The sequence below is a fragment of the Asterias amurensis genome, chromosome 20 (assembly GCF_032118995.1).
Source record: "Asterias amurensis chromosome 20, ASM3211899v1".
NCBI classification, from domain to species: domain Eukaryota; kingdom Metazoa; phylum Echinodermata; class Asteroidea; order Forcipulatida; family Asteriidae; genus Asterias; species Asterias amurensis.
The window spans coordinates 11378129-11431987 of record NC_092667.1 but is presented as its reverse complement, the minus strand read 5'-3'; the positions used below and the strand labels follow the sequence as shown (position 1 = coordinate 11431987).

General features: G+C 39.0%; 5 protein-coding genes across 5 annotated transcripts; 2 read left to right on the top strand and 3 right to left on the bottom strand.

The window, feature by feature from the left end:
* The first annotated feature begins 676 nt into the window (after positions 1 to 676).
* On the top strand, positions 677 to 7541 carry LOC139952453 (interleukin-17D-like). Its single transcript, XM_071951587.1, has 2 exons — positions 677 to 782; positions 5741 to 7541. The coding sequence occupies exons 1-2, from the start codon at positions 768 to 770 to the stop codon at positions 6248 to 6250; spliced, it is 525 nt and encodes a 174-aa protein (XP_071807688.1). The 5' UTR covers positions 677 to 767; the 3' UTR covers positions 6251 to 7541.
* A 9968-nt stretch (positions 7542 to 17509) lies between these two features.
* Positions 17510 to 19044, bottom strand: LOC139952713 (interleukin-17D-like). The gene is made up of 2 exons (XM_071951916.1): positions 19036 to 19044; positions 17510 to 18019 (listed from the first exon to the last, which is right to left on the bottom strand). The coding sequence occupies exons 1-2, from the start codon at positions 19042 to 19044 to the stop codon at positions 17510 to 17512; spliced, it is 519 nt and encodes a 172-aa protein (XP_071808017.1).
* An 11555-nt stretch (positions 19045 to 30599) lies between these two features.
* On the top strand, positions 30600 to 35015 carry LOC139952712 (uncharacterized). The gene is made up of 3 exons (XM_071951915.1): positions 30600 to 30969; positions 34258 to 34382; positions 34980 to 35015. Exons 1-3 carry the CDS (start codon positions 30600 to 30602, stop codon positions 35013 to 35015), a joined length of 531 nt encoding a protein of 176 aa, XP_071808016.1.
* A 5467-nt stretch (positions 35016 to 40482) lies between these two features.
* Positions 40483 to 47135, bottom strand: LOC139952543 (interleukin 17-like protein). Its single transcript, XM_071951711.1, has 2 exons — positions 46954 to 47135; positions 40483 to 42744 (listed from the first exon to the last, which is right to left on the bottom strand). The coding sequence occupies exons 1-2, from the start codon at positions 46954 to 46956 to the stop codon at positions 42235 to 42237; spliced, it is 513 nt and encodes a 170-aa protein (XP_071807812.1). The 5' UTR covers positions 46957 to 47135; the 3' UTR covers positions 40483 to 42234.
* A 5100-nt stretch (positions 47136 to 52235) lies between these two features.
* LOC139952711 (uncharacterized) lies at positions 52236 to 53001 on the bottom strand. Its single transcript, XM_071951914.1, has one exon. It carries the CDS (start codon positions 52887 to 52889, stop codon positions 52236 to 52238), a length of 654 nt encoding a protein of 217 aa, XP_071808015.1. The 5' UTR covers positions 52890 to 53001.
* Between the last annotated feature and the right edge of the window lie 858 nt (positions 53002 to 53859).

The window sequence follows — 53859 nt, the reverse complement described above, 5'->3', positions numbered from 1 at the left end:
ATGTGTTAAAAAAAAACTTCTTCAGTAAAGTATCATTTAGTAAAATAAATCCGGATTGGTGTATCCAATTGTTGCATAAAATAGCGGTGTCGTCATTTGTGTTAACCCCCCCCCCCCAACCCCACCCCCAAGAAAAAAAAACCCAATATAATAAATAGTTAACGAAAATGTACAAAATCACGGGGTCCGTTTCTCCCATTGCTGAGTACACGAAACTCAACCCACCAGTTGTGATTCTGGACCTAAAAACACTTCATTTAAAAAATATTTGATGTTGGGCCTGAGTCATGCAATATTTGGGAATTACCCAAATGACATCATGGAAGCTTCCGAATGAAAAACAAAAACAAACAAAAAACAACACCCTTTTCCCGAGACAAAAGCCTGTTTGAAAACCGCAAACGTATACGATGCGTTATTCGGGACTCCACGTCCTCCCCGCCAACGCCCCCAATCGACGGACATCATTGTACAACTATTAGGAAATGAAACCGGAAAAGTAAGCTCATCTAACTGGTACCCCTGTTTTAGTTGGTAGACATGGTATAGAAGAACTAGCTACACCCAGCTGAAACGGATACCGGATCAATGCAAATGCATACGATTACGCCGCTCGGCTATTTCTGTATGTGTGTGCCCCTCAAAAAGCTTAAAAGCCCCGCAAGCTTTTAATTTTATTATTCAAATTAAGTTGGGAAAGTTGTCCTCGTCTATTATCACTAACTGCTGCACGTATCTCAACGCAAACCACACGCAACATTTTAAACATGGCATCAATCAAGGTAAGTTTGTTAATTTGTGCCTAACAGCTATTTTCCCCTTCTCTTTATCACAACTCTGTCATTCGGTCTGCCTTAACCCAGTGCAGGCTTGATTGTACCTCAATCTGTTTGTAAAAAAACCCCGAAACTTTTCTTAATTTTTTATTTCAGTGTGTGTTTTTAATGCAATATCAAATTGCTTAAATCTTATGTTACACTAATAACAACCCTCTTAAAGCCATTGGACCCTTTCGGTAAACAGTGTTGTCCAAGGCCCACACTTTGTGCACCACAACTTCTATATCAAGTAACAAACCTGTGAAAGTTTAGGCTCAATCGGTCATCGGAGTCGGGAGAAAACAACGGAAACACCCACCCATGTTTCCGCGCGTTTCGCCGTGTCATGACATGTGTTTAAAATAAATCCGTAATTCTCGTTAACGAGAATTTATATTGTTTTACCGTTTTCTCAAAAAGTAAAGCATTTCATGGACTAATATTTCAAGAGAAGTCTTTCACCATTACCTTATGTAAACCCTGTAAATTATTTGTAAATCTGTGAACTTTTTATTTTTTTTTCTGTACCGAAAGGGTCCAATGGCTTTAAGCTTTCAGGAAAAAAAAAAATAGTAACAGTTTTGTAGAATTTATTTTTGAAAATGAGCGTGCGCAATGTACTGAGTAGATACATTGCATTCAGTAAAACAAACATATTGAAACACATTTGTATGTATTTTATTACTATTATTTTTATTACTTATAACAAAATTAATGGACTATTTCAAACATTCAAGAAGAAGACGAAAATAAAAACGACAACCAAATACAAGAGAAAGCATGTTGGGTGTATACAACCGAACCAAATTGTTATCTAAAAGAGCTGACGTGTTAGTTTTGGGTTGGAATCATCAATTTTTGAGTTCCAAGGAACTGTATATATACCAATAGTTCCTCACGATAAATAACATTGTATGATTGAGAAACAACCATACAAACAGATTAAAACTCGAATATCTGTTACAATCACTGATCACACCTAGTAACTTTGGAAAACTGTTTTTTGAAAAGATGCTTTTCTCAGTTTTCTACCTAAAGCTTCAGTCGGAAAACTTCGCTACGAAACTGACAGGCAAAACTCAAATCTATAACAGTTCATTATTCAGTAAACTACATGCACACAGCATAGTAATGGTATATCAAGGGTGGACTCGAGCCCAGTAACACACCGATGTAGTCCAATGCACATTATTCTGATGCAAAGGCGTACAAGCTATTATCATGCAAAAACACCTCAGGCAATTTTTCAATTGAACACTACTTTTAACTACCTTGAAATGGTTATTGGTAAGGGTTCAATACAACGGTGGGCTCTTTATAGTACAATGTATTACCATTGTCCAGTCAAAGATGTTCACATGTCTTTTCGAAACCAACGTCTCGGTATTGTGCCCTCACAGGCTTTAAGTGCGCTGTCCCTCTTTTTAAAGCCTAGCTTCCTACGGGTTTAGAACGTCTGACAGAGCCTAAAGCCGAATCATATCAGCCGAAACCGTGGCTTCGAAAAGGGCCATTATAAACAAATCCAGAATGATATAAAAAATACTGATCCAGACAAACTTTGGAGAAATATACCCATACGACGTTCGCGCATTTTCTTTTTTGCCGAATGGAAAATCACAAACATAACCTATGCATGACTCGAAATTTTCCAAATATTTTTTTGCAGATCTTGCCCTCTTTCAGAATACATTAATTTTCCATTATGGGGGACAAAATCTCCGGGGAACAGATTTTCCACGTGTTTAAATAATTGCGTAATTCAGTCACAAAGTGGAAACTTTATGGGAAAAACACATAAAAGGTTTTCATTTTGGAAGTTAACCTTTTAAGTTATTTAAAGATAGTATTGCGAAATGTCCTGCTTTGCTTCCGTGTGATCATTTATTGCTCTAGTATCGAGGTTCCGAAAACTTCCACACCCAGTTCAGACACTCCCTGTACCAATCACTTAAACCATTCAGTAAGCTTCAAGGACTTTATGCCCCTCAAAACGACTATTATGCTTCAGGAACTAGTGTCCATTTTAAACAAGAGTATCCACGCGTAGCCTGAACTTCTGACGTCACACTTCGAGGCTCGTGAATAACGCCAAAGAGTGGCCTCTAGTGTAGGTCAATTCCCGTACAGAGATTCAAGCACACGACCGCGTGTGCATCTGCCGAACGTCACATCGGACCAATTATAACACAGATTATAGAAAGCTAACGTCACTGTACGTTTATGGTTTATCCAATAAAAATATATCGTATCCAATTAAGTTTAAATCCACGCGGTACATTGTGTGCAAACAACGTTGAGGGCCCTTTCCCCCCAAACCATAAACTTTTCGCTAATCGCATTACTTTTATTTTACAATCGCTGTTCCGCTTTCGAATGGAGCTGCCCGTGTTGTTTGGGTAATCCCCACCACAATGCAGTCACCCAATCACAATGGACAATATTGACGGCGTTCGAACAATTGCTCATCCGTACATTTGAAAAGTGGGACAGGCGCAAAGTAATAACTCAACTCGGTGATAGACTTAAACAACTTTATTCTATGTTTTTATTATGCACTTCGAAAAAAAAACCTGTTCACTATTTATTACTTCATGCATTTTTAGCCATACACAGACGAGATCATGTGTGTGTGCGAATCGACAACATGCTGCCACCATACTGGTAATAATATTCCATGTATATCCGACTACACAATGATTGCTTTTATAAATCGAAAATTGGTACCAGACCATTTCCCGCCTTCAGCCTCGGTTTGGTTGTAATCACTTGGATGGGAGAACATTAAAGATGGCCGCCAAAGCATATATATCTAGGTCTATAAAACATTGAGGGTTACAACGCACACTTATTCATCATACGTTGACGCATTCACTGACGTAGAAAAAAACAGTTTTGAGAAACTGCGTTACGAAAACGGAACATTCCAAAACAGCATGACGCCATTTTAAAACTGATCTCCTTTTGAATAATTTACAGAATAATTTGAATGATAAAGCATTGTAGAAACGCTCCATCAGAGCTAAAAAAAATAAATCGCTTCAGAGAGATAAATTTATTGCGATGAGTAAATCATATTCACAATAAAATATATCCTACAAAATTACCCTTTCCTAAGAAAGATACCACTTTACAAATAATTTGCTGGTTCTTCCAGTTAGCTAATACGTGTATCCGGGCCCGAACTATTATGAAGAAACTCCAGTGACCTATGAAACTTCCATTTTAAATTTGGCTGACGTTTCATGCTTTGGGATAAAAAAACAAACACTGGGATATAACGCACAATCAAAACACACAAATTACCCTTTCCTAAGAAAGATACCACTTTACCAATAATTTGCTGGTTCTTCCAGTTAGCTTACGTGTATCCGGGCCCGAACTATTATGAAGAAACTCCAGTGATCTATGAAACCTCAAATTTGAATTTGGCTGACGTTTTATTTTTCTTGGGATAACCACAACCATTAGGATACAAGGACCAACCATTACATCAATAAACGCCTTTTTTTTCGCGCCAGTCAAAACAACCTACATTTGAGCGCATATTATTTATATCTACAGCATTGCGTTTTGTGTGCTCTTCCCTCTTTTTGTTTGCCCTTTTTTGCCAACTATAAATAGTCTCCAGTGAAAGACCCTCAGTTAAAAGTGCCATTTGGTGACTCATTGTGTAAACTTGACGGGGCAAACAAATCCCACAACAAGTTTACTTGGAACTTAATGTTCTATTTTTGTATGTGTATACCAACCATATCGGATTTGAGACATTGCATGGTGAGGTATCAATATATTAGTTTGGTTTGCGGTAACACCATGTGCGTATCTACTTGCCAGGTAGAGTTTGCTCTTAGAGAACTGTCTTTCATTTATTCTACTGCCGCGGAGTAGATAATCGGGGGTTCGGAGACTTCTCAGTTCTGAAAAGAACTATCCTGTTTTTAACTATTACCAGGGCGGATAGTATAGAAAATAGACTTGGACTACTACTTTAGCTTATAGGATCGTAATTAACTGTGGGTGCGTTCGTTTAGCTTCCCTGGGTCGGCCCCGGTGTGTGGCGTTTTTTTTTTTCCAGGACAAACGTGGGTAATTATCTGCACAAGTTCGTCCTGGAAAAAAAAACACGCCACACACCGGGGCCAACCCGGGGAAGCTAAGCGAACGCACCCTGTACTGCCGCGGAGTCAGTTCTGAATTGGTGTCAACGTTTCGACTAGCTTGCCAAACCATGCAGTAAACATACACGTCGTACCCGAATATTCAGTCATGCATTTATTATAGCGTGAGTGAATGCACATTCCGCGCACCTTTCCGGTGACAAAGATCGCACAATGATAACAGCTCTGTTCGCTACGAATTCTATGCATGTTCCTGGGGACTAGAAATACATGATAAAGGCAGACAAAGGTATACCCTTGAAAAGGGGGAATTTCCCTCGTCTGTCCCGAAACCAATACAGTAGCATGTACGATAGCTATATGGCCTATAGGTTCACGGAGAGGTTTATCCTTTGTACTGAAGAACAGGCTTTGCGTTCTTGAAATGGCATCGCAGCAGCGCATGATTTACAAATAGAACAAATAACACTTTACCTAAAGTAAGAAAAAATCAAATATTATACTAAAACACATTGTCATCATAATAAAAAACATTGATATGATTAACACAAATCTCCATTTTTAATTTATGCACCGTACTGAAAGCTACAATAAACCAAGACCAGAAATGGGGTAACTCGATGACGACACCACCACAAACAAAATCAGGCATGAAGTTAAAAACACTGCATTTTTAATTGTCGCACTGAAAATCCCATGAAACGACACGTGTCCGACAGACTACACTATTCACCTTTTACTGGTTGTCTGAGACTAAATATCAGTATATTGACATCTACCTTCTTTTATTTCTCACTTTAGATAATCATCAGTAACGTTCTTCTGCTGACTGCACTCCTGAGTTCGATGGCAATCGTACAAGTCAACTCCAAAAGCCTTTCCTGTGCAAACAACCCCTTGATCCCGATGGACACTCTCTACCCATCAACGTCAACTCTTGCCATCCATCCAATGGATGCTTACCCACTGACTGGAGGGGCAGGCCAGGTCGCCACCCCCGTCTGCCCAACCGGTCCCCTCAGAGCCAACGGTGACTCCGCCCTCAGCAAGCGTCAACTCTGTCCCGTCGACTTCGTCACAAACTACGACCAGGACAGGATACCGGCAATTTACCAGGAGGCTCGTTGTCTTTGCTCGGGCTGTCTGGACCCGATGACCGGCCAGGAGTCCTCGCTCTACCGGTGCGAAGAGGTGAAGTACCCGGTGGCCGTACTACGAAAGCGGAGTTCTTGCTCGCAGGGTCTCCAAATGTACGAGTTGACCCATGAGGATGTCACCGTAGGATGTGCGTGCTCCCAGTTCTTTCTGTAAACTAAATTGAAACTCTCCCTAAACTCGAATAAAATTATGAAGGATGCATCATACTTGTTATTTATTTTTTTGCTGGGTTTATAGAATTTCCTTCTGACATTTTTTATTATTTATACGACATCAACAACACGATGACGATTTGACCTGGACCGGCTGATACAATAAACGTCGGTTGTGTTTTGGAAAATCTTTGACCAAATATTTAAGGCAGTGGACACTATTGGTAATTATTCAAAATAATTATTATCATAAAACCTTTCTTGATTACTAGTATCGGGGAGAGGTTGGTAGTGTAAAACATTGTGAGAAACAGCTCCCTCTGAAGTGACGTAGTTTTCGAGAAAGAAGTAATTCTCCACGAATTTGATTTCGAGACCTCAGATTTAGAATTTGAGGTCTCGAAATCTTTTATTAATATTTCGCAAATTCGACGACCGACAAATACCAATAGTGTCCAGTATTTTAACAAAAGCAACAAGAGCGAATTAAGTATTTTATTTAAAACAAATAATTTGAATTATTTCACTTTCTTTTCAAATAGGATTCAACGAGGCAGAGTTTCAGGTTTTAAAATAGTTATATTTATATTGAACTCAGAATATATATATTTATAATTTGAAGTTACACAAACTATATAATATTATTGTAAAATGGCTGATTTATATTTATGTAACTTGCTATTTATTGTTCAGACCCTTACTCGGGTTTATTTATTTGGATCGAAGTATTCGGCAAGATTTATTTTTAAAGTTAAAATATTCTATTTAATATTTATTAAGAACATTACAAGCACGTTGTTCAAATGTTTTGAAACTCTCAGTATGTGCTGAACGAAAATAGTAGTTCCGTTTTAAGGAACACAGTTTAATGTGCGAGATATTCTTTCTTAGTAATAATAATTAATATTAAAGATGCTGCCTTTTATTTAGGCATGCCACGTATGAATCTTTTAGTTTGGATTGATGAAGAAATTGTCGGAAGGGAAAAAAAATCAGCGTTTTATTCTGGGAAAACTTGAGAAAGATTCATGTCACATAATTGTATTGTTTAGAAGTTTGATCCACAATAGGCGTTTGTAGGCAGTTGGCGCAGCACTGTATTTTTACACAAGCTTATGCTTATTTTAAAAAAGCTGTTTTCATAAAACAAAAATAATCGCGAAGTTCAACTTCCGATATTGCTTTTCCTTGTCATATTGTTATGGTATTATATTTATTGGTTTTACCAGCTAAAACGAATGGTGTGTTTCAAAAACAGTAAAATTCAAGTATTATTTATGATTTATTTTAATTATTTGCATGATCAAAGTTTTTGTAGTTTGTGGGGGGGGGGGGTGTCAAACTGAAAATGTTACAATTTTTTTTAACCGTAGGAATCAAGAAATATTTATTTTATTTATTTGCATGATCAAAGGTTTGTAGTTTAAAAAAGTATGTATCGGTGGACCGCAAACTAAAACCGGATCTAGTATTTCACATGAGTGTTTTATCACTGATTTTAGACCTAACTTAAAAAGTGTACATTTTACGCAATAGTAATAGCCAGTCTTATTAAAGAAAACAAAATGTTAAGAAAAAAACTGCCACCGATAAAACGCCAGCTAACTTTAAGTAAATTGACAAGTAGAAACAAACTACCGAAAAGGCTCGATTTCTTTTTTAGATACTCTATAATGTCAATAATAAAACGCATAGGCCTAATTGTGATTTTATTTTTTTTATTTTCATTGTTTTAAAAATATTTAAAAAAAACCGCCATTTTCGAATGTGAAATGTAGTTATATCTTTTGCTATATTAATATTAACTCAGACTTTTGCAGCAATATGTATACACAGATTTACCAAAGCCGTCTGTTATGAATTATTCATCAGATTTGTATACTAATTTGTGTGAATTAATGAAATCATAGCTTTTATAAACCTTTTATAGTTGGGTATAAACATGAAAATGTGTATTGATCAAAGTGATTTATTTATATGCATAGTTGTTTTAATCGTTTAAAAATAGTTATGTATGTAGAGTTGCGTGAACTTTTCATCACACTAAAATAATGTCTTGTAGTGTAATGGTTACAGTTTAAGTGTTATACCTAAACACTTTCTGGAAAGAAAGGGGTTTTTCCTGCTAGTATTTCATTCCTCATTCTATCAGATAATAATATTTAACCAGATTTTATCCACTTGTTTTGTAATAAATCAATGAAAACGAAGACATTTCCATCGTGTTTGTGTTCAGCTCCATTTTTACTTTCATTTTCTAAGCCGTAAAATAATGAGTTTGCAAACTGTTCAGATTGCATCTTAATTAGGACCGGTTCGAGGTCACCAGACCTATGTCGATCTGCTCATTTTGAGGGCGAGGCCATTTTAAATTTTGCAAAGGGCACTTCCATTGTTAAGAATTAACATACTGGTGTCAAAAAGGGACACTGGATTTGTGACAGCTGGGGAAGTTTTCCTGAGGGACAGGGAGATCTGGAGAAAACTCAGTCGATCGGCAGCAAATTACGCCACAGCACCTTGTAAAACATTTCATGCATGGTGCGCTATCAGAATAAGGTCTTATAATTCAAAACGTAGTCCCACATCTTGCAGGAAATACTGTATGTTACAGCGCCAGGAGCGTCACTGAGTGATGGACATGTGCGTTATATAAGAAGTCACAGTTATTATTATTTTTATAGACCGAGGACGCCACTCGAAATGGAAGAAGAATGGGGGAAGGGAATCCTCTCACACCTTTGGGCTTAGGGGAAGGTATAGATACCATTTTACACAATATGTGCTAACAACATAACAATTGTAGGCTCTTATCTATCAAGATCATAGCGCACATAAAAGAAATTTACATGAAAAAAAGACGAGTCTTTATAACTTAACGAAAGTAGATAAAGTCACAGATTGCCAAGAAACCGTGGAAAGATTAGTTCCAAATCATTGGCCCGGCTACACGAAAAGCATTTTGATCTAGAACTGTGTTTGCTCGGGCAACATTTAGAAAAAAAGAAACCCAATGTTCTCGCCTGATTTCCCCATGGCTCATTGTAAGAAAGAAAGGACCAGTTTCAGAATAGGGACAACTTGGCAGAATTGCACTGGGACTCCTTGCGTGTCATGGATTTGTTTTAAAAATTACTTTCTGGGTCAAGCTTTGATCCCCCCTCCGACAGTGGTCACGTGGTATTGTTTAAACTCAACTCATTATGAAAGTTCAAGATATATATGCCATATCTGTCAGCCATCTTGGATTATGTTTTTTAAGCCTGCGAATTGAGTGGTTGAAAGTATATCAAGTGGTTTATCAACGGAATAGTTTTAAAGTGAGTTTCAAACTTAAAAAAAAAAACAAAAAAAAAAAAAACTATACCATCATCAATCGGTTTTTGTAATTTCAAGCAACACCCAAACTAGAAAGTGGGGGAATTTGGAAAGTCAAATGACGTTACTTGTTATTCCTGGTGACTGGGAGTGGTCAGTTTACAGAAAATACGAGACAAAAGTTCTTTTAACATTTCCTTACCACCAGACTATACACGAAAAGCAGGACATAAAACAAAAGCTTTCTTCTTTGCATTTATATATTTTGTTATGGTGTAGCCTGCAGCAGAATGACAGCAGCTTGTTTTTCTGACGGGGTACAACATTTCCGCGTTGCACCTCTTTTAGGTAAACTGTTCATTATATTTTTATTGGGTGTAGCCACACCTAGCATGACAGAAAATTACTTGTCCCCAGGGCCACTTTTCTTTTTCCGCATTACCTCATTTCGGTATTCCCCTGCTCGTAAAACAGTTGAAAGTGAAGATATCACGCCAATTGATGGTGTCAATGGGAGCTTTCTTCCTCCATTCTTTGTTGTACATTGTTATTGGGGTAGCCGCGCCCAGCATGACAAAGGTTTAGTTTTTCTACTACAGGGTGTTTCAAAAAAAAGGTAATCCTAATTTAAAGGGTTTTTATGGCCAGACTACTATGTTTACCAGCAGAAAGTATGGCATCATCTGAAACCTTGTGCTTTTCAATGATACATTTGGTTACATTCCAGGGTCATGCATCAGTGAGCACCATTGTCTTGAAAATGTGGTACAAAAATGCAGTTGGTTCACTTTTAAACATTCTGGCCTTCAGACAGTCTTGTCACAATGGTTCAGCTAACGGCAGAACAGAGAATCTTTGTGGTCAAAGAAATGGTATGAAACCTGAAAATTGCAGGCTACACAGGATGCATTTGGAGAAGCCTACCCAGATCGAGAACCACCAGCAAAGAAAATAGTCTTGGCCAATGTGAAAAAGTATGAAGCACACGGAAACAGCTTCAACTGCAACAAAGGAAGTTTGGGAAAGCCAAGGACAGCGAGATATCAGGAAAACATCGCTATCCTACGACAGCAACTGATTGACCACCCACAGGAGACAAGTGCAAGACGGAATGGTGTTGGACTGAGCCACACCACTTTTAATCGGATCACTCATCTGGACCTTCACTTTCATCTATTCCACATCTTCACATCCGTCATGAACTTCTGCTTCCTGATCTTGCAAGAAGACATACTTTCTGTGAGTGGCTTCTTGAGCGGTGTGAGAGAGATCCCAGCAAACTTCTGGTTTCATACCTTTTCTTGACCACTCAGTGCTGTTATTAGCTGAACCATTTGTGGCAACCCGAGGTTTACACTCTGTCTGAAGGCCAAAATGACATGGGTTCGAAAGTGAACCAACTGCATTTTTGCACAGCATTTTCAAAACAATGGTGCTCGCTGATGCATGACCCTGGAATGTAACCAAATGTATCATTGGAAAGCAAAAGGTTGCAGCTTTAAGATGATGTCATGCTTTCTGCTGGTAAACATAATAGTCTGGCCATAAAAACCCTTTCAAGTAGGATTACCTTTTTTTTGAGACACCCTGTATAGGGTAGTACATTTCCGCCTTTACCGCAATTGAGTAAACTACTCGTACAATGGCTGAAAGTGAAGATATGACATGCCGTTTGTTGGTATCCAATCAACCCCATAGGTTAAAACATTTACAGGCGGATCTGGGCATAGCCATGGTTAATATTGACGTAATCGTGACGTCAGGCCATCTTCCAGAGATGCACCAGAGCAAACTGTTTACCGTTTGACGAGTATTGTGAAAACTGGAGATGTGCTGTGTCACGCTGTAAAAGCCGAGGTTGGGTCAAGGTTAAAGAAACTGGCTGAGTTAACCCGGGACTCATTGGCTGAGTTACCTCAGGCCTCCTTGGCTGAGCTACCCCGGGACTCCTTTGCTGAGTTACCCCGGGACTCCTTGGCCGAGTTACCCGGAACTCCTTGGCTGAGTTACCCGGGACTCCTTGGCTGAGTTACCCGGGACTCCTTGGCTGAGTTACCCCGGAACTCCTTGGCTGAGTTACCCGGGACTCCTTGGCTGAGTTACCCGGGACTCCTTGGCTGAGTTACCCCGGGACTCCTTGGCTGAGTTACCCCGGGACTCCTTGGCTGAGTTACCCCGGGACTCATTGACTGAGTTACCCCGGACCCCTTGGCTGAGTTACCCCGGGACTCCTTGGCCGAGTTACCCCGGGACTCGTTGGCCGAGTTACCCGGGACTCCTTGGCTGAGTTACCCGGGACTCCTTGGCTGAGCTACGCGGGACTCCTTGGCTGAGTTACCCCGGGACTCCTTGGCTGAGTTACCCGGGACTCCTTGGCTGAGTTACCCCGAGACTCATTTGCCTAGTTACCTTATTGCCCAGGGAGTTAATCAGGACTCACTGGCTGAGCTACCCACGGGACTCCTTGGCTGCCCCAGCACTCCTCTGGCAGAGTTGCCCCGGGACTCCTTGGCTGAGTTACCCCGGTACTTCTTTGCCATGTTGCGCCAGAATTCCCTCGCTGGATCCCCCTGACTCAGTGCAACATCAATGTTCATTAATGTCATTGATGACGACATAAAACGGGAACCGTGAACTTTGGTTCCGAAGAATTTTTTGTTTCTATTATATTAAGCTATGTTGCGCCAGGATTCCCTCAGTGGATCCCCCTGACTCACACTGGAACTGGGATGAATCATCAAGAGATGCGAAAGGGAATTCCTAGTTGATTCATAAACCTAGGGTCTCCCAATGATGACTCATCTGGCCTTGCGTTTAGTCAGAAGTGTGACATTCATGCGGGGTGTGTTTGTGTTAGCGTGGCAGTGAAACATTTTAACATACTTCGCTGAACTCAAAATGTTGTATAGTCGTTCACCCATCCTATGAGTATTAAGGCTCTTTTCGAAACAACGGATTCGGCTGTAGATTCGGCTTCAGGCTCCGTTCTCAGCCAACATGCATCGAAAAAGGCTGCTATTGTACATTTCCCTGGAACAGACAAGAACTTGGACACGACAAGGACAAAATGACAATGACACGGGCCAGACTACAAAATCACATTGACACAGACCAGACTAATCAATCTAAATAACTATCAAAACAATTTGATCATGGAGGTAGTGATACACTAGATCTACAAATAGGTCAATAATGTCCACCCAGTTTATCTTTTATTCAAACAGTTGAAGTGTTTTCTAGGGGTGGGGTATCAGTGGGGCAAGTCAATATTATTTGTTGACAAAAGGTGACTTAATTGGTCATGAATAGTAATTCCAAATGACGCAACCCTTAGCAACGTCTGATTCTGTGGACGGTAACATAAACACAAGTGTATGTTACTCTTCACTAAAAAGCATGCACTTTATTTGACCCATTTTCATAATAATATGAACAACAATATAGAAGTCTTACATAGCGCACGTATCTACCAAACAATGTACTCAAGGCGCTGAGTGTATACAAACTTTCAGAAAGATAGGTTAATGCAGTGATGGATTCTGAGACCCAATTATTTAGCACTTAAAAGGGTTTACAAGGTGCTACGGCGCATGAAGCAGCCACAACCAGGAACACCGGGGCGAACCCCTTCTCTTTTCGATAAGTGCACTGGGTTCTTGTACATGCGTTACACAACACATGGGACCAACGGCTTTACGTCCCATCCGAAGGACGAATCAATGGTCAAGTGTCTTGCTTAAGGACACCAGTGTCACGGCTGGGGATTCGAACCCACACTCTGCTGATCAGAAACGCCAGAATTTGAAATGGAGCTGCTTGGCAACAAAAAACGCTAAGTAAAAAGAGAATTATGCTTACCATAATGAGGTTACAAGTTAAAATACCATTTGGCATGTGTAAAATGTGCTTAGTACAAAGGTGTTAAGAGATATTTTTATATTTAAGTAGCTCTGATGAAACTTGGGCCCTGAATGCACAGGCGGAATTTCAGTTTGTAAACTCCCAAAGGAGCTGAGCAACATTAAAAAAGGGATGCTATTGGATCCATGAGGGCACTTAAATGTAAAGCGCATTGATACGTTTTTTTTTTTTTGAAATGCGCTAAGGAATTGTTGTCATTATTATTATTATTATAAGCTTGCATGGACCATAAAAACAGTTAAATATTTTTAGCAAACTATCTGTCATAATTCGAGTGACCACTCCCAAAGAAATGACACAAGCTAACGTCAGACTTGTACTGATGCAGGATTCAGCGAAACCCAGCGGGCCCAACTCCGGTCTCCGCCCATGGAGTGACGGAAAAGGTCGCCTATTTATGTCCCTTTTCGAGTCCACGGCTTCGGCTTTGGATTCGACCGCAGCCGTCGATTTCACCAAACTCTTCCTAACTGAGGATTAATCTTAAGACTTAGGGGCGAGTAAAGTTCCGTGTCAAAAGACGTTAAGGATGAATTGAACCCATCCTAAGTTAGGAGGAATTACTCGTCCTATACCTGGAGATAGTATTCGAGCGTTTCGTGAAATAGGCTGCAGACTCCTTTATTTCGTCTGAAGACCGATGTACGATATGCAAAGCATGCACAATATTGTCAAAACAACCCCGGGGCCAAGCTAGCCTGAGTCGAATCTGGAGCCGAAAAGGCATATGAGTCATACCATCGGTAATTTTCTTTTTAAATTTTAAATAAAACAAAAATAAAAACAACCTCTTATTATTGACCTTTTATTATATGTACATCTATTGTGTACTGTAAAGAACTCCCTTTTTGCACCTACTGTAAACAACCGTATAAGTAACACCCGATATCCGTAGTGAAACATCAAGTCCATTGACGTCATTGATGACGACATAAAACAGGAACCGGGAAATTTGGTTCCGAAGGTCGGTGGTCATCAAGTGCCATTGGAGGGGGGGGGGGGGGGGTAAGGGACAATAGACAACGACACCGACCTGCGTCATTGTTCTACAGACACGGGTAACAATAACAACATAATTAATTGATTGATTTACCGTGTTGTTCCAAAAAGGAACTGGTCCCCATTTCTATGAGGAAGAGTTACTACTTTAAACAATACAAAGGACGGTAGGATTAGTAAAAAGCTTGCGTTAAATAACAGCTCCCAAATATGCCGTTCCTGTTAGCGTGTAGACGAGGGCCCAATTTTCTATATCAGTTGCGCAAACAGTACTGCTTAACAAAATTCTCTGCTAAGTAAAAAAAAAAAAGGAAAAAAAAAGTGGGGCATCTGTCGCAACAATAGTTCATGGAATGTGATCTTGTGGTCTGTTTTTGCTGAGCATGATTTTCTTGTGGTTAGCAGATAACTTTCTAATGTGGTTAGCAGATAATTGTGCTTACAGGCTTTATCGAAATTGGGCCTGTGTCCATTGTAAAGCACAAATCACCGAAGCCACTGCCAAAATATCAGAGTCCAGTCAAGGGCAGCGAATCGTGTCACCATTAAAAAGAAAAGAAACGGAACTATACTAAAGGCGAAACCAAAACTCGAACGCCAACCAGGGCAGCCGACCAGTCCACGCCAACCTGTACTAGTCCACGTCTTTGACAGCGAATCGTGACGCAGTTAAACGGAAGAGACGATCGTCTAAACCAAAGTTCAAAACCCAGCCAGGACAGAAGGTCAGTCCACACCTATTGAGGAACTGCACGGTGAATTGTCGCGTCAACTAATAATGGAGAAACGATAGCAAAAAAACACACCTTGCTCGTTTTCAAAATAGAGGTTTATTTGTCTCTTTTTAAGTGTATAATCATATTGATTTGCTCAATAATTTTTTTCTTCTTCACACATGACCACGTCGAGAGATAATGTTAATCGAGAGGGGAACTAAATGAGAAAGCATGGAGGAAACCCCTGGAAAATGTTGTAAAGATACACTGTTTTTTCTGTTCTGAATGCTCATTGCGTTTCAAAAGGATATAATGGGAGTACATGCATAATTTAACGGATATGCATGGACCGTACACATGAATATTGATGACTTGAAGTTACTTATAACGTTGAGTTACCAACCACCGGTTCTCTTCAGAAACAGCACTTCTCAAAAGAAATTTGGTGCTACCACAAACCATACCTAGTTATATGCCAAGGTTCAAATCCTACTTGAAGTTACTTTTGGAACACCGATATTGTTATCCCATATTTCTCTCACATGTTTTTGTACCATTGAATGCAACGGGAAATTATTCTGAAATGGTACATTAGAACGAAAAGAATCGATTCCACGTCCAAATAGATTTAGTGTCAGTTTCAAAGAAAGACACAACTTTCACGTCCGAATGTTTGTGGGTCCCTTGCCCAAGTAAACCCCCCCCCCAAAAAAAAAGAGGAAAGAATTGGTTCAAATGTGCTGCTGATTAATAATTAATGTTTTATTAAAATAACTACTTAAATAAATAAGTTATAAGTTTACTATTAAATAGAAAGATAACTAATTAAATTACTACATAAATAAAATTGTCTTTTTGCACGTTATGGTATAATTCTGTCACCGATTTTCACGGAAGGGACGGGCTTGTCAAAAATGCGTATAGAAAGAACGATTCGAGACTGTGAATTTAAAAAGGGTGCTGAATTGGATACTGGAAGCTCTGTATAGTACCAAAATGTTCTTTTGCAGGCGTGAAACCTTATAGTATCAAAATCAAAATAAAATATCAAATAATAAACCAATTCATCTCAATAATAAGTTAAATTTGCCCGTCTCTTCGTGAAAACACAACATACAATTACGTAGGCGAATGCCCACCTATACTAATTAGTGTAAAATAAGAAAAAGGAAGTGTGTTGAATCGGTTTTCAACTAGTGGTTTAAACCCGCCGAGGCCTAGTTCGACTTCGTCTCAGTAAAATTATCAAGAACCAGGCCTCGTTGGGATTAAACCACTAGTTGAAAACCTCTTCACCACACATTGATTCCCTTATTTAATAAAGAAATGTAACCGAATATAATTAGCACTATAAAGTAAAATTAAATCTATTAATTTAGGTTCCCACAGGGAACATTGTCTGCCACATAGTGGAGTACGTTATTTCTGCTTCATTATAAATGAATTGGTTTCTATTCTTGGTTGAAAATACACATTATTCCGACCAACCTCCTTCCAAACTTCAGCCGCCGAATTGAAATTTACTTGAAGAAAATATTTCCATAAAAATAAATAAAACTACATAATAAATTACCGATCAACTTCCTTCCAAATTTTAGCTGCTGGTTTGAAAATTACTTTGACGAAAGTGTTTAAGTTTTATTGAGAAAACTAGATAATGCTTTAAAGGCAGTGGACACTTTTGGTAATTGTCTAAACATATGCATAAAGTAACAAACCTGTGAAAATTTGAGCTCAATCGGACGTCGAAGTTGCAAGATAATAATGAAAGAAAAAACACCCTTGTCACACGAAGTTGTGTACGTTTAGATGGTTGATTTCGAGACCTCAAGTTCTAAATATGAGGTCTTGAAATCAAATTCGTGGAAACTTACATCTTTCTCGAAAACTACGTCACTTCAGAGGGAGCTGTTTCTCACAATGTTTTATACTATCAACCTCTCCCCATTACTCGTAATCAAGAAAGGTTTTATGATGATAATTATTTTGAGTAATTACCAATAGTGTCCACTGCCTTTAAAACATTAGGAAGTTACACTTAATGGTTGTTATATCCGTAATCAGTTTTTAGTTTCCAGGCTTCCCATCATAAAACCAATCAAAAAATTCTACAATCCCTCTTTACACATATATCATTAAAGTACTATTGGCTAGAATCAGATTAACACTACACATTATCAATAATCGATTATTTCAGACATATGACGCTCCGGCCATCTTCTTTTCTTACATTATATTAGATGCAATAAAAACGAGGCCAGAAGGGAGGTTATAGTCTGGTCCATTTTCCTCACTCTGTGCTTGGTCTACCCGATGATATCAGGAGCACGATTGCTTTGGAAGACAGGTCTCATGCACGCACACCCCACAGTGACGCTCTCATACTCTTGGTGGTAGTTGGACACGCCATTGACACATTCGCCACGTCTAAGAACCGGTAACTGGTACTTGATTGCCGTGCAGCTCAGATCCGGCCGGGGTTCGGACGTGGTCTGGTCCAGGCAGGAGTCGCAGGAGCAAGCGGCCTGGGTGATGACCGCCGGAACTCTATCGGCGTCGTACTGACTGACGTAGCTCCACGGGCAGACGGAGGACCGACTCAAAGGCCAGTCGTCCCCCACTGATGTACCGCTCGGGCAGGTCGAGTTGGTCTCCTCGGTGTTTGGGGATGGAGGGTTGTGGAAGAGATACTCGTCATCGAGTTTTGTCTGCAGCTCGGAGAGGGACGGGTTGGCACAAGATGGCGGGTCAGTGATGACTGGATTGGCCAGCGTGGAACTTATCACCACGGCAACGAAGATGAGGAGATTTGTCAACTGTGAAAGTGAAAAAAAATGTTTGAATGATAACCCTGTCCCCAAAACTCTTGTCAAATAGGAAAAGCACATAAAAGCATTAACAAGACAAAACCATATCATCGTGAAATTCAGATTGTACAAAAATGGAGGGAAAAGAAAACGCTTCGATTAGTATTATGAACTTAATATGATGATCACCCTAGCTTTCAGACTAATTTTTTTTGGTCAAAGGTGTATTTCAACATTATGCACAAAAAAACAAATCTGTGAAATGTTGTTGGTCGTCGAAGATGCGAGATAATATTGGAAGAAAAAACACCCTTGTCTCACGAAGTTGTGTGCTTTTAGATGCTTGATTTCGGGACCCAAAAATCTAATTCTTAGGTCTCGAAATCATATTCAAATATTTTAGTGGAAAATAACTTTTCTCTCGAAAATTACATTACTTCAGAGGGAGCTGTTTCTCACAATGTTTTTTTTTTTTACCATCAACAGCTCTCCACTGCTCGTTACCAAGTACGTTTTTATGCTAACAACTATTTTAGGTAATTACCAATAGTGTCCAGCGCCTTTAACCAATTCCGTAACAGTATTTAACACTTTGACCAATACACTGATTCAGCTCCGGCCTAACGCTTCGGCTTAGGTTTAACAATCCCACGAAAGAGATTAACACATGGTACCCACAAGTTTACTATTCAATTACAGTTCTTCCTTTTTTGTTTTCTCTTCACTTTAATGATAAGCTAGGTTTTTTCTGAGAATTATAATTATAAAAATTGGGGGAAAAAAGAGAAAAAAATCATTTCAAATGAAAAGTGAATAAGCGAATTACCCTCAACTTAAAATCACTTCCATCTCAGAAGTAAACATTATTTTGGCATTTGTTTGACTTGAAAAAAAAACTAAGGTCGTGGATCCCAATCCCACCCGAGTAACATGCCTGTAATTTTGTTTTACGGGACTCGGTTAAGTACTGACTATACAGTGCTTGCACATCAAACCGAAATGAAAAAAAAAAAAAAAATACTTACAGAATTCATGATGATTGAAACACTTTTTCAGACTTGGGCTCTCAAAATGATGACTACTAAGAAACTTCTTGGTGGTCGTAGACTAATTCTGGTTGCTCGAAGATTGTCAACTGATGATTATGCCGGTATTTAGCCAAATACCTAAACTTTATACCATTTCAAAATGTAAAATTTTTCAATTTGTTCTTTGGTGAGACAAAGAAACGGACCTTAGGTTACTATTACCGAAATATTAAAAAAACAAAAAACAAAGCCACCCAGAAAAAAAAAAAATAATAATCAATTTGGGACCGCCTCGGGGGATATTCCCGGGGACTCGCTTGAATAAATACAATAATAACCGAGTCATAAATCCTTGTGTAAAAATGAATTTGTATTACATCACTGGTGCAAATGGGATCATGAAACCATCGTCACCCACCGCAGTTGTTTTGTTTTCCTTGATGAAGAAACGTAACAAGTAACCTTGGCTTTAATTAGGAACTCGTCTGTAAACATCAAATGCAATGTCGTCATGTTGTGTAGCTGGTTCCTTGAATTGAAGACCAAACCTGTGACAGGTACCTCTATTGGTAGCGGACGTACAACCTGTCAAGTTGGTTTATAATTTTTCTCTCTTTGTAATTTTTTTTTAATTTCTTTTGTATAGCCACTAATTAGCCGCATGGTTTATCTCAAATCAGGACTTCAAATAATTACGTAATCCAACATGAATTTGTAGCATGTCTGTTTCCGCATTGGACGCATCCTTCTGCATCGATCACCCTCTAAAAAGAAAAGAAACAAAAACGAGTGACTTAACAATTAATGAGAAGAATTTCCTAGTAAGTGTCACAGGATTGCAGGGCGCAATATTGGGAATCACTGCGAGGAATATGATAATTATAGGTAATTTTTTTTTTTTGGGGGGGGGGGGGTGGGGGGGGGGTCAATTATAGAGAGGCATCTATGATATCACAAGGCTAGAATATCAACCCTTGGTTCTCAAATTTAGACTGTGCACGCCAATAAAAAGAAGAAGAAAAAGAAGAAGCGAAAAAGAAGAAGGAAAAAATGGGATGTTGCAGAATTTATTTTTCTGAGAGGGCACCTTTGACCAATTAAAACTATAGTTTTTCGTGAACAATCCCCTTTTAGTGCTTTTTTGAATAAGATAATATGAACTTTGCCAAGTTGTCAGGGCTATAAAAAAAGACGGCTTATCCGAGTTGTCAATACAAATGCTGCGTCCGAATTGACTGCGTTGCCTAGCTGTCAATGCTTATGCTGCGTCCGAATTTAGGGCTTTGGCAAGCTATGCTGAAGCAAGTCCGAATCGACATTGTCCCCAAGCTACCAAAGATCGCGTCCGAATTGGCGACGTCCCCAAGCTGCCGAAGCTAAGATCGCGTCGGAATTGACGGCGTCGCCAAGCTGCCAAAGCTAAGATCGCGTCCGAATTGACGGCGTCTCCAAGCTGCCAACACTACGACTGCGTCCGAATTGACGGTGTCCCCAAGCTGCAAAAGCTAAGATCGCGTCCGAATTGACGGCGTCGCCAAGCTGCCGAAGCTAAGACTGCGTTGGATTTGACGGCGTCACCAAGCTGCCGAAGCTAAGACTGCGTTGGATTTGACGGCGTCACCAAGCTGACAAACCTACGACTGCGTCCGAACTGACGGCGTCACCAAGCTGCCAAAGCTAAGACTGCGTCCGAATTGACGGCGTCACGAAGCTGTTAAAGCTAAGACCGCGTCGGAATTGACGGCGTCGCCAAACTGCCAAAGCTAGGACTGCGTTCGAATTGACGGCTTAAATCAGTCTTAAGACAGCGTCATTATTTCCCGCTTTACCATTCCTTAAATGCTAAGGCAGATCCACAATTATTCGATGTCATTTTGTTTTTTAAATTCATCACTGTAGGGCCTATTCGTTCTTTTTTGTCCGTTTTGTCAATAAAAAATGTATTACCAAAAGGAACTTTCCAATATTTCTGTTTTGTGAGGTCTCGTTCTAAACTCATGGATATTCATCAAGCTGTGACGTCAATCTTAACCAGCTTTGCACGAAGCTGACAGCCCCAATGTAGTAAAAATAGCAACTTTTCCAGGAACAGTGTATTCACAATGCTTCCGGATCGGCCATGGTTAACCATGCCGACGAAAAAAGTCTGAGCTCTTAACAAAAGAAGAAAAAAAATCAATAGAGATCGCTTATAGATTGATAGAAAGCGTGTCTCTTTGTGTAAAACTATTAGTTTGCAAACTAATCAGGTCACAATTTCATGGTTCTGCTTACCGCCAAATTCTGCGCTTACGATCACGATTCTCCGCTTACGTGTAAGCACCGAATTTCTGCGATATAGCCTTGTAAGCGTAGAATGCCTAGTAACGTGGAGTACGCACGCGCAAAAGCCAAAATTCGCCAATAACCCGTGAAATACGCTTGCCGTAAGCACAGATTCCCTGCTTCCGTAAGCGCCGATTCTGTGCTTATACGGTAAGCAGAGCCATGAAATTGGGTCAAGATCGCATCTTAAATAGACTTGTTATCAGTGTTTTATATAAAAGGGAAGGTTGACGTTTGGTTATATCAATGTTAACACTAATGGTAACAAAAATTTCGGTAAGAAACTTAGAGCAGATTTCGATAGTATAAAGCATTTTGAGGGAGGTTTCACCTGGAAGTAATGTGACTACAGTGAACGATTTCCCTCGTATAGCAGAGCAAAATGCTTTGCAAAATGTGTCAGTTGTTACTCACAAATCATCATTTGCTACTCAGTATTACCATCCAGTGTGCACCTAATTTGTTTAGTCAAAATATTTTGCTATGCAAAAGTTCTGGATGAAATCGTTCCCTGTACTAGGTTTAAAAGATATACGATTTTGTTCTCCAAAATTTGAATTTGAGAAGTGTTCCGACAGAAACAATTCGCAGATTTTGTTTTCCTATTAGGGATTATTCTTCCTGCGTGGACATTATTCGCTCCGGATTTCCGGCGATGTCTTAAAAACGCGGCCTTTGAAATTATATTTTCACATGTTAGTTTGTTGTATACAACATTTAAAGGTGTAAGACGCAAGCATAATTAAATTTATTAAAATTAAAGGGTCTGCGTACCTTTTCCTAACACAAAACACAATGTCCACAGATTTGCATTAAACTTACACGGTTTGAAGATTATGATAGTAGAAAGCTTCCTTTGAAATTTTACTTACTGAGGTGCTGTAGTTTTTACGAAATGAGTAAAACAAAAAAATTTTGTCTCAGTTTTAGCATGTAAAAAACTATTAACCAGTTATGCTATGGTTTTGGTATAATATCATAACTGGTTAATGGGATTTCTCATGAGACGAAAATTATTTTGTGACTTGTTTGATTCATTTCTCAAAAACTACACAACCTCAGCTAGTAATATTTGAAGGGAAGCTTTCCACTATCATTATCTTCAAACCCTATAAGTTTAATGTTAATCTGTGGACATTTTAAAAAAGTACCGAGTCCTTTAAACTGAATAAAATTAAATAAAGAAAAGGGGTAATATTTCAAATGTTATTTATTGTCACGTATAGTAACAATTATTGCACAACCAATTAACATAATTCTGCTGTTAAAAAAATCTAAATAATAAAACAAGCTGAAGATAAATAATTTAAATTAGATGGGGAAATCCCCCGAAATCATGAGATTATCTTTACACTCACGAACTCTTTTCTCTTTGGGTCTTTTAAATTTAACAATGTAACGTATAGAGCTATTCAAAACCATTATCATTTTGCATTATAGGCCTATATATATTTTTAATTGTAAACATCATAACGTAAAAACCCAAGCAATTCCTAATAGTTTATCACGATAATTGAACCGGATGTCTTGTTACAGAGTTTTATAAAATGAAACAATAATTTAATAAATAATGACGGTGTTCATTATTTCAATATAATGAGGTTTTAGTTCCTCGTCGGGAATTGGCAGACCACTTAAGTTCGGACTAAAATCTTGTAAAGTAATTGCGTAAGAATTTGAAAGTATGTCAACCCAAAGATATCCCATACAGGATGTTTGTTTCATTACTTAATTTGCTAGATTTGAATAAAAAAAAAAATATAAAGAAATTATTACATGAGAGAGAACATTACTCGTTAGGTTTTGTTAAGACATGTAGGTCACGTGTGTTGGTCATTGGTCATAACTATTGCGCAATGCAACTTTACTGGGAATCAATTCTAATACACGTCTTGAAACTATTTTTGTTTTCTTTATGTTTCAAACGGTTGCATGTGGGGAAAAAATACTTAGAATACTTCTTTAAACAAGTCACCACAAATTATCTTAAGTATGATGTATATAGATAATGTTTAAAGGAACGTTACTGAATTGGTAAGAAAGAAACATGGTGAAGATCACAGATTTACATACAACTTACATGGTCTAATGATGATAATAGTAAAAAAAACCATGCCTTCAAATATTTCCGTATGAAATTTCAAATTTGATGACAAATAAATAATTTAATTTCGTGTTTTGAGTTTATCGCTCTGTGAGCGTTTTATTCATTTTTGTTTTGCCATTGATGCATTGCAAAAATTGTAATCCGTTTTCTCTCTCGTGACCCAGATGGCCGATCGATCTTAAACTTCTACAGGTTTGTTAGTTTTTGTATGTGGTGGGTTACATGAAGTGCTTACACTGGCAGCAACTGTTTTGCTAGCAAAACCAATTCTGTAATGTTCCTTTAAAACAAAAATTTTTGATGAGAGATGGCCTAATATCACAATGCCGGACGGTCACCTTAAGGCGAGGGCCACTACACTTAACTGATTTGGGCTATCGACCCACTTCACATTCCATAAGGATGTAGGCACTGGTATTGTATGTGCCTGGCTGGAAGCGCATAATGCACCATTCCTACATAACTTGTTACAAATTAAAGGAACATTACAGAATTGGTTATATACATAAACTGACAAACCTGTAGAAGTTTGAGATCGATCGGCCATATGGGTCACGAGAGAATAGTGAAAAACTGATTACAAATTTTGCATTGCATCGATGCCAAAATAAAAATGAATAAAACGCTCACTGAGCGATAAACTCCAAATGCAAAGTTAGATTATTTATTTCTCATTAAATATGACATTTCAGAGAGAAATATTTAAAGGGATGTTTTCTACTATCATCATCATTAGACCGTGTAAGTTTTATGTAAATCTGTGATCTTCACGATTTTTGTTTCTTACCAATTCTGTAACGTTCCTTTAAGTATGGTTGAATGCCTTGCTCAAGGGCACACATTTAATGACCGGGTTCGAACAAACACTCTACCGCTGACAACACCAGAGCTCGATTTCACAAGGCATTAAAATTCACATTAAAGATAAATTGTCAGAACAATACCATTTGTGATTTGAACCGGACATCACACTTTACTTAGCTACTAAGATTGATTTTCAGTTAATTAAGACCAATCTTAGCTCTTTGTGAGATCTTGGGTCTGGTGTAGACCGCTCGTCCGAGACAATCCAAACATTAATGTTAATAATAAGTGTTTTATTTCTCCCATCTTCTCAGACAAAATTGAATGCAATAACAAATTCACGAGGAGCGAGCCATATACACCCTCTGAAGTACATTCTAAACTGTATAAAAACTGTAGCAAACAAATATTTCATGAGAGATTGCCCAATATCACAGGCCAGACACCCAGTTCAAGGGTGCGGGCCACACTTAACTGATTTTGGGCTCTCAACCCAAATCAACTGTCACTTTATGGGCACGCTGCCACCTACCCCTGGGGCTGAAACACGGTTACCCCCTTCATAGTCCGTAAGGGTGCAGTTGTGGGTATCATCAACAAGGAGCCTGCATTACCTGATACAAAGTTTCTGCACAAGTATAAGCCCGGCCGGGTATTGAACCCACACTCTGCTGATGCTGACAGCACCAGAGCTTTGGCACAAACTCCTGGGGCTGAAACAGGATTACCCTCCCCCTCCACCACCCTTTCTCAGTATCCTTAGTGATCTGAACTGTACCCACCTCCCCGCTAGATCATCTCACAGGAGTGTAGAAAGTAAAACCGGACATTTTCTACATTCCGAGCTCACTACTTTTTGTTTCAATATTTCGTCGTCAAAGGAAAGCACAAAATTGTAAGCACGTTGAAAGGAACCGCAAACACATAAAGCATTTTGATTGTCGTTTTAATAACCAACTTAAATAGGACATTTAAAAACTATATCCTTAAACATGTGTTTCATTCGTTAGTTCATCCATATCATGCATGGCTGAAGTTTCAAGTCAGATAGCAATCCAAATCCATTCTTTTATCAACACCACCGCTTTCAAAAGAAGCCGCCCACACGGTGTGGATTGCTTTTGCATGAGGAATATCCGTGTGTAAAGGTACGACTCCCGGCCGCCGAAGTGAAAGCGGGGACTCTCGCTGAAATTTGTTGTTCGACCGGTATTTAAAATTCTCCGAAGGAACAGCAGTTGATGTTATTCATTTGCTGATTATTTCCCAATCGTCTTTCAAAAACTTTTTGTAAATAAATTCCATCTAACAAAAGCAAAAATGTTGAAAATTTGTTTGTCTCAACGATTGGCGAAAAATACTAATAATAGCGAGATGTAAGCTTATCAATTTAAGGAATTGTTGGTATTGGTTTTCATTGGTGGTTTTGTTAATGCCATTTTGTTAATGCCGTGTTCCACGGGTAAAACATTTACAATATAAAAACATGAAAAAAGTACATTCACAAAAAGATACATTTCAAACACTAAAACACTTTAAAAGGTAGGTCTACTCGAGAAGTTTAGAAGTTGAGAAGTTGTGAAAGTATGACAACAATTGAAATAAGTAAAACTAAGTTGGAAAACAGGTTTACACCAAAACGTTGTGAAAAACAAATTAATCAAATGTATATCATTCATCTGATATTTTACAAATGCAAACTGATAAAATCAGGTAATTTGCAAGTAGGCCTATAAACCTTTATCACGCTGTCACCATCTTGGTAATGTTCCCTGTTTCCTACATTATGAATGCTAATATTCATTGCGCAAACATGGCACCAGACTATTATTTCGTCCAGCCTCAGTTTGGTTAGCAATGAGTTGGAATGGAGTAAAATCATGGAGGCCACACTGGGTGCGTTCGTTTAGCTTCCCTGGGTCGACCCCGGTGTGTGTCGTTTTATTTTTCCAGGACGAACATGTGCAGATAATTACCCACGTTCGTCCTATGAAAAAAACCCACCACACACCGGGGTTGGCCCAGGGAAGCTAAACGAACGCACCCACTGTGATAAAGGTCTATTGGGACAACAGTGCCAAGACCAATAGAGTCATAATCTTCACCAATGTGAGCTACCACTGTGGATCTTTATGAGGGATAGCTAAGGGTTACATCTGAGGAGAACATTGTAGCCCCTTTCACACGAGAGCAATTTAGCAAGGGTCTCTTGCTAACTTATAGCATGGTTGTAACATTTTACAAAATGTACCTCGTGTGAAAGGATTTTTTTCTTGCAAGGAAGTTACATTGCTGTCGTTTGAATAGCATTTATTTGTACTCAACGTTTGAAAAGGAAAGAAAAAAAGATTACTTCCTCTTCCTATTGGTTGGCTTTATTGGATGTCTAGCTTAGTGGCAGATTAAATATCTGTATAAGTTTCACAATAAAGGGGATAAAATGGGTTAGATAATAGTCTATTATAAAGTGTTGCCGATCGCCCGTATGTGTATATTGCATCAAGGCCTATTTTCATTGAGCATCTAAAAAAAGCAGACCATAGTGCTTAACCAGTCTTCTGGACACGCTTAGAGAAAGCGTCATAACGACTCACCCCGCGGCAGTGAAGTTAACAACGAAAGCCCTCTCGATCCACTGATTGAAGTGGAAGTAAAAGTCCCAGCCGATTTCCTACCTTCAGCACCTTCAAAACGTCATAGCTGATGGGAGCTCCAATTTGTAAAGCCGCTTTGTTGCAGCGTGGAGGTATAACAAAGCAATCTCCCAGACATGACGTCAGCGGCATTGTCCTTTGACGCGCTCTCTCAACGGTAGAAGTGTTTTTAGTTTTTCAAAACCTTTAGGTTGGGGGGCCTAAATTTTAGTCGATAATTACGAGAAATTCAGAAGTGTTCACATATGCAAATTACATTAAAATGGTGAACAAGTGCATTATCCCAAAAAGTTTAATGACAAAATACACTTCTCGAGCTGTTAAATTAACATATTTTCTTTAAAATCAATGTAGGCCCTTGGGAAAAATTTGAATATCTTTGACTGAGTACAGGACTGGCCTTACAGACACTGGACACCATTGGTAATTTGCAAAGACCAGTCTTTTTACTTGGTGTATCTCAACATATGCACAAAATAACACACCTGTGAAAATTTGAACCAAATTGGTCGTCGGAGTTGCAAGATAATAATGGAAGAAAATACCACCCTTGTCACACGAAGGTGTGTGCTTTCAGATGCTTGATTTCGTTCGGGACCTCAAAATCTAATTCTGGGGTCTCGAAATCAAGTTCGTGGAAAATTACTTCTTTCTTAAAAACTATACTTCAGATGGAGCCGTTTCTCACAATATTTTATACTATCAACAGCTCTCCATTGTTTGTTACTTGGTGTAGGCCATAAGAGACTTTTCAGGCCTTATTGGCCAACTTTCCCCCATTTTTCCTAAAGAGAAAAGAAATGGGATTCAGACTTAAAAAGGAGGAGTATTATACCTGTTTTAGATTTCTGTGTCATGTATAGTATATAAATGTTTACTCTTTTTATGAGCAAGTCTGGGAGGGCACATCTTTTTTGACCAGTTTTTATTTATTTATTTTACTTTTGCTTTTCCCTGGACGGCCTCTGCTTGTTTTTATAATTATAATTGTATTGTCCGAAGAATTAAACGTTTTCCTTTAGATTTTTACCCTTTGTCTACGTTTTGAAAATGAATTAAAACAGTGGAAAGATGAATGCGAGTACAACATTGGTAAGAAAACAAAACTTGATCTCATACGGAGTAGAACAAGATGCTAAAACAGTTTTGGTTGGGTTTCGAAAACAATTTGGAGATGTTTTTTTGGGGGGCAAGTCTTCATTCTTTAAAGGCAGTGGACACTATTGGTAATTACTCAAAATAATTATCAGCATACAACCTTACTTGGTAACGAATATAGGGAGAGGTTGATGGTATAAAACATTGTGATAAACGGCTCCCTCTGAAGTGACGTAGTTTTCGAGAAAGAAGTAATTTTCCACGAATTTGATTTCGAGACCTCAAGTTTAGAATTCGAGGTCTCGAAATCAAGCATCTGAATGCACACACTTTCGTGTGACAAGGTTTTGTTTTGTTTCATAGTTATCTCGCAACTTCGACGACCAATTAAGCTCCAATGTGTACAGGTTTGGTATTTTATGCATATGTTGAGATACACCAAGTCGAAGACTGGTCTTTGACAATTTCCAACAGTGTCCAGTGTCTTTAAAGAAGTATTACAAAGAATTTGTAGGGCTGTCAAGGTTGCAGACATAGTTCATGATTTGCGTGATCAACCGTACACATAAACCACAAACCTGGGAAAAGTTTGGCTTATGCTGTGGTGTGAGTCAGGAGAAAGGGGTGAAAAATCAAAATCAGCTATTTTTCAGGTTTTCAGATATAGATTTCTCAAATATTGGGTGCGTTCATTTTAGCTTCCCTGGGTCGACCCCGGTCTGCCCCGGTACGTTCGAATAGCTTTGACGGGGCTCACCCGGGTCAGCCCTCAGTACCCTGCTTGTGGAGTGGGTCACTTGGGGGTGACCTTGTCAGGGGCTCGCCCGAGTGAGCTCGGCGGGGTCGACACAGGAAGCTTATCCAACGCACCCATAATGACATAATTTAAAAGGGTAATATTTCACATACAAAACTGGTTCTGTAGTTATGAACCTCTGAATAACAATTTACAGTGGTACTTTTCCCCTTATTACCAATCCTGCATTATACCTTTAAAATTAGAAATTGCACAATAACATAAGTAAAGTTTCTGATATCTCTTCCACTCCAATAAAAATGGCTTATAGAACTATTTAAAAATTAGATCAGTGATGCTGCAACACAATCACAACAAAAGAAACTGTGCTCTAAAAAGAAAAACCTAGTTCCTCTTTAAAAAATAACAACTTTGATTGTTCTGTTAATTTGCTGACATCATTAACCTATGCTCGTTTTATCAAAGGCCCGTGGAAAATTTCAAGAAGGAAATCCTTTGATCTTAACCTTTGTTCATTCACCCACTGGTACCCACACACCCCATTAGGAAATCCTTTGATCTTAAATCTTAACCTTTGTTCGTTCACCCACTGGTACCCACTCATCCCATTGAATCCTAAAAGAAACCCAGACTGCAGGGGTTTCCCTTTGAACACCCACTCCTTGACCTGGCAAAAAAAAATAACCGCTCTTTAAATTTCAAAAGCTGGGCCAATTTAAAGGGATAAATCTTGCAATATGATCTGCCGGATTGGATTATACTTAGCTTAATACATCATTTTCTTGTGTACGAATCCGGGAAGGCATGGGGAAAAATATGCAGAAACTTCGTTCTAGAATAATTAATATGAATTCTATAGGAGACCCTTGTGGTGATCTTGTGACCTAAACCCCAAGATTTCAACACACCATCCTGAAAATAAAATGTTAACCACAAATCCCTCCCCCTCTCCCTATATCACGTCTACAGCAATCCTTTATACCAAAAAAATGTAGCGTTCTTCCACCCACCCCCCCAAAAAAAAAAAAAAAAAAAATATATATACATATATATATAAATAACACAATGTAAAAAATATAAAAACAAAATAGAATAATGGATACAATTTGTTTTAAATATATAAAAAATTAAGGGGAAAAAATAGATAAAAATATATATTTAATCTATATAATCTGGATAAAATAGATAAATTAGATTAAATAGATAAAATAGATTTATAACTATAACTTAGATAAATTAATTAACTTAAAAAAAATAAAAAATAAGAGAACGCCCACTTAGTCATTTTCATTTTTTTTAAACATAATTCTGTTGTGAACTATAAATAAGAAATTAGCAGTTATTGCTAGGAATTCCATTTCCAAATTGTGTCCCAAAATAATAGGCTAATGCTTTTCCGGCTTTTTGTGTTTGCTTGTTGGCATTATATTTAAGTGACGTCATGCATCAGAGTTCTGATCTCTCATGCGTGAGGTATATGTGTTACTGGATTGGCATTAAATTGCAAGGGGGTAGTCTCCAAAGTAGGTGCTATTAACCAGTCCGGGTTACCTATTGTCCACTACTTTCAGATAGGGGGAAACACCTTAAGTGTATCAATGAAACACAAAAGGTGGAAAAAAAGACACAACTCGTAGAAAAAATTGTCTCTCAGAAAGGTGTCTCCTTATCCGGTGTGACAACTCTTATAAATAGGGTGCCAGTTGGAGCCAACAGACAATACACGTTTACACCAAACGCTCCAGATCCAGACCTAGAACTCCAGTAGCCTCTGTCAAAAAAAAAAAAGACGAAGAAGAGAATAACAACACCAGAGATGGCAAACACAAAGAAGACATCAGAGATGCGGCTTCTCATCATCACCGTGTTGATGATCAATGCCGTCCTCTCTACCCCGGTCGTGAGACGGGACGCAACGTGCCAGGACCCTACCCATCACCACCTTCGCTCTCTGCTCCATCCATCGGGCTCGAACCTGACATCGTTTGAGCCCAACCTCCCCGTCAGTACGTCGATGCCGTCTCTGAGTTGCCCGACCGGTGCCCTTCAAGGGAGCAACTTGATGCTGAATCAGAGAGCAACTTGCCCTTGGGTGTACGTGGAGCAGCGCAATGAGACAAGACATCCCAGGACCATCACCCAAGCTGTCTGCTACGATTGTACCGGGTGTCTGAGAGGTCGCCACGGTAAGTTTTGCTTTCTATTTTTTAGGATGAGGAATCTCCCCTCCCTAACGAAGTAATGTATAGTTTTTGAGAAAGATATCATCTTTTCACCCACAAATTTGAATTGGAGAAATGCTTAAGACACAAAACATCACACAAAATATAAGCACTGTCTGCTACTATTTTGTAAGCTCATATAATTTTATGTAGTAGGCCTACATGACTGTTAACAAGTTGGTAGTTGTTTTTTAAAATGAAAACCTCTACCCATAATGGGTTACGTTTTATTCGCCACGTTCTATCATTTTGTCCAACCTCGTTGAGAGAATAAATGCCACTTTAAAGGAACGTTACAGAATTGGTAAGAAACAAAAAACGTGAAGATCACAGATTTACATAAAACGTACACGGTCTAATGGTGATGATAGTTGAAAACATCCCTTGAAATATTTCTGTAGGAAATGTCATATTTGATGAGAAATAAATAATCTAACTTCGCGTTTGGAGTTTATCGCTCAGTGAGCGTTTTATTCATCTTTATTTTGGCATCGATGCAATGCAAAATTTGTAATCGGTTTTTCACTATTCTCTCGTGACCCACATGGCCGATCGATCTCAACTTCTACAGGTTTGTCAGTTTTTGTATATGGTGGATTACATAAAGTGCTGACACTGCCAGCAACTGTTTTGTTAGCAAAAAACAATTATGTAATGTTCCTTTATAATGGAAAGAATTTGGGCAGATAAAGTACAGCCGTGGTCCCGGAAGGTACTGTCACGGTGTACGGGCAAATGTTTCCTTGTGCAAACCCCAAATCGTAATTTTCGAGGTTAACATTTCCCGCTCCACTGCACAAAGTGGAAAAGTGCGTTTGGGTAGCGTGAATCCTGGGGCGACCACAAGGCCAGTGACTCACAAAGTTTGAGTATTTCCCCAACCGCATACTTTTTGTTTACACCGCAAAGAGAGGTTTTGTACTGTAACCAATTCCTGTATTGAGACGAGACTACGTTTCAAATAACGCCGTTATGCACAATGTTCCCTCATGGAGGATTAAAAAAAAGTGCTGTTACGTAGTCTCCAACTCAAGCCAAAACCTCAAAACTCCTAAATGAGGTTTAAAAAAAAAAATTCTCCCGGCAGTGACACTCATGTGCCGTTTCTTTCCATTCCATTTGGGAAAGAGTAAAACAAACTATAGTGTAAACAGTGGTCAGAGCAATGTGATCCAAACCGTGGCTTGTTAAACACCACATGTATAAGAGATTTCAACACTATAGTGCCACAGCAAACATTGGTTTATTTCCTAGTTATTTCCTACTTATTTAATTGTTTTTTTTTTTGCTTCAACTTTCAAATTTGTATATATTTAAATGCGCTTTTGATTTGGTTACCTTTCTATGTGCACTGATAGATTCTCAAACTGAGCTTTTTTCCAAAAAGAGTATGGCATATAAACGTCATATTGATTTGAATTGAATGAATTGGTTTACAATGCGTTATATAAGGGGAGTTGAGACACGGCGAGGCATCAATGTATAATGGTTTGCAGTTAATATAACACCATGTTGTTACCACAATCCATGGAGGTAGAAATGCACAAACCAAGGTACCGCTAAACTTTCACTCTGGCTACGTGTTCCAGTAGGGTGACATCATGCTCTACCTTATAGCCACCGTCACCCAGAAAAAAAAGTAGGGGCCAATAACCCATTGCCACCCATTTGGGCTCAAGGATTGGTAAATGCAATCTGATGGGTATGGGGCAATTGGGTAGCTCTCGAAGTTACGGTGACATCATCATCATCAATCGACATCATGTTTTAACTCTAAAACCAAAGTCACCCAGAAAAAGTAGGGGCCTACCCATTGCCACCCACTTGGGCTCAAGGATTGCCAACTGCAATCTGATGGATATATGGGGCAATTGGGTATCCCCAAAGTTAGGGTGACATCATCATCATCAATCGACATCATGTTCTACTCTGAAACCAAAGTCGCCCAGAAAAAAAGTAGGGGCCTACCCATTGGCACCCATTTGGGCTCAGGGATTGCCAACTGCAATCGGATGGGTATGGCAATGGGTATACCCCAAAGTTAGGGTGACATCATCATCATCATCAATCGCCATCACTCTAAAATTAAAGTCACCCAGAAAAAGTAGGGGCTTACCCATTGCTACCATTTTGGACTCAAGGATTGCCAACTGCAATCTGATGGGTATAATGGGAAACGGGTAATAATAATAATAATAATAATAATAATAATAATAATAATAATGGAGTCTTATATAGCGCCGGTATCCGCCACAAAAAGACGTTCATGGCCCTCGCTCATGATACAAAATAAAACAATTCAAAAGAAAGGAACAGAAAAAGTTTGTAGGGTAACCACCTTAAGTCTCCATCTGTAGCACAATAGATTCATCTTGTACATAAGTATCCCCTTAATCCGCTAAAGAATTCGTAATATTCAACGCAGACAGCGAAGAGGCTGATAGGTGAACGTGTTTGTCTACCCAGTAAATCAATAATCGCTCATTGTTCGCTCCCTTTTTTTTGTAGCAACTTACGTCTGTACGTCTGTATTACAGCCTATAACCTCCATGCTATAACAATGGGGGAAAAGGGAACTGTCATCGGAAAAGGCCGTCCCGCATCCGATGGGGATATCCTTGGGGAAATTTCCAGGTTTATTTTTAAACGGGAGTATTTCAGTCCGTGGAAGGCACGTGGGTTTGCTTGATATACCTGAGTGTCTACCTATGGAATGTATGTGGCTTGGGTCGGCAAGCTAAAACTGTTGGATACTTTACAGAGGGCGCTATTTCGTTTAGCATTTTCTTGGTTGGTTGGGTTCGGGGGGGGGGGGGGGGGTGAAAGCCACGCACATCGCCCTCAGCTGTTACAAAAAAAGTTATAATTACAAACACAAATACGAAAGCACTAAGTGCGTTCAGCTGCTAGCCAACAAAAGCAAATCTACAATGTTTTAATGCTGCACTGTTTAAATGCACTTTTTCGGTCTTGGTCCCTGGTTTGAAAATGTTGTACCCAGTACATTATTTTTGATGGTTTTATTTATTTATTCACTTATTTTGATTATTTATTTATCTATTTATTACAAAGTCTTTGACTTTATCTTAAAATCAATTGTTCACCGGACCCTTAAATTCTAAAATCGTTTGTGTGTGTTATCGTTGTTTGTCAAGCTAGACACAGTTATTGCAAAACAGAAATTTAATTGGGGGAAAAGAAGAAGGGCGAACAATTATTTAATTTTGTGATTTTTTATCACCCCCTCTACAGGACAAGAACACCCCGACTCAACATGTCAACCGATCTACTACCAAATGAAAGTCCTATGGAGGAACCCAGAGAGTGATTGCGTGGACGGCGAGTACACTTACAGAGTAGGGGTCGAAAACGTTCAAGTAGGGTGTACATGTCAGAGAGCTAACATCCGCCCCCCTAACATCAGTTAGGTAGCCTGGATAATTGAAGTAGACGGACCCAGTGATGAGATCAACGCTACACTCTGATTACCCAAAAGGACACGTCACATTCCCAATGGCATAAAGCCTGTAAGCACAAACCGTGCTAAGCACAGAAAAGTATTGCTTATAAATTAACAGAAACAGATTACCAGTCAAAATTACGTTCAGTTAACACTGTTGAGACTGGTGACTTACTCAACTTTTGCCCAGCAAAGAAGTTTGTCAATCGGTAGTTCTGCTAAGCAGCTTCATGAAATTTTGCCCTGATACGTGACTATACGTTTGTCTGACCCTTGACCTGATATGACGTCATTGGTGGACATTGGAACATGTATTAATTTATTTCTAACTTTTTTTCTGAGTTGTTCTGAGCGTGCGCACACGACCGAGAACAATGGATTTTACCTGGTAAGTCTGCTGCCACCAAGCGTCCCAAAAGTCTCCCATTCCAGGGTTGGTTGTTGATGCCGCAACATTATTCCATTTAATATCAATAATAATCTTCTATCTTTTTTTTTTTTCAATTTGAATCAGGAATTTATCTTAACCTCGTCCTCAAAAGGTGCTTAAAGTGTAGAGTGGTTTCGAAAATGGATAGAAAGCGAATGATGACTGAATGACAATTAACGCACATTAATTCATGTTTCTATATTTAATGGAGCTATTTATATATTTAATATATTTATACTTTAAAACTAACTTATATTTATTTATTTATCAAACATTTGCTGTTAAATACTCAGAGTGTCAATACGATGACTTTATTTATTCTGCCGCGCAAAGAGAATATATATATATATTTTTGTATACATAACATATATTAACACAGATTGAAAGTTCATTGCATATTTTATTAATTATTTAGAAAAACCTAATATGGCATCTTATTTGGACAAAGTGCCCAAAAGATATTTTAGAAAGAGTTCAACTCTTACTTTATTTGATTTATTTATTTTGTTATGTAACCTTATAATGTACGTTCGTTATTTATTTATTACAACATTATAGACAACGTTACAGGTAACGCTGAGCTATCGATTCAACATAATATTGTAGTTATACTAAACGGCAGGGTATACTTTCTGTAAGTCAAAGACCAGTTTTCCTCACCTCACTGGGTGCATCCCAAATACATAATAGACAAACCTGTAGAATAATTTGGGCTCTAATGGTCAACAAAATTGCAAGATCTAAGGATGGAATCATGGAACCTTCCTCCGATACACTGCTCTAGAATTGCAAGGGTCGTGGGTTCGAATCCCACCCGAATAACATGCTTGTGATATTTTTTTCACAGGACTCCGGAAAGTACTGAGTATACAGTGCTAACACACATCGGTGTATGGGTAAAAACTAAATTTAATATTCTTTATCCCCGATGCAAATTTAACATCTATTACTTCCTCAGATTTTTATTTTTTTTTATATATTTTTTTTACAACTTCTTTCGCTAGAACTATATTACTTCAAAGGGGGTAGACTCTAACCATGTTTATAACATCAACAGCTCTCCAGTGCTTTTTACCAAGTAATTTTTGTCACACATTTTTAGAGAACTAACGCAAAGTACACCCTGTCTTTAAGTTTAGATTAGTTTTAAACGCTAATAATCGAACCAGTTCGATGTAACTGAATTGAGTAATTGTGACTTCAGGCTTATTGAGTATTGAAGTTTGGTTTAGCCCTTTACTGATGTCGGAGTGCAAGCATGGCACCGTGGTCTGGTGGTTAGACTACACAACTTGCAACACAAGTTCCTGGGCTCGAATCCTACCAGGGTAACCGTTGATCTCACAATGACTATAAAATAAGGATTGCCGTCTAGTTTATGAATCACAACTTGTTTAATTTGTGGAATTCATACTCATAGACGCGTTATTTGAGAGAGACTGACTGTTGCCAGCTAAGCGTTTACTTCCCCGTGTGTCAGTTCAAAGAGTTCACTTAAAATGAACATTATTGTTAAGACAGACTTTTAAGCCAATATTGTTAAGACAGACTTTTAAGCCAGTATTAGTTATTTCGCCTCAGCCTCATGACACCCACCTTCTTTTAAAACAAGGATAGTTCTGGGTTCGAATCCAGGCCGGGCCACGCACAAATTTCTGCTGGCCAGTCGACAAGCTTGCCCCCCTTAAGCGTATAATATTCGGTAAAAGGCAAACCTTAAACTTGATTACAATAAGTTATAAAAAATAACTGTATCCACTACGTGGATTTTGTTTGACCTTATATTAAGGCTGTTATTTTAAACAAAAGTAAGTTTGTTTTGTAAACTAATATTAAAAAGTATGTAAACAAAAATACAATTCTGTGGCTGGACCCAGATTGCTTAAAATACATTTTTAACTTTTTGAATCACCTAACATTTTGGCGCTCGTTAATTTCCTACTAAGTTTATTGCTATTGTCAATTAGTTTTTAGCTTAAATTTTCTATTTATTACTATTTTTTTACTAGTTTTGATGACTTGAATTTTGATTTTTACAATATCATTATTTGCATTAGATTCAATTTCAATGTATTTTGTTTGATTTATTTTTGAGTTTGGTTTTAACATTGATTAGCAAAGTCACGGAACACTTTAGTGGACAATTAAAATATGCAGCTGTTCTTAAATGATTTTTTCAACTGTTTGTTTGTATTTTTAATTAACGTGCCTATTTAATCATATTGATGGTACTCCCTTAAAGGCAGTGGACACTTTTGGTGATTACTCAAAATAATTATTGTCATAAAACCTTAATTGGTTACAAGTAATGGGGAGCTGTTGATAGTATAAAACATTGTGAAAAACAGCTCCCTCTGAAGAAACGTAGTTTTCGAGAGAGAAGTAATTTTCCACGAATTTGATTTCGAGACCTCAGATTTAGAATTTGAGGACTCGAAACCACGCATCTGAACGCACACAACTTGGTTTGACAAGGGTGTTTTTTTCTTCCATTGTTATCTCGCAACTTCGACGACCGATTGAGCTCAAGTTTTCACAGGTTTGTTATGTTGTGCATATGTTGAGATACAGCAAGTGGGAAGACTGTCTTAGACAACTACCAATAGGGTCAAATGTCTTTAACGTAAAAGAGTAAAAGAGTGAACCATTCGTTTTGTCCAGCGGATTGCAAGCAACTGTTGCTATACACAAATGTTAGTCTGAAAGATAACTTATTATGACCTTTAAACTATAGCCCCTTATCCCCATCCTTTTAATTTAAAGTTATATCGAGAACTGTATCTGAAAACCTTAAAAAAAACCACACACACAACATCTACTTTCGGTTGATACGATTGTGTTTACGTTCTGGAAATTGTGAAAGATTGTTCACTTATGACTCACTCATCAAGAGATTAGGGCAAATAATTTACAATGTGTGTTACGCAGGACACTGTTGCGATTTAGCTTAAAGGCACTGGGGTGGATTTCACAAAGAGTTAGGACTAGTCTTATCTTGAGTTAGGACTAAAGAGATATCAAAAACGTACAGCTAGTCCTAAGTTAACACTAGCTGTACGTTTTTGATATCTCTTAGGACTAGTCCTAAGTTAAGACTAGTCCTAACTGTTTGTGAAATCGACCCCTGGACACTTTTGGTAATTGTCAAAGACTAGCCTTCACAGTTGGTGTATCTCAATATATGCATAAAATAACAAACCTGTGAAAATTTGAGCTCAATCGGTCATCGAACTTGCGAGATAATAATGAAAGAAAAACACATTTGTCACACTAGCTATGTGCGTTTATAAATGGTTGATTTCAAGACCCCAAGTTGTAAATCTGAGGTCTCGTAATCAAATTCTCGGAAAATTACTTCTTTCTCGAAAACTATGGCACTTCAAAGGGTGCCGTTTCTCACAATGTTTTATACCATCAACCTCTCCCCATTGCTCTTTACGAAGTAAGGTTTTATGCTAGTAATTATTTTGAGTCATTACCAATAGTGTCCACTGCCTTTAAAAACGAAATACTTGTATACTCTTAACCCGATCAGAAACTGCTCTTACCATGGAGCTATATTGTTTGTATTATCGAGATTCTCTTATCAAAGCAATTTCACCCACTGCTGTCCCTGAACCGTGGAGCATAGGCTATATAGCGACGTGGCCCAACAAAAAAGGGGTTTCCCCACACATCGGAAGTTCCGCTTCAGACGAAACAATGGTCCATTCATAAGTAACTGAATACACACTCGGAGTGGCTATTGTACACGTTGATATGCAACGTTGGACCATTATGGAGCCTGTAAGAAATGTCAAAGGCTCGAGCTAAGAATGCTGCACAATTAAAACGTTGTGTGTTTCGTTTTCCTTTCCTCTACAATAAACTATTTGTTTGAAAGAGGGCGGGGGGGGGGGGTGGGAGACAGTAAACAAAAGAAACCCTTGTTACTATAAGTACCTCATTATTATAATAAGGACAATGCACTGAAATTCCTATATTTGTTAGCTTAATTTTTGCTCCACGTTCCTGACACACGTCAAACAGCTAACAGCACAAACCACTTGTTTTGTTGACTACAGGTTTGAAAGGAAACAGAGCCATACAAAAGAACTAAAAGGGAACTGAATACCATTGCAATGATGTAGGGACTTTGATGATTTTAAAACTGGAAGATTCCCGGAATGCTTTGATGAAGAAAATATATCGATGTTAAAGTTGGTGTATGAAGTAGATTTATAAAATGCTGCATGGCTAAATATAACTGACGAGGTATGACAAAAAACAACAACTTTATCATGGAACAAACATGTTGTGTTTCTTCTTTTAACCGCCCCCCCCCCCCCCCCCCCCCCTCAACAACCAAAAGTCTACCCACCACCTCACCATCCCCTATAGCTCCCACCATCCAACAACCTCCCTGGGCCACCGATTTTGTAGGTCTACGGTCTAAACTAAAATGAAAATAACAAGCAAAATCAACAGCTCTTGTTTAATGCATGTACAATGTTGTGTTTTACGGGGTATATATTTACCTAGAGTCGAGTCGGAGCCCCCCAAAACAGACACATTATAGACGTTGACTGGCTGATAGCTGGATTCGGACCGCCATGCCAGCAGAGCTACACGAAGCTGCATTTTTTTTTAACGACATTGCAATGATTTGGTGAAAGAGCAGGCCAATTTCATAATGACGCTGACGGAAAGAGCCAATCACAGCGGCAGGAAAAAAAATGCAATGTCGTTTGGAGAAGAAGAAAAAAAAATCGAGCCCCGCCAGCGGTCACGCCCTAGTGGTTTATTACGTAACTGATAAAATGTACAATTCACCACAACAATAATGTTGGAAGCAATTCAATTCAATTCATTTCAGTTCAATTCAAATCGGTTTATTGGGCATACCATGGAGGATAATCAGCTGACACACATGCAATACAGAAGATAATTACACAAAAACAGAATGCGCAACATTTTGCTTTATTATAAAGTGTCCCCTTTCAGCTCGCAGAGGTTTGGAGTGGGGGGGGGGGGGGGTTTGAAAAGGTTTCGACCATTCCAATTTAGCCCTTTTTTAAGATATAGGGGCCACTATATGAGGGCACGTTTACTGTGGGTGTACACAGAGAAATGTGCCCAAACCACAGTGTCATAATATAGACCTTTATCATGTTGCCTCCATCTTGGTCAAGTTCCTCGTATCGAATAACAATAATGAATGCTAATAATCACTTTGAAAATAGGAACCAGACTTTTTAGTTCTTCCAGCCTCGGTTTGGTAACATTAATATAAATGAGAGAAAATCAAGATGGCCGCACCGTCTATTGTGTCCACAATACCTCAAAATGGCTTATTTTTAATGCAACTTGAATCATAAGTCTCTGAATAGCATGAACTCTCATTACACGCAATTACGAGTATCATATGATTTAAATTATTATATGATTAAATAGATGGAAACCTTGCATCGAGGATACAATGGGTGCGTTCGTTTAGCTTCCCTGGGTCGACCCCAGTGTGTGGCGGTTTTTTTTCCAGGACGAACGTGGGTAATTATCTGCACAAGTTCGTCATGGAAAAACAAAAACAAAATTAAGTCACGATTTATTTTTGTTTCCCCGTCAAACAAAATTGTGTGAGCTACATTTCCGTTCAAAAGTTTGGTCACTAAAACCGGGTGTTTACGTCATTCTAGATCGTTCGGAAATGACGTCAGTCTCTCCTCTATATTAATACACAACTCATTATCATCACTGACTGATGACGGAAAACTGAAATTGTGTAAAAGAAAAAAAATAATGTATGTTTTGGTGGCGTTTTATAAACCTTTATCATGGTGCAAACATGTGGTGTTTCTTCCATTCAAACAATGTGGTGAAACGGAGGCTGGGAGGAGGGGGGTATAGTCTGGTACAATAAAAGTCAGTGTAAAGCCATTGCATAATATGGGGAACAAGACATCTTAATTACCATCTTTATAACAAGGTATAGTCTGTCTGATAAAGTGTACACGACTTCTATTTGGGGGTCAATGTCGACTTATTACCTAATGAACACTAATGGTATAATTACTCATAATTGTTTGCACAAAAAATTGCTTGGTAATGAGCAAAAGAGAGCTGTTGGTGGTATAAAACATTGTGAGAAACGCCGCTCCCTCTGAAGTTATGCAGTTTTTGAGAAAGTAAATTCTCACTTATATATTCAAATTGAATTCAAGATCTCAGCTAAGGTACACAACTGGTGCGACAAGTGTTTTTCTTTCTTCCATTGTCCTCTCTCAACTTCGACGACCAGTTGAATTCAAACTTTCACAGGTTTGTTATTTTGTTCATTTGTTGAGATACACAAAATGAGAAGACTGGGGCCAATTTCATAGAGCTGCTTAAGCAAAAAATTTGCTTAAGCACGAAAATAGCTCGCTTATTTTACATAGGTTACTGGCAAAAATTTCATGCCATATACATTACTTGTGACTGGTATTTAGCTGTTGTTTGCTTAGCATAACAATTCAGTTGAGTCTTGGCCGGTAGTCTGATTTTACTAAACAAGGAATTTTTTGCTTAAGCAAAATTTTGTGCTTAAGCAGCTCTATGAAATTGGGCCCTGGTCTTTGACAATTACCAAAGGTGTCCAGTGGCTTCAAGAGAACTGTTTTATTCAAGCGATGCACGCCTGGCCGGATAAAACCCAGATCAAAATACACACAAAAGCTGGCGACAAACACGTCTGCTCTAGATTGGCAAAGGGCATGGGTTCGAATCTAACTCGAGTAATATGCCTGTGATTGGTGATTCACGGAACTCGGGGAAGTACTGACTGAGTATATGTAAAACCAATAATAAACATAAAATACATTACATGCACATAAAAATGTTTAAAAACGGTGACGGTTTTTCTCGTTGTAATGTTGTTGTTCTCGATCGTCAGGGCATGTCACATGGGGCAGTTTACAGGCAACAGTTCAATGTCACAAAACACCTTCTTATTCATTTCAATGTTCACGCACTTTTCTTGGGGATCGTAAGACATTACTTGAAGCATACCAAAGTGGTCCGGTGACAATAAGGCCCATTTTGGAGCTGCTTAAGAAAAAAAATGTTTAAGCACGAAGCACTTGCTTATTTTACACATGTTACTGACAAAATTTCATTCCATATACATTGCTTGTGACTGGTATTTAGCTGGTGTTTACTTAGCATATCACTTGAGTGGAGTCTTGGCCGGTAATCTGATTCTACTAAGCAAGGATTTGTTTTTGCTTAAGCCCAATTTTCTGCTTAAGCAGCTCCGTGACATTGGGCCAAGAACTGTTGGTTGCCTCCAAGTTGCCTGCAAAAGTTGCCTCTCGCAACAAGCTTATAGACTGGAGCCCGTTGAGATGCATTGAGTTGCAACAGCCATTTGGAAAGGCTCGACACCATACTGCATCACACCGTCCCGTTCGCACCCCTTCTGGCGCAAAACCTTAGTCGGGTAGTACACCACCTCGCACCTCGTATTAGGCAGCACCGTTAGACCATCCGCAGTTAGGCAGGATTCGCATTTGGGTACGGCCTTGAGAAGAGTCGACGGATAGCGCGTTGCGTCGTATGTTGAAACCATCTTCCACGGGCACAACGCTCTCTCGCTCAGCGGCGCGTCATCGGAGATTGTCTCGCCTACGGGGCAGTGGTTGTCGTCCGGGGTGGCATCGATGACCTCATCGGTCGGAGGAGCAGCCAAGACCACCCCACCGTTCTCAAGAAGGAGGGTCAAGAGTTCCTTCTCATCGGGGATGACGCATCTTTCCACTGTGTACATGGACATTGTCGTCGAGATGCACAATATGGCGACCACAATTAAGAGACTCGGTTTGGTAATGGACCCCTGAAAAGAGACAACAGTTTGTTTGTTTTGGGTTTTTGTTTTCAAATAATAAACTACAAGGGTGACTGACTGGGTAACATAATATGTCAAATGACTTTATGTTGAACAAAACACAATTGTTACACATAGTTTCGCATTGTAGCCCCTTATAATTATGTCCACATCCTTGTTTAGGTGAACTTGTATAAACAAATAAATCAGTGAATAACTAACTAAACAAAATAAATTATGAACACACACATTTTACTGTTTATTGTTAGTGTCCTTTATTTTGGAAGGGATACGGTTGCGGTCACCTATATAAAATTAACGGAAATTATAAGTTTTTCAGAATAGCTCCAATTTCAATTGTCATTTGAGCGTCGTTAGTCCGGACCGAGACTTCTGCGAATGTTGCGGTTGGTTCCCCGCTGCTTCTTTCATAAATTAATGATTACACGTTGAGTCCGGGACTAAAGGTTCAGGCACAAGGAAAATATGTTTACATTAGTACACTATTGGGTTTCAGGAATTACATTTCTATATCCATTTTTATGATCTGTCCGGTTGACACTTGACATCACCTTTTCCGGTTTAACAATGCGAGTTCCGTGTATGATACAAACATACACAATGACGGTTCAACTTAAAGGCAGTGGACACTATTGGTAATTACTCAAAATAATTATTACCATAAAACCTTACTTGATTACGAGTAATGGGGAGAGGTTGATGGTATAAAACATTGTGAGAAGCGGCTCCCTCTTAAGTAACGTACTTTTCGAGAAAGAAGTAGTTTTCAACGAATTTGATTTCGAGACCTCAGATTTAGAATTTGAGGTCTCGAAATCAAGCAACTGAAAGCACACAACTTCCTGTGACAAGGGTGTTTTTTTCATTCATTATAATCTCGCAACTTCCACGACTGACTGAGCTCAAGTTTTCACAGGTTTGTTATTTTATACATAGGTTGAGATACACCAACTGTGAAGACTAGTCTTTGACAATTACCAATAGTATCCAGTGTCTTTAAAGGCACAGGACACTATTGGTAAAAAATCAACAAAACTGTTAGCATAAAAACTTACTTGTTATTACGAGCAATGGAGTTTTCGAGTATAGTATAAAACATTGCGAGGAAGTAACCTAGTTTTTGAGAAAGAGGACATTTCTCACTAAAAATAATAATAAAAGACTACTGGCCAGAAGCCTTTCATTAATTTCAAGGCTAATCTTTCAATAACTGATTGAGCTCAAATTTCCACAGGCTCGTTATTGTATGCATATATTGGAATACACCAAGTGAGATTACTGGTCTTTGACAATTACCAAAAGTGTTCAGTGCCTTTATTTTTTGTTAAAGCCATTGGACACTTTCGGTAAACAGTATTGTCCAAGTCCCACACTTCGTGTATCACAACTTATATATGAAATAACAAACCGGTGAAAATTAAGGCTCAATCGGTCATCGGAGTCGGGAGAAAATAACAGGAAAAACCCACTCCTGTTTCCGCACGTTTCGCCGTGTCATGACATGTGCTTAAATTAAATCCGTAATTCTCGCTATCGAGAATTGATATTGTTTTAAAGTTTTCTCAAAAAATTAAGCATTTCATGGACTAATATTTCAAGAGAAGTCTTTCACCATTACCTTCTGTAAACCCTGTAAATTATTTGTAAATCTGTGAACTTTTATTTCTTTTTCTGTACCGAAAGTGTCCAATGGCTTTAAAGACAGTGGACACTATTGGTAATTGTCAAAGATCAGTCTTCTCACTTGGTGTATCTCAACATATGCATGAAATAACAAACCTGTGAAAATTTGAGCTCAATTGGTCGTCGAAGTTGCGATATAACTATGAAAGAAAAAACACCCTTGTCACACGAAGTTGTGTGCGTTTAGATGGTTGATTTCGAGACCTCAAGTTCTAAACTTGAGGTCTCGAAATCAAATTCGTGGAAAATTACCTGGTTCTCGAAAACTACTCCACTTCAGAGGGAGCCGTTTCTCACAATGTTTTATACTATCAACCTCTCCCCATTACTCGTTACCAAGTAAGGTTTCGTGCTAATAATTATTTTGAGTAATTACCAATAGTGTCCACTGCCTTTAAAGCCATTATACACTTTCGGTAAACAGTATTGTCCAAGTCCCACACTTCGTGTATCACAACTTATATATAAAATAATAATCCTGTGGAAATTTAGGCTCAATCGGACATCGGAGTCGGGAGAAAATAACGGGAAAACCCACTCCTGTTTTCGCGCGTTTCGCCGTGTCATGACCCATGACCTGTGTTTATAACAAATCCGTAATTCTCGCTAACGAGAATTTATATTGTTTTACCGTTTTCTCAAAAGGTAAAGCATTTCATGGACTAATATTTCAAGAGAAGTCTTTCACCATTACCTTCTGTAAACCCTGTAAATTATTTGTAAATCTGTGAACTTTTTTTTTTCTCTGTACCGAAAGGGTCCAATGGCTTTAAATCACTGACTGAATAAACAACAGAGACGTCCTAGTGACATAGTTCACCACAACGAGCATTTCGAAGTATCACAACGGAAACCATACCGATTTATAAATAGGGAAATTCCAATTTTAGTTTTGTCATTTGTTTTTTTTGTTCACATAACTTTTACATAATGAAAGTGGTATATCCAAGCATGGAGGTAGAGATCCAAGTAACTGTCGTTTCTGTTTTTACTATTTCAACTCAAACTTACATCGTGCATTAAAGACACCGTCTTTTCACTTGGTGTATCTAAACATAAAATAACAAACATGTGAACATTTAAGCTCAATCGGTCGTCGAAGTTTCGAGATAATAATGATATAAAACCACCTTGTCACACGAAGTTGTGTGCTTTCAGATGCTTGATTTCAAGACCTCAAAATCTAATTCTGGGGTCTCGAAATCAAATTCGTCGAAAATTACGTTACTTCAGAGGGAGCCGTTTCTCACAATGTTTTATACTATCAACCTCTCCCCACTACTCGTTACCAAGTAAGGTTTTATGCTAATAATTATTTGCGAGTAATTACCAATAGTGTCCATCGCTTTAAACTGAGTCTACTTATAACAATCGTGTCTTTGTATTGAGAATGAATTAAGTGCAATTAATTAGTTTTGTTGTTCTCAACTAATTCCAGATGATGATTCAATTTAGGCCTTTGATATGAAACACGCAATCACTACAAGTACACACAACTCTGTGCTGCAGTCACTATCGCACATTCCTTTCTTCTGTACACTTGCAGAGCATCCTACTCAACACCCTGTGGACGTATGTAAGTCCACATAGTGTTCCAAGTCCCTGCGTTTAACTGGGACCTATAACGCATTCACTACAAGTACACACAGCTCTGCATGCAGTCACTCTCTGTACATTCCTTTGCTCTGTACACTAGCAGAACATCCTACTCAACACACTGTGTACGTGTGTAAGTCCACATAGTGTTCCAAGTCCCTATATTTAACTGGGACCTATAACGCATTTACTACAAGTACACACAGTTATGTGTTGCAGTCACTCTATGGACATTCCTTTGTTCTGTACACTTGCAGCGAACATCCTACTCAACCTGTGGACGTGTGTAGGTTCACATAGTGTTCCAAGTCCAGGCTATATTTTACTTGGACCTCTTCTGATTTCAGGTCCATATATATTTCGTATGTAGCGTTAAAGACATCGGACACTATTGGTAATTGTCAAAGACTAGTCTTCACAGTTAGTTTCATCTCAAAAACTAAATAAAACAAACCTGTGAGAATTTGAGCTCAATCGGTCGTCGAAGTTGCGAGATATGAATAAAAAACAAAACCTTGTCGCATCATGGTCACACGAAGTTGTGTGCTTTCAGATGTTTGATTTCGAGACCTCAAAATTCTAAATCTGAGGTCTCGAAATCAAATTCGTGGAAAATTACTTCTTTCTCGAAAACTACGTCACTTCAGAGGGAGCTGTTTCTCACAATGTTTTTATACTATAAACCTCTCCCAATTATTCGTAATCAAGAATGGTTTTATGATAATAATTAATTTGAGTATAATTACGAATAGTGTCCACTGCCTTTAAAATACGCACACGTTCCAATGCGATTTCCACACAACGTATAGTGTAGTGATTGTCAACAAAATTTAAAAATAAAAGTGTTACTATTGTGTGATACTGTAAACAAAACAATTAATAGTTTTTAATATACCGAAATCATCCAGCACGACTTACCATTATTTTCTCCTCTGAATTGTCTGTTCTACGCCCTCTCAAAAAATGGTGAACTCTGTCAAACAAAGACAATCATCAATAACAACACCCACACTCTTCAGTTGTCTGAAAGATCACTGTTTGGTATACAGCGAGACTGCTATCATCAGCGCAGCTAATGCCCGGACTCGTTTCCTTCATTGAGTTCTAGTCACACTGAACCTAGACTTGGTTCCAAGTCTGTGATGGCTTTTAGTCTACCCGTTAGCCGATACATTATTGTCTGAAATAGCGCCCTATTGTAGGTTAACCTCCGTCATTAGCCTGAGTTGTGGCGAGTGAGTGATAGCTAATGTGGGGGCCTTTTTCGTTGGCTGATACAGAGGAATCCGCGATGTCAGACTTGAACCAAGTCTACACTGAGCCTTGTTCCAACGCCTCATCGCAACCGGTGAGTCAGATTGTGCACCAATAAGCCCCCGTACAGGCATCACGTGCAGGAACTGCATGATACAGAGACATGTGGGGTCGATGTGGAATTTGCAACCTCGCAAAACGAAAATAAATAAATATTACGTAATTCCAAGCAGTTTAAAGGGGCTGGATAGCTTTGGTAATCACCGGAAACATATCTGACCATGATAGATTAAAATTTTTGATGAACCATCCGGAGGAAGCTCTATGTAATTGCCTGGCAAAAATAGTATATCTTTTTATTTATCGTTTTAAAAGGAAATTAAGATCATGCTAGTTTTCCTAGTTTTCCGTTCCACATCGAACCCGCACAAGCTTACTGAAAGGCTCCTTCTTCCAGGACGCCATTCGCCTGTGGAATTCACTGCCCAAGCAAGTTATTGAGTCACCAACTCTGGATGTCTTCAAGACCAGACTGAACGGTGTCACCTTCAGTTAGTTATCCACCCCCACACAAAATGCTTAAATGCTTTTACTTGCACAGTGTATGCGTATCTTTTTATGCCTTGAGTTTATGTCTGCACCTGCTAGTTTGCACCTCAACCAATGTGCAATTATACTCCAGAGGAGGTTTCTGCACAGTATAGGAAGATGATGATGATGATGATGATGACTTCTTCACCATTGTTATTTTATTAGCCGATGTTATCCTTCCCAGGGCTATGAGGTCTGTTCCAGTTCCGGAAAAGACAGTACAATACAAAACAATACAATTGTTAAAACAATACAGTTGTTAAAACAAAACAATTATTAAAACAATACAATTATTAAAACAATTGATAACTGAATGTTATAGTCGAAAATAAAAAGTTACAATTTGCTGAGGCAGTCTGTAGGTAGACTGTGCATCTGACGTCACACTTCGAGGCTCGTGAACAACGCCAGAGACCCCGGCGTGTTCATTCACCTTTGACTTACATTCATTTCACGTAGTAGCCTTGCTCAAGGCAGTCGCATTATTCGCTCCGAAAAGACGCCGCTGTAAACCCACCCGTATACCCTGCGCGTGGTGCGTGCGATCACACCGCATGACCCACCCGTATACACACTGTCACATCGTACGAATACTGTGCACACAAGTCATCCGCACTCGTAACACTAACCGCATGCGGAGGCCGTCAGGCCGACAGCCTTGTCGGGTCTGTAACTTCCGGGTTTAATGTGTTGTAAAGTGGAAAAAATTGGGGGGGGGGGGCTCTCGGATATGCTAGTATGCAGCTCATGAATATGTATATCTTTCGTCAGACCTATCAGACAACACAGGATATGAGGCAAATGAATTATTCATTTTGACGTCCAGTCACGCACGCCTATCATGCTCGCTGAGCGTCCGTGGTGGTGGTGGTGTGTGATGTAGACATGTCTCGTCTTTCACGGGCATTATGGTAATGAGCTGACCGTGGGAACTCTTCGCTTATTATAGTAATGAGGTCAGTGGCTTCAACACAGACCCTACAAGGCTGTCGGCCTGACGGCCTCCGCATGCGGATAGTGTACGGGGGCATCGTGTCGTGCGATGTTACGCATAGTGAATACGGGTGGGTTTTTATAAAGCGGCGGTTTTTTTTTCGGAGTGAATAATTCGACTGCCTTGAGCAAGGCTATTCACGTAGAGATACGCAGTCAAATTCGTCACCAACATTACACTGCAAGTACATGCACATGCATGTACCGTATACAATACACACATACGTGGACACAGCATGCAGACGTCCAAATATAAGCTTTCCATAACTGTGTTTTGATTGGTCGTCCGAGGTGACCTCAGACCAATCAAAACAAACCCAGCTACGGTAGCAATAGTCATTGCATCTACCCAATGATATCATTGTATCCAATGGAATCACTGTATCCATGGAGGTTCTTCCTCCATGCTGTATCTGAGTAGCAGGTACCTGTCTTTTATCCTTGCGGATAAAGACAGGGCCCCCAGTCTAGTCTGCAGTACACGATTATTGACAGAACTGAATAAAAGCAATTACGTCACAAAACCCCAAAGGTTAACTCCAAACCGAAACTGCCCTCATACTCTGCACATTATTTATATATAAAGATAATGAGATAACGAGATAAAGATAACGAGACCATCATGAGACCTTGAGATTATGTTCACATAAACCATAGAGATGCATAAACTATGCAATAAATTTTATAGGAAACGTCGAGTGAGGGCGCTATCACTGTAAACATGTAGACGCGAGCATGACATCCTATTTTTGTTTGATGACTGCTAATTGGCTGCACCTAACAAATAAACCCTCGCCATTCAGTGCAGCGTACTAAATATTCAAGAATACGCGAAAAATACGTAAAGAATCACAACTTGTTACAGTAAAGGGACAAATAATTATTATCCGCTGACTCTTGTAATTGTGTACTCTGCTGAATTTGATATGGGGAATCCCAAGGCCCGGTGTCCACGAATATTATTCAGTCCGCCGGTACGTGTCCCAGGAAATTTAGACTTGATTCAAGTCCGATTCTCGTGTGAGAGGTCCCTAAGCTATTACCTCAACTTACTATGAAACAACCCGTAGCATACAGTACAGTGCGCGCTCGCCGTCAAAATGTGCTGTCCCGCATGCGGAACAGGTTTGGGAATGCAGAACATCACAAAACAGTAGTTTCCTCTTGGGATGGCACGGGATTGGGACTTGAGTCAAGTCTACAGGAAATTCTGTCCGCCGGAGATTCGGTAAATTAAGTGGGTTGGATGAGAATGAATCAAAAGAGGGCGCTATCAGAAGAAGTTTGTACATAATATTGTTTGCCATAATAATATAGGGGGACCGAATCTTCGGGGGAACAGAATCTCCTGCCACAACGGCGAGTTAATCTCACTCCAAATAAAAACACCGCTACACTAGTAAAATTATCCAAAACGTGCGAGCACCAATCTTGAAAAAAATCCCTCTCGGCAAAAAAGGACAATCTTTTGCAGGGCCTAATGTCATCTGCAATACCTCAAGTTGGAAGTCAACAAACCCAGGTCACAATTAATATTTTAAAGACACAGGGGTGGATTTCACAAAGGTAGTCCTAACTTAGGACTAGTCCTAGGCAATGCTAAGAGATAGGACCAGTCCTAAGTTAGGTAAAGTTACTGGTCCTAACTTAGGACTGGTCCTATCTCTTAGAGTTGCCTAGGACTAGTCCTAAGTTAGGACTAACTTTGTGAAATCAACCCCTGGACACTATTGGTAATTGTCAATGACCAGTCTTCTCACTTGCTGTATCTCAACATATGCCTAAAATAACAAAACCTATACAAATTTGAGCTCAATCGGTCATCGAAGTTGCGAGATATAAACGAAAGAAAAAACACCCTTGTCACACGAGGTTGTGTGCTTTCAGTTGCTTGATTTCGAGACCTCAAATTCTAAATCTGAGGTCTCGAAATCAAATTCGTGGAAAATTAATTCTTTCTCAAAAACTACTCCATTTCAAAGGGAGCCGTTTCTCATAAGTACCAACATCTCCCTAATACTCGTCACCAAGTAAGATTTAATGCTGATAACTATTTTGAGTATTATTATTACCAATAGTGTCCACTGCCTTTAAAGTATTTTATTTGTTTAATAGGCGTACGTTGTCCTTTCGTGGTTACTCAGTTAAACAAAGAAAATGAAAAATATCGGGCGCCTAAATAACACTGGCTTAAAGTTTGTTACAACATAGACCTGTGACATTTCAAGTGCCTCACACTCACAAACTAAAGAGGGTGTACCAGTAGGGTCGATTGCAGAGCTGTATTATTATTGGGAGTTACGGCAATTTTGCGATTAGAAGCCATTTTGTTACCAAGAAACGCATGATGGGCGAACACGGGGTGCCAGGCTTGTCTGCCCAATGGGTTGTGCTCATAGAAACAGAACCTGGGCCCAATTTCATAGAGCTGCTAAGCACAAAAATTTGCTTAGCGCTAAATTTCTTCCTTGATAAAAACAGGATTACCAACCAAATTTTCATTTGTTGCATATTGCGTGTTACTGGTATCCAGCTGTTGTTTTCTTATCCTGAAAATTACATGGGAGATTTGGTTGGTAATCCTGTTTTTATCAAGGAAGGAATTTCATTCTAAGCAAATTTTTGTGCTCAGCAGCTCTATGAAATTGGGCCCAGGTTGTGCTGCATTTGGAGAAAACATGGCATCCAGCAACCACGTGACCATACAAAACTGATCCCTAATGTAGCAACTCCCTCAACACACACCTCTAGTCGTTTGTTTTAGTCTCAACAATTTGAATGAGGACAAACATATTTAAAAAAGAATACGTTAGAACACAAAGCACAAAAACAAGAAGGAAAAACCAGTGTTAAGTTTTGTCATCTGTGTAACATTTTAAAGTTTAATCCATAGGATTTACATATTTAATTGTGATACACCAACACATGTTTCTTTTTTGCTGTTAAAATATCCCTTATAAAGAGATGTTCATTGACTTTCAACTGCAACTGTTTAGTCTCGAATAAATAAACTCTAAAAATATATACTAGAAAAAGCTCAGTTTTACATTAGTAATACTGTGTATAAAAATACATATAATATTAAATAAGGTTTTTGTTTTACCAAAACAAACTGTTTCCACAAAAGACATTTAAGCTATTAAAATCTCTATGAGCATCTTGAGAAAAAAAATTGCTAAATAAAACATAGATAAAACACACGAAATATGTCAATAAATTATATAAATAACATACTGAAAAGTTTCAGAAATATAATGAAAGAAACGCACTTTCACTATAAAATACTCGTAAATTTTTCATTAAATTAATCGATTAACCAGAGTATTTAGGTTAATTGCATGTAGACTGTAGAACGTAACTGTTCAGCTAATAATGTCTGGGGGACGGATGGCAGAGCTAACCTTTCGCATACAGGTGCACGCTACTGGTACCTTATACCACTCAAAGTCATATTTCAAGACGCCTTCTACACAGCCATTGTTCCTCAATACTCCCATAGTGTACATCACCTCTCTGCATTCTAAGTCAGGGGATGCTTTGCCAGTGTAGGGATCTAGACAGCCCTGACAGCGACACACAGCCCTGGCGATGACGCTTGGGTACCGGTCTGCATCGTGGTCATCAACGTAGGTCCACGGGCAGGTTGCTGCCGCACTGGTGCTCCAATCTTCATGTACCTCATGCTCGGCCGGACAGGTTGTCGTAGTTGCTACGTCAGGGTAGGGCAGGGCATCAGGGGTAATTGTTTGCCGTTGTTGGATGGTTTGGTTAAATGGAAGAACCCCAAAGGCAGGCTTGTTTGGGTAGAAATGTTCGCCGTTGTTAAGCTGCTGGTTGAGTCCGGTCTTTGAACAGTCAGATGCCAAGATACCGCTTTGAGCTGCGTGGTCTACGTCGGATGGAGCGGGCAGCGGGCCGGCCAGTGCCGGTGACGATACGGCAAGAATGAACATGACAAACCCGCTCAGAGTTACGAGGGACTGCAACCCCAGATACGATGACGACTGAAATGACATGTTGCTGCTGAAGGGTTTCTTGAAATAGAATACGATGTTTTCTCAATTTTGTCTCGTCACTTCAGTCTCTGGTCTTGCAGATTGTCTGGAATCAGTATTGGACCAGTTAGGTCTAAGATCAGTTGAATTCGTTTTGATTGTGATGTTCCTCGTTTCGCCGACTGTCATTTTATGCTTTTTTTGTTGACCGCCAGGGAAGTCCATAATCATGAAAATAGACCATGACGAATTGTTGTCCCTCGATGGTCCCTACTCCCACGCCGAAATCCGTGTTGAAAAATCTTCGTGTTTATTTATCAGACAAAGTAAATAACACTGATATCAACGATTTGACCGAGCGGGGAAACTCTTGACTTTACACTACACCCTCGATAAAATAATCAGGCGGCTTAATCAATAATCAATTTAAAGTTCCCTGTTTCGTTATTTGCCTGCTGACGGTCACAATGTATGATTTCACTCTTCCCTGTGTTACCCAATGAAATACAAACTTGAGGTACAATTGTGAAGGAACAATAAGGTTGGTACAACATTAAAGGCACTGGACACTATTGGTAATTACTCAAAATAATTTGACCGAGCGGGGAAACGCTTGACTTTACACTACACTCTCGATAAAATAATCAGGCGGCTTAATCAATAATCAGTTTAAAGTTCCCTGTTTCGTTATTTGCCTGCTGACGGTCACAATGTATGATTTCACTCTTCCCTGTGTTACCCAATGAAATACAAACTTGAGGTACAATTGTGAAGGAACAATAAGGTTGGTACAACATTAAAGGCACTGGACACTATTGGTAATTACTCAAAATAATTTTAAGCATGGCAACTTCCTTGGTAAGGAATAATGGAGAGCTGTTGATAGTACTAAACATTGTGAGAAACGGCTCCCTCTGAAGTAACTTAGTTTTTGAGAAAGAAGTAATTTCTCACTAAAATATTTGACTTGAAATCGAGACCTCAGCTGAGG

What these genes read in the sequence shown, in the direction of transcription:
- LOC139952712 (XM_071951915.1), top strand. Translation starts at nt 30,600, where the DNA reads ATGGCAAACACAAAGAAGACATCAGAGATGCGGCTTCTCATCATCACC. An exon ending in GTGTCTGAGAGGTCGCCACG is followed by an intron (nt 30,970 to 34,257) that starts GTAAGTTTTGCT and finishes CCCCCTCTACAG; the next exon opens with GACAAGAACACCCCGACTCA. An exon ending in TAGGGGTCGAAAACGTTCAA is followed by an intron (nt 34,383 to 34,979) that starts GTAGGGTGTACA and finishes AATTTGAATCAG; the next exon opens with GAATTTATCTTAACCTCGTC.
- LOC139952711 (XM_071951914.1), bottom strand. Translation starts at nt 52,889, where the DNA reads ATGTCATTTCAGTCGTCATCGTATCTGGGGTTGCAGTCCCTCGTAACT.